Source organism: Apium graveolens, chromosome 3 (assembly GCF_009905375.1).
Source record: "Apium graveolens cultivar Ventura chromosome 3, ASM990537v1, whole genome shotgun sequence".
Taxonomy (NCBI): Eukaryota; Viridiplantae; Streptophyta; class Magnoliopsida; order Apiales; family Apiaceae; genus Apium; species Apium graveolens.
Window position 1 is genome coordinate 5,421,907 of NC_133649.1, and position 57,312 is coordinate 5,479,218.

The 57,312-nt window shown below is 33.9% G+C and overlaps 1 protein-coding gene across 3 annotated transcripts; it reads left to right on the top strand.

The window, feature by feature from the left end:
• Positions 1-11,682: 11,682 nt before the first annotated feature.
• LOC141711507 (glycerophosphodiester phosphodiesterase GDPDL3-like) lies at positions 11,683-14,501 on the top strand. Of its 3 annotated transcripts, none has more exons than XM_074513983.1 (7): positions 11,683-12,181; positions 12,272-12,430; positions 12,521-12,799; positions 12,940-13,073; positions 13,211-13,270; positions 13,448-13,500; positions 14,317-14,501. In XM_074513983.1, exons 2-7 carry the CDS (start codon positions 12,379-12,381, stop codon positions 14,375-14,377), a joined length of 639 nt encoding a protein of 212 aa, XP_074370084.1. In that variant the 5' UTR covers positions 11,683-12,181; positions 12,272-12,378; the 3' UTR covers positions 14,378-14,501. The 3 variants fall into 3 exon arrangements, with proteins under 3 accessions (XP_074370084.1, XP_074370082.1, XP_074370083.1); XM_074513981.1 differs by having other exon boundaries at positions 11,684-12,181; positions 12,506-12,799; XM_074513982.1 differs by having other exon boundaries at positions 11,684-12,181; positions 12,509-12,799.
• Positions 14,502-57,312: the final 42,811 nt, after the last annotated feature.

Genomic DNA, 57,312 nt, shown 5'->3' on the forward strand with positions numbered 1-57,312 from the left:
AAAGTGGTTGGGATATGATTTTTGAATTAATGACAATTTTTTTGAATATGCTATAATTTCATCTATTTAAAGAATCACTTTATCAGTGTCTAAGCATCACTAAAACACTTCATACACTAAAACTCTAATAATTATTTTCACTTAGAAATGTCTAGCTCATCATCATCATCACCATCCTCCCACAATAAAAACAAACCCAAACCCAATCACCCAACACTGCCAGCAGCAAGTGGAGTTATTTACGCTGTAGGTTCTGTCCATTATCCTTTCCAACCCCGATGGCCCTGGGTGGCCATCAAAACGCTCACAAAAATCAACGAAAAGCCATGAAAAAGATGGTAAAGTCTTTAAAAGCCCCACCCTCATTCCTAATATTGAATTCATCTTCAATCCCGGATTCATCTTCGTCCAACATGTCTTCTTCTAATCCCATATACGACCAGAAAAGGATGAGAATAGAGGAAAATGGTAATCCAATGATTTTTGCTCCTCCCTCGTACCCTATGGTTCGTCCATCTGCCCGTGTGTCTCCTCCTCGGACACAAACATTGGCTCTTTTTCCAACATCCCCTATGGCTTATCCTGTTGGAATTAATCTAAACTAAGTTTATATTTATTATGTTTAGTTTATTTAAATAACTAGTTTACTTTGGTTACATGTATGTATTGACCAAGTCTGGTCGTGAGAGTAGTTTTAGGAGCCCGCATTTGAATAAGTTAGTAGTGCAGAGTTTTAGTAGGAGTCAGTTTCTAGTACCTGGTTTGTAGGGAACGTGGTTAACGTTTGAGTCTCGTTTTGTATTATTTAGTAGAGCATTGCAGTCAATAAAAAGTTAGTTCAGTTTCTGCATATCTGTTTCCTCAGGTTTAACGCAATACACACACAGTTATATATATATATATATATATATATATATATATATATCTCAAGTTGCAGGTTGTTCTTCACGTGGTATCAGAGCCAGGCCTCTGGCGGATGACAAAATATATGCCCAGGGGAACAACGATGGAAGCAGGGAATGGGAAAGTAAGAGAGGGTGGAGTTGGTCTGAACTATCCGATGTTGACGCGAGAAAACTACACCGCATGGGCTATTAAGATGAAGGTGTTCATGCAAGCACATGGGGTGTGGAAAGCTATAGAACCCAAAGATCCTAAGGGGAATGTGGACGAGACCGTCGATAAACTCGCTTTAGCAGCAATCTTTCAAGGAATACCTGAGGATTTCCTCTTGTCACTTGCTGAGAAAACCACTGCTAAAGAAGCATGGGAGGCACTTAAAACTATGTGTCTCGGTGCGGAGCGTGTTAAAAGGGCAAAGGTACAAACATTGAAAGCAGATTTCGAGTCCTTGAAGATGAAAAATGGGGAGCTGCTGGACGACTTTTGCTTTAAATTGAATGGGTTAGTTGCAAACATCCGAGCTTTGGGTGAAAGTGTGGAAGAAAGCTACGTTGTGAAAAAATTATTAAGGGCAGTACCAACAAAATTTTTGCAGATAGCTTCCACAATTGAACAGTTTGGTGATCTCGAGAAAATGTCGGTAGAGGAGGCAGTCAGGTCTTTAAAGGCCCATGAAGAACGACTCAAGGGTCAGGAAGAACCTGTCGGTGGACAATTATTACTCACAGAGAATGAGTGGGTTAAGAGAGAAAAACAAGAGAGTGGTCAATTGTTGTTAACCAGAGATGAGTGGCTCAAAAGGTCTAACTCAAAGGGATGTCAAAATGGAGGTGACTATCGTGGAAAGGAAGGTGTTCGTACGGGGCGAGATAGGAGCAAAATTAGATGTTTCAACTGTCTTGCCTATGGTCACTATGCGGCCGAGTGTCGAAAGCCCAAACGAGAGAGGGACCAACATGCGGAGGTCAACATGTTACAGACCACTGATGATGAACCAGCGCTGTTAATGGCAGAATGCGGGCAACAAAAATTGTTTCTGAACGAAAGGAATGTAATCCCAGGTTTGATTGTAGACGGTGAAAATGGCAAAAGAGTGTCAAACATTTGGTACCTGGATAACGGCGCAAGTAATCACATGATCGGGCAAAGATTCAAATTTAGTGAGTTGGATGAGAAAGTGACAGGGAAGGTTCGTTTCGGAGACGGGTCTACGGTTGACATAAAGGGTAAAGGGACAATGGCATTTAAATGCAAGAACGGAGAAGAAAAGATTTTTCGTGAGGTATATTACATCCCGAATCTCCGTAATAATATTATAAGTCTTGGACAACTTGCTGAGGATGGAAATAAAGTAGTGCTTAATGGGGATTGGCTCTGGATATATGATGAACGGGGAAGACTTCTTGTGAGGGTCAAGAGATCAGGAAATAGATTGTATAAAATTGAACTTGAAAATCATGAATCTACTTGTTTGTTAACCAAGGCAGAGGAGACTTCTTGGCTGTGGCACAAGCGTCTGGGGCATGTTAATTTTCATGCTTTGAGCTTCATGTCTAAGAATGAGATGGTGGAGGGTCTACCGATTATAACTGCTCCAAAAGAACATTGTTCGGGTTGTTTGATGGATAAACAGGTCAGGAAACCATTCCCCGCACAGTCACAATACAGAGCAAACAAAATTCTCGAGCTGATCCATGGCGATCTTTGTGGTCCAATGACACCCGAAACACCAAGTGGAAACAGGTACTTTCTTCTCCTCGTTGATGATTATACTAGATATATGTGGGTCTATATGCTCAGGGAAAAGGGTGAAGCTTTTGACGCTTTCAAAAGATTTCGAGCTCTGGTAGAGAATGGGTCAGACAAGATAAAGGCATTGCGCACAGACCGCGGTGGCGAATTTTGTTCTCGGAGTTTCAACTCGTACTGTGAAGAAAACGGTATCCACAGACAATATACTACCCCGTATACGCCTCAACAGAATGGCGTAGTCGAAAGGCGCAACCGTACGGTGGTAGCAATGACACGAAGTTTTCTGAAATCTATGGATTTACCGGCTTTCTTATGGGGAGAGGCAGTCAGGCACTCCGTATACATTCTGAATCGATTATCCACACGAGCACTCTCTACACAGACTCCTCATGAGGTGTTGACAGGTGAGAAGCCAAACTTTGGGCACGTAAAAATCTTTGGGTGTATTGCATATATGAAAGTTCCTTCTATCCTTACAAGAAAGTTGGATGATCGAAGTCGGACTGTAATTAATCTTGGTAGAGAGGCTGGCACAAAAGGATATAGATTATATGATCCTTTGACCAAGCAAATTTTAATAAGCCGAGATGTCGTATTCGATGAGAAGGCGAGATGGTCATGGAACCAGGTAGAAAATTATACAACAGCTTATCATGGGAATTATACTCTATTTGACAAAGCACTTGGCGAGACGGGCGGTACAGAATTCGGTGCAGAGTATAACACTCCAATGCAGTCACGGTACACTGGAGGTGGGAGTATAAATTCAATAGAGGCAACAAGTTCAGATCACAACACTAGTTCTGATCAAAACACTCCGCAGTCTATAACATCCTCGATGGGTAGTGAAAATCAGACTTCAGAAAGCAGCCAACCACGAAAACTACGATTATTGAGTGAACTATACGATGAAACAGAGGAAGTGGAGCTGTCAGATGAATTATTAATGATGGGTGTGGATGAACCTATCAACAACAGCCAAGCAACAAAGAAAATGGAATGGAGAGAAGCAATGGAAAGAGAGATAGAAGCTATTGAAAGAAATCAGACCTGGACCCTCACTAAGCTGCTTGATGGACAAAAGACGATTGACCTAAAATGGATATTCAAGGCTAAGCGAGACACTGGTGGGAAAATAGTGAAGTATAAAGCTCGAGTCGTCGCAAAAGGTTATGTGCAAGAGCGGGGCGTTGACTTTGATGAGATTTTTGCCCTGGTGACACGACTTGAAACGGTCAGGCTCCTTCTCGCACTGGCTGCTAAAAATGGATGGGAAATCCACCATTTAGACGTAAGGTCGGCTTTTTTGAACGGTGAACTAAGTGAAGCAGTGTATGTCTCACAGCCAAAAGGATTTATAAAGAAAGGTCAGGAGCACTTAGTTTATAAATTGAGCAAAGCCTTGTATGGTCTTCGACAGGCCCCAAGGGCTTGGTATTCAAAACTGAATAAGTGCCTTGAAGGGATGGGTCTGACTAGATGCCCTTACAAGCATGCCGTGTATACGAGGCGGGAAGGAAATGAAAGCCTGGTCGTTGCTGTTTAGGTTGATGATCATCTAATAACAGGAACGAGCACAGCAGGCGTAAAGAAATTCAAGCAACAAATGGAGCAACATTTCGAGATGAGTGATCTTGGTTTGTTGTCTTACTATCTGGGAATTCAGGTGACACATGGGGAAGGCTTCGTGGAGTTCAAACAATCTGCATATGCGAATAAGATTCTTGAGAAGGCTGGTATGGCAGGATGTAACCCAACAAAGTATCTGATGGACCCAAAATTGGTGCTTACAAAAGATCCTCATGGAAAGGCTGTTGACTCAACAGAGTATAAGAATTTGGTGGGCGGTCTTCGATACTTAGTTCATACCAGGCCGGATATAGCTTTTCCGGTTGGTATAGTGAGTCGTTATATGGAATGACCCACGGTTCTGCATCTCAACGCTGTTAAACGAGTATTACGTTATATAAAGGGTACAACTAATTATGGCTTGATGTACAGCAAGAACAGCGGCAACAATGAACTCACAGGGAACTCGGACAGTGATTTGGCAAGACACATTGACGACAGAAGAAGCACATGGGGGGTTATTTTCTATCTAAATGAAAGTGTCATTACATGGGTCTCTCAGAAGCAGAAATGCGTGGCTCTATCCTCCTGTGAAGCGGAGTTCATGGCAGCCACGGTGGCTGCCTGTCAGGGTATATGGCTGAAGAACTTGTTGGCAGCAGTTGCAGGTAAAGACCCAGGTCCAGTGCTATTGTATGTCGATAATAAATCAGCTATAAACCTAGCCAAAAATCCAGTGTTTCACGGTCGATCGAAACACATTGACATACGTTATCATTTTATCAAATATTGTGTGGAACGCGGAGACATTAAACTGGAGTATGTGAAAACGCAGGAACAACGAGCTGATACGCTCACTAAAGCATTGCCTATCGTTAAGTTTGAGAAGATGCGGAGTCTCCTGGGTGTCAAAAATTTGTCTGAAATAAACTAGTTTAGATTATGGGGGAGTTTGTTGGAATTAATCTAAACTAAGTTTATATTTATTATGTTTAGTTTATTTAAATAACTAGTTTACTTTGGTTACATGTATGTATTGACCAAGTCTGGTCGTGAGAGTAGTTTTAGGAGCCTGCATTTGAATAAGTTAGTAGTGCAGAGTTTTAGTAGGAGTCAGTTTCTAGTACCTGGTTTGTAGGGAACGTGGTTAATGTTTGAGTCTCGTTTTGTATTATTTAGTAGAGCATTGCAGTCAATAAAAAGTTAGTTCAGTTTCTGCATATCTGTTTTCTCAGGTTTAACGCAATACACATACAGTTATATATATATATATATATATATATATATATATATATATATATATATATATCAAGTTGCAGGTTGTTCTTCATATCCCACAATCTCGGTGTCTCCTCCTCAACCCCCTATTTTGCCTTTTTCCCAGTACCAATTTTTCCCAGTACCAATGGATCCCTCTCGGTCTACCCGTCTCTCCTTCTCACCCACCTATTCTGGCTCTTTTTCCATCAGCCCCATTGACATCTTCTCTTCCACCTCAGTTGGTACCAACTACTCCTCCAGCAGCCCGTATGCCTTCTCTTCCAATGGCTTGTCCCCCCGCTGCTAGACGCCCTATATTATATAACTTTGGTGGGCCACCTGATGCAGCGGGTGTTCTTGCAGATGAAGAAGAAGAGGAGGATCTTGATTTAGATCTTCATCTCTAGATTTAGGATTATTTAGGTAGATAATATTTGAGTTTTTGGTTCATCCACCTACTGTATGCACATTTTTAGAGTCTATAGCAAGATATATTTATTGCTCTTTGCCCTTTCTTAATTGATGTTTGTCTTTATTTTTGGATTTTAATCCATAATTTTCTTCAAAATCTTTATATTTAACTTTTCCATTTATAATAACTTTGCATAATGTTAAAAATAAAAATAAATATAAAAGCTAGCCATATTCATATTCACCCCCAAACACATATATCATTTGTAAGATTTACACAACTTCATTCTTGAATGTAGAAGATACCGTTTTTATTAAAATTTTATAAAAAAATGGTATTGTTTTGTAATATGTATACTTGATTTTACTTACACTTAGAAAATAAAAATAATTGTTAAATAATATCGGTATTTTGTTTTTATCTATAAGAAAATTTTCAAAGATAGATTACGTAAAAAATATGTTAAAATGTGAGTTTTAGAGTTTTCATACCTTTCACATGAAAACTCATGTCCATTGACTCTAATATGTAATATAAAATCAAATAATAAGCATATTCATTTTCACAAATAAGTGAACATTAGATTATCAGCTTATTTTCAAAAGTTAAATACATGAAAATTTTAACCCATATATAACAATTTAATTAATTCAAGTGTAAAATCGAGATTCATTGAAGATGAAGCACATAAACTATTTTTCAAAAATGATTAAATGATGCTAACTATTCTTGGAAATCTATTAAATGATGATTGCTATTTTAGGGCACTTGTAATAGTCTGCTGTCGTTATATCAGTGCACTCGTAAAAAGATTTTGATTTTTTTCAATCTGTTTGCTTCAAATTTAATTGGACCAAATTTAAATTTGAAAAGTCTTAGTGTTGATACCTGTTAATTAAGGGAGTTTTGGTCCTTTGGCCATCATCATTGCTATTGAATAGTAATATAAAATTCTGGAGAAACCATTCATCTAACACCTTGAGCTCTTAGACTAGTTGGCTCCTAACATAATATTAGAGCTTAGGCTAGCGGGAGAAATTTGGTTCGACTCACTTCTACCCCCAACATTCATATATTTTATTACCGACACGGATGACAAATTTATGCCTCAAAGATGGGTGCTTGTGATCCGCTCTTCGACCAAGAAATGGCTTTTGGGTAAGGAAAGGAGTCGATTCGGTTCGACTTTAAGCCACCCTCGATATTCTCATAATTTATCATGACACGAAAGGCAAATTAATTCCCAAAAATATGTGCACATGATCCACTATTCGACCCATAACTCATAAACGAGATGAGAGTGAGTGTTAGAATACTAATAGAAGATCTGAAAAGGTCAATTTTTTAAGACTTTGAGATTTTTGAGTGATTGGTTCCTTAACATTAACCTCCAACTTAGTTTTATTAGTGATGTTATGAACTTTTTATTTTAGTGTGATTATGAAATGCACAACCATTTCTAATGTTGTTTTGATTTAATAGTCTTCTCATCGATCAAATCAAATTAAATAAATAACTCTTCTATATATAAAATTAAATGATTATGACTTAATTAATTAAATTATTTAAAAAAAATATTTTAAATTCTTTACGATTTCGGATTGTGATCGTGGATGATTGTGAACATTGACAAATTATGTAATGGGAAATGGTATTTTCTAATGATATACTGTTCAATAGTATTTTCAAATTATGTAACTGTTTTAGGATACCCCTTTAAAGTGTAGGCAATACTGTAAATATTCAAAAAATATGTGTTAGTAAAACTTTAAAAAGTGTTGGTAGAGCTTATAAAACTGTTAGTAAAGGTATATAATGTGTATAAAAGTATCATCACATATGAATAGTGTAACCAATGAAAAGAGAGTTATTAACAAAAAGCGTGTTGATAACACAAATTTGATGTAACAAAAAACTATAGTCGTGTGATTATTACAATATTATAGATGTTACTATATATAGGAAAGTGTTAGCATAGACCCTCTCTATAGTCACACTTAAGACAATGTAATCTGAAAATCAAAATTTTAGTCATAGACCCCTAACATGACGCCCACATTGGTGATGAACTGATTTTTCAAAAAAGTGTGACCATAGGCATTTTTTTACTTATCACCACATTTTTTGCTGTTAGCAACATTTTTTTTACTAGTACAATAGGCCATATATGGTGTTGTGTTATGACTTAATAAACTAAGTTAGTTAAATGATATAATTTAAATTTGGGCTTTTCTCATAAATACCTAAATTTTATAAACTTTTTTATAAAAATACTATTAGTTTTTAAAATAAATTACAAAAACACTACCTTTCAAAAAATATTTGCAAAAATACGGAGGTTGCATTTGTAACCATATCTGCAACTGCTCGTAACCATGTATGCAACCAAAAATGCAAATTTGAAAAAATTTGTTGAAAATTAAATTTAGTTGCAAAATAAGTTACTCGGATGGTTGCAAATAGCGAAAAATGAATTCCCCTGCGGGGCCAATACTAATATCACAAAAGCAATCATGAAATCAACTAAAAGCAAAGCAAAAATTGTCGTCGCCGGAATCATTAATATTTACTCAACTAGTTTAGTCAGAAAGGGATTGAAACAACAATTTACACTACAAGAAATTTGCAATCACACAACACCTATGAAACAACGGTCGACCAAAAAACCGTTGCCCCAAATTAGGAGACGACGGGGAATTTTTTTTCCGCGAATAACTGTTGTTAGACAACATGTAGAACAGCGGTTATAGCAGTTTTTCGAAAGACTTGTCTCTGTGGCATCCTCTTATCGAGGTAGACAACAGTTCTTAAATTGCACTGTTGTCATAGATCTTTAACATAACAGTCCAAAACCGTTGTTAATAAGCTAACCTATTATAAACTCAGACAATGGTTTTGGACTAATTTGAAAAAACAGTTGTTACAAAATATACATATAAACAACGGTTTACGGAGTCTGTTGTATAAAGGAGTCAACAGAGAAGCATCATACAACGGTTTTACAATTTTGACAGAATAACTGTCGTCTGTTTACAAGAATCATGGCACCACCTGATTGGTGGAAAATATTTCACTTGGATCGCTGAGTTGGCGAAATGAGAGTCGTTGATTGATTTTACTTGGATTGCTTAGTTGGAAGAATGAGAACCGTCGATTGTGAGAATTTATCACACAACGGTATTTTGCAGAAACCGTTGTCTAAAATCTAAAATTCAGATTGATTGATAATTAGCGAAATAATCTTTTCAAATGATTTTTTAGACGATCAAACCTTACGGATGTTAATATATATTGATTTTAGCCATGTAAAAAAATAATAATAAATTTCAAAATTTAACTTGCTTGACTTTATAAGGAAAATGAGGTAAAAGTACAACTTCCTAAAACAAGATTCGTTGCCGATTAACGAAATAAATTTTTCAAATGATTTTTTGGGCGATCCAACCGTACGAGTCTTAACATATATTGATTTTAGCCACGTAAAAAAATAAAATAAAAATAAAATTTATCTTGCTTGAGTTTTTAAGGAAAATGAGGTAAAAGTACAACTCCCTAAAACAAGATTCGTTGCTGATTAACGAAATAATTTTTGAAATAATTTTTTGGACGATCCAACCGTACGGATGTTAAAATATATTAATTTTAGCCATATAAAAAAATTATAAAATTTTTTAAAATTTATCTTGCTTGGCTTTATAAGAAAAATAAGGTAAAAGTACAACTCCGTGAAATAAGATTCATTGCTGATCAAGGACATATTTTTTCAAAATATTTTTTGGACGATCCAACCATACGGATGTTAAAATATATTTATTTTAGCCATGTAAAAAAATAATAAAAAATTTCAAAATTTATCTTCCTTGAGTTTTAAAGGAAAATGAGGTAAAAGTACAACTCCCTAAAACAAGATTCGTTGCCGATTAACGAAATAATTTTTTGAAATGATTTTTTCGACGATCAAACCGTACGGATATTAACATGTATTGATTTTAGCCATGTAAAAAAATAATAAAAAAATTTAAAATTTATCATGTTTATGTTTTTAAGGAAAATGAGGTAAAAGTACTACTCCCTAAAACAAGATTCGATGCCGATTAACGAAATAAATTTTTTGAATGATTTTTTGGACGATCCAACCGTACGGATGTTAAAATATATTAATTTTAGCCATGTAAAAAAATAATAAAAAATTTCAAAATTTATCTTCCTTGAGCTCTAAAGGAAAATGAGGTAAAAGTACAACTCCCTAAAACAAGATTCGTTGCCGATTAACGAAATGATTTTTTGAAATGATTTTTTCGACGATCAAACCGTACGGATGTTAACATATATTGATTTTAGCCATATAAAAAAATAATAAAAAAATTTAAAATTTATCTTGTTTGTGTTTTTAAGGAAAATGAGGTAAGAGTACTACTCCCTAAAATAAGATTCGATGCCGATTAACAAAATAAATTTTTTGAATGATTTTTTGGACGATCCAACCGTACGGATGTTAAAATATATTGATTTTATCCATGTAAAAAAATAATAAAAAATTTCAAAATTTATCTTGCTTGACTTTATAAGAAAAATGAGGTAAAGGTACAACTCCATGAAACAAGATTCAATGCTGATTAACAACATATTTTTTTAAATGATTTTTTGGACGATCCAACCGTACGGATGTTAAAATATATTGATTTTAACCATGTAAAAAAATAATAAAAAATTTTAAAATTAATCTTGTTTGAGTTTTTAAGGAAAATGAGGTAAAAGTACAACTCCCAAAAACAAAATTCGTTGCCGATTAACGAAATAAATTTTTCAAATGATTTTTTCGACGATCCAACTGTACGGATGTTGAGATATATCAATTTTAGTCATAAGAAAAAATTATTAAAAAATTTTAAATCCATCTTGCATGTGAGGATTAGAAAATCCGGTAAAAGTACCCCTCCCGACAAGAAGACTCGTTCCCAATTTACAAGATTAATTTTTAAAATGATTTTTTAGACGATCCAACCGTACGGATGTTAAGATATATCAATTTTATTCATTAGAAAAAATTATTAAAAAATTTGAAATCCATCTTGCATGTCAGGATTAGAAAATTCCGGTAAAAGTACCCCTCCCAACAACGAGACTGGTTCCCGATTTACTAGATTAATTTTTAAAATGATTTTTTTGACGATCCAACCATACGGATGTTAAGATATATCAATTTTATTCATTAAAAAAAATTATTAAAAAATTTGAAATCCATCTTGCACGTCAGGATTATTAATTCATTTTTTCAATGATCCAACCATACAGATACGAAGATATATTGATTTTAATCATACGAAAAAATTATTAAAAAATTCAAAATAATCTTTTATGTGAGGAAATACTGTATTGAGATATATTGATTGTAATCATAAAAAGAATTATTCATAAAATTTTAAATTTATCTTGTATGATTTTTTGTTGAAAATCGAATAGAAGTGCAACTCAAAAAAATAAGACTATTTCTTGATTAATTAATTAATTTCTTAAAAAATGCTTTTAGGGTCATCTTGCAAAATGTTAATATATATATTAATTTTTGTTATGTAGAAAAATAATTTAAAATTTTCAAATTTGTTTCAAATAATTTTGTATAAAAAATTATGTGAAATTATTTAAAATAAAAATTATTCTATTAATATAAAGTAAAATACAAATAAGTATTTAATTATAATATATAAATAAAAAAATATTTTATGATTTTTTTCATTTTCACACAATTTTTGGTTTCCCCCTTTAATTTTGATTTCCCACTTCCTTCTAATTTTCATTTCCCCCTACTTCTCCCCTTCCCCTTTCTTAGATCTGACCCCTCTTCTTCTCCTCTTCTCCTCTTCTTCTCGTGCTTGTCTCTACTCTTCCATCTCCCTTAACCATCTCCCTCACCCAATCTTGTTTCTCTTTAACAAAATTGCATATGAATTGCATATAAGTTGTTTATCATTTGCAAGGTTAGGTTCTATGATTGTTGTGCTTAATTTACTCCATGGGAACAGCTTCTATTCCCAACTTGCAGATTAATAATTGAATTAAAATCAAAGAGAAAGGCATTCGGGGGAATGAATATGAGTAGTTGTTGTTCCACCACTTATCTGACCACCCCCTTCCTCGTTTTGTTACTTCCTCTCTTTCCAACAAAATCACCATCTCAGTAGCTGAAGTTGAAAATGATGATGTTTTTCACGATTTTATGAAGGATAGAGAGAATGAAGATTTTGTTACTAAGATTATCGATAGTCTCTGGCTCAGGGATGTCAAGTATGTTTCGTCCCCCTTTAATTTTTTAATGCCAATATATATGGGATCATGTTTATGTACTAATCAGGTGAATTGGATTTGTGTTTTTAGGGAATTTTGTTTTTGTTTTAGTGAATGTTTAGGGAATCACATTGCAACTCTTATAGCCTCCAGGGTTCTCTTTTACATTGCAACTCCCACTGCTTCTTTGCTTGTACATGCTTATTACTCATGCTGCTAACACTAGCACTGTGTGGAAAACTTTCAGTGGTACTATTTCTACCCTTCTTTTGGTAGTACAAGTTGCCCTGTGCCTGTCAATTTAGATTTATAATTCTTTGACAGGAGATGCCCCTGTAGCCATCGCACGTGGTGGCTTTTCTGGGATATTTCCTGATTCCAGTATGATCGCGTACAAGTGGGCATTGTTGAAAGGTTTGCCCAATATGATTCTGTGGTGTGACGTGCAACTCACAAGCGATGGAGTGGGGATCTGTTTTCGGGAACTTACTCTTGACAGTGATTCTGACATCTCAAATGTTTTCAACAACAGCAAGAAATCATACATTGTGAATGGTGTCAGTACAACAGGATGGTTTTCAGTGGATTTCACCCTGAGTGCTCTCAGCAATATATCATGTAAGTCAATTTTTTAATTAGTCTTGTTGGAGATTTCATAAGACTTAATCATGGGAAAAAAAGAGTTGCCAATAGTCTTTATTAAAATGATGACAATGATTTTTCTGGATGGTAACAATCTTCCTTGTAAACTTGGACAGTAAGCCAGGGAGTTCCCTTTCGGCCACATGAGTTTGATTCCAGCTCTTTTCAAGTAGTTACTGTTGGAGATTTGGCTGGGCAATTGAATTTGGCTGGGCAGTTGAAGCCACCGGGATTATGGTTAAATATTCAGGTAACCACTAAACTCCCCATCATATTTGATATCAGATTATAAGAGAATACTATCAGATTATATGAGAATACTAAGAATATATTTGTTTTAGGGAATCACATTGCAACTCTTATAGCCTCCAGGGTTCTCTTTTACAGGATGATGGTGGGAAAAAGATCGAGCTTAAGCCTGGGTTTTATATGGAGCATGATGAGAATGTTAGTTATTGCTTTGAATACATGCTGCTACTATAAGTTTATCTGGAATTTACTAATTGCCTCAAATAAAAATGAATTACATGTTCCTCATTACATGTTAAAAATAGTTCTAGCTTATTTAAAAAGTTATATACTCCCACTGCTTCCCTGCTCAAACTAATTCTTTATGCTGTACAGGTCGGGGCCGTTGTCGTTGGATTGGATCGTTATTTTAACTATTACAAAGTCCAGTAAGTTTTCCCCCAGTTTACATTTCTAGTAAAAAGTAATTTTTGCATCTTATTTTATGCCTACAGAGTTCCATTGAAGGGAAGTTATGACAGAAAATTATGTTTTTAGCACAAATACTGCATTTGCCTTACCTGGATCATATGACAAGGGTGACGCTCATCTATTAAAATTTAGGTAGTCTTAGGCTCCATTTGTTTTCGGAAAATACTTGTCCGCAAAATGTTTTTTCTGTGTTTGTTTGACTTTCAGAAAGAAAACTTCAATATTTTCCTGTGTTTGTTTGGTCTTTTGGAAATTAAATATTTTTCAAGAGAGCAAAATTCGTTCAAGAAAAGTGATAAATTTGTGGAAAATGACTTCCCCTTTTCATGACGGGAAAACATGTTCCAAAATGAACATTATCTCAACGTTTTTGATAATTTTTTCGGTAACAGCGAAATAACGGAACATTTTTCCCGAGATTTTTCATATTTCTCAGCCTCTCTTTTAGTTGAAAATAATTAATTATACACAAGAACACACAAACTCTTAGGGTTAGCCATATATTAAAAATATCAAAAATTAATATTCTTTTATTAAGTGAATGTTTCTATATTTATTATAAATTTGTATATTAGATACCCTCCTGGCCATGATATTGCTTGTAGTGGTTGATGTTTATTATCTCTGTAATGCTACTGGCTGTATCTACAAATTGGGTGAAGGCATAATATTGTTAATTATAGGTTTTACTCTTTAATTTTATTTTTTTCTGCCTTCTTTTTAACTGTTCTTGATGTTCTATATATTCTTCTCACATTTAATTCTTGATGCAGAAAACCTTCATGTATATATGATACTTGGAACAAGAACTTGGTGGGCAAGAACAAGAACTAAGACTTGGTGTGCTAATTGGAATGATCATTCCCTTGCTTGTTTGGAAAAATAGACTAAATACCTATGCAAACTATTTATTGTGTACATTAATAAGCATGTTTAGAAATAAATTTTTTAAATTATAGTTGTAATTCTTTTAGAGAACCTTTGTATTGTTGATTTAATTTCAATTGTGAAATAACAATTGGATTACCATAATACCATTTTATTTTAAAATTGGTTTATTTTAAATAATGAGATTAATTTTCTAAAGATTTGTGCACATATTTTAAAATAAAAATAAAAAAACTGTTGTTTAAAAAAGTTCCAACAATGGTTAATATAGAATACCAGTTGTGCCTTATTGATTTTAACAAGTATTGAAAAATGCTGAATAGACTACGAAAAATCTATCTTTCAGACAACGGTGCAAAATTGTTGTGTGTTTATAAATTTCTTGTAGTGATAGCTAAAACACAATACCCAAAAAACAAAAAACCGTTGCCTAAAGTATCTCATACATTTGTTTCTTAATAAAAACCATTGTGTAACTAGATGAAATAAATACATAAACTGTTGTAGGAGTCAATTCTCATAACACTATTTTTAACTATTGTGCCGGTAAATTGTTACAACGGCTAAAAAACTGTTGTTTGTAGAATATTATAAAGGGTCATATGCGTTGTGTGAATAAAAAGAGACAGAGGCTTTATATTCAGTTGTGTGATGTATTTGTTACAATGGTGTGTAACCATTGTATGAGTTCCAAACACACCGCCCCCGGATAGACAACGAAAAATTCATCTTTTAGACAACGGTGGAAAATCATTGTCTGATTCAATATTTCTTGTAGTGTTAGATCAGATCCATAGAGTGTTCAAGACTAGTATCAGAGAGAGAATAAAATTGAACAGTAAAAGACAACAACAAATAGTAGTAAGAATTTATTGAAAAATAGTAAAAAGGTGATCGGATCAATTATAGGAACAGAGGCGGTAGATGACCTGCTAGACAGCGATGGATTAATCAAGCTGGTCTTCGTCTGGAAACGGAGCTCCGGCCGACAATATTTTCCAGAGAACTTAAAGCATATTGACATCAAGTACCATTTCATTCGAGAACATGTCATGAATGGTAATGTGGAACTTCATTTTATTCCAAGTGAGAAGAAACTTGCAACATCTTTACCAAGCCACTTGACGAGTCGAACTTAACTAGGTTGGTAAGTGAGTTAGGTATCCTTAATTATTTCTAAATTATTTTGATGTCTAAGCAATTTGAAATGCATCAGGAATCAAATTTAATTTTCTTGTTAAAGATGAAATTTTACCTAAATCAAAATTTACATCTCGACGGATGTTCATAATCCGTCAAAAATGAATATTCCCTTGAATTTTATTATCGGTTGAAAAATCAATTATTGTTCTGGGTACATTTTATCTCGAGGTGGATATTTGTTTAATCTTCATCCGTCGAATTGCTACAATCATAGTCGTTAATTCTATTTATTATCCGTCGAGTTTACTTACCGTCTGTAAGTATATTTTGATGGATAGCCTCTAGAATTTCTTCAGTTTATTTTATTTCAAACCCCTATTTTGGGAAAATTTCATTGGGTACTTTAGGTTACTTTTGAGTTAAATCCCAAAGTGGTCACTCCTGTGGAGGGCATGTATCAAAAAAATGATTCCACCTATAAGGAACTCATTTGTACCATGTTTTGAATTAACATAAATAACAGCTGGAGTCCAACTAAGCATGTCTAATGTACAAAGCAAGCCATATATTCATATATATAAGTATATAACCCAGCAGATAAACAATCCAGCATATATAACCCATTTGAACATCCATCCTACATTCTCGATTAATAGAAAGTGCTACAGTTGCTCTACATGATCTTTAAGGATGGAATATAACCACTTGCTTTCTCAGTCCACCTTGTTGCTATCGGTGTTGAAGTGAGCACCATCCAGCCTTCTGTACGTCATGTACCTCTCACATCCACATCCTTTATGAATATCAACATATGGTTGCTTTGATTTTATGTTATTTGCCCTCGGTGAAGTGTCCATGCATTATGAGTACCATCCTTTGTTAATTATTATTTTGATGCAAACCATTACCATCATTTGTAGAGCTAGTGCCTCCAAAATATAGACCGGTGAAACTCTTCCGGGGAGAACTGCACTACTAAGTTCAAACAAAAAGAAAAAGAAAATTATATACATACATGAACAACCCCCTCATTTCTTTTAATAATACATGTAATTTTTATAAAAAAATTAATGAGTTTTTCTTTGTTATATATTTTTTTTAGTTTTTAAATGTAAACTTTATTTAGTGTTTTAAATAAAAAATTAAAAAAATACAATGTAACTAAAGTAACACAATATAGAAACTGAAAATCAAAGTTTTCATTTTTTAATAATTTATAAATAAAATTTAATATTAATGACACTTTATATAAGTGAAATGACCATTTTTTAAGGAAGGGATATTATTAGTAATTTCATAAATATTAAAAAAAATATAAGCTCGTTGAGATCATGAATTTTATAAATATAGAAATGAGTTACATATGTTATAAATAAAATATGCTTGAAATTAATTTTAATGCTCAGGTTTTTATTTACAACCATGATGCACACCAGTTTAGCTTTGCTTAATAATTCATAGTTGAAGTTCAACAGTAGAGTTGATACAAACATATTTTATATCACTCTACTACTGAAGGTGTATATACCAGGGATCACCCGAACTGAAAGGTCCTACAGCTTCTAAAGTAAACAATCCATCATAAGAACACTGAGAACTCTGTCTTGGCCACCGGGCTTTAAGATGTCATGAAGTTAAGAGCAATGTATGAAATCAATTAAACTATTTCTCACCATATTTTGGAAGTGAGTGATTTTTATCCACATGAACCCTAATTGATATACATGCATTTTACACTTTAAAATATTAAATCTGTGGCAACCCTATCCACCCCATCCAGCCTTGCCAAGTCAACAATGCCACCTCCATTCTTCGGTTAAGTCAACAAGATCATTTAACGGAGTTGTCATTATCTGAAACTAAAGTGGTACAAATGAGTCACCAGTAACTAGAATCATTTTTTTGATACATGCCTTTCAGTGCAATGAGCACCTTCAGATTTAACCCTTTTACTTTTTAATTTTTACTTGTCTATTTTCGAGAAAGTATAAAAGCCCCATTTCATTTTCTATTTTACTTTTATCTTTCTCAAAAAAAAATCTACTAACACTCTTCGTCTCCAGAGCAAAAATCCCATTTTCCACCACTACTTTCAATCACACCAATGGCACCAGTAGTCAAAATCATGTCTCAAATTAGGTTTGTATATTAGAAGAACAACTTTGTAAGATTGGTGACAAGGAGGTTCTGAGGATTATCACAAAATGATGGACTTAATTCGAGGCTGCAAACTGAGTCATGCTATACTTGAATTTCCTTTCATTTATTGTGAAGTTCACTACCCCACAGATTGTATGCCGCAACCCTTCATGGCGGGGTTGCAAGAAAAGTGTAATAGTAGTCTTGTAAACAAATGTCTATCGCAAACACTCCTTTTTGATGTTGGAGTATAGTTATAATGTGTTACCAAAATGACATATATATATATATATAAATTAAAGATGAGTTTTTTAATTTAACTAATTAATAATTATTTACATAGAAATGAGTTAATAATTCAAATATATATAGCTTCTAAAGTTTAACATTAGTGGAGTGATTTATAATATATTGATCAATTGAAAGTTCTATAACTTAACAAGTCATTAGTAGTGAAGTGATTTAAAACATATATTGTTGAATTTATTTAATTTTTTATAATTAGGTGTTAAAAATAATATTTACTAAAAGAAAAAAAAATTTAATAATTTAACGTTGAACATAAAAAGTTCGGCCGGTATTTATTTTGAATAAAACTTGGACCGAGATTTGAACGACACTAGGTCATCTATCTCCTTCTCTGTCTCGCTCCTTCCCTCTCTGTGTCTGTCTCTCAATTCTCTCTCTATTTCTCTCTCGCCCTCTCTCTATATTTTTCATTTCGAGTCAAACCATTCAACCTCGATAAAAAAATGTAGCCATTTATGTTCTTTGGCCACGTTATCATCTATTTCAATCCTCAAATCATCTTTTCTAGTCTCAGATTGAAAGATTTATGAACCTCGGTTCTTTTATCGCTTCTATTCTAAATTAATCGATGATTTTTGGAACGATTGGCATTTGTTTTGTGTTGTATATAATTTTATATATATCATATGTTAAAAGCCCCTTGATTTGAGCTTATTCCTTGAAACCCCAGATCCTAAAGTTCGATTCAAATTAATTTCTTGACTGTTTGTGTATTATAGAGATAATTTCAGTATTTGTGTTTCAATTACTTTCCAAGTAAACACGCATAGATTCACATTGATATTCATGTATGGAATTGACCCCAAATTGCTTGTAGAGAATTTTGTATGATAATTAAGTTGTGAATTGGTTATAATTATGGATTCTCTACACGCAAGTTGGTGGCATTTGTGCTTCTATTGATTCCCTAATCCTATTTAATTATATATGTGCTTCTGTCTTCTTAAGTATAATTTTTGCATTACTCTCTATTTTGTTCACAACATTCCTTGCATTTGTCTATCAAGATACTTTGAACAAGGGCCTCCATAGAATCCAGTGTCGGACTCGTTGTAGGGTCTCATAATCATAATGAGCTCATCGTCAATCATGGTCTCTAATTAGGTTTTTTGGTTATTGGCTTCGAATGAAGCGGATTCTTCAAGATTCGGGTTTTTCGATCGATTAGGGGCTTCGGTTACAGGGTACAATTTGCTATTGTTTTCTTCTTTTTGAATCTTAATGTATCTCTCTCTCGGTGCTCTTTTCCTCTCTCCATCTCTCCATCTTTCTCTCTCTATTTTGAAAGGTATTTAGAACTTATTTGCCCTCCCTCTCTCTCTCTTTCTCTCTCTCTCTCTATTGTTAATATGAAGTTTGTGACTTTTTAATATTAACATCATAAAGTATAGAGGTGGGTGAATTGAACAGAATGGTTGAGAGAAGAATGTGTGAGGAAATGTTTGTATCTGCTCCTTATCATGCAAATCCTAAGTGTTCTTTTCTGATCAAGTTTGTGAATTTTGATATGAACTCCTATGTTAAGTTTCTCAAGTGGATGCCTGATGCATTTCAAATGCCAGAGCTCGAGCTTATTGACCATGCAGAAATTGATTCCTTTGTGTATTTGTGGATTTACTTGGTTGGGTATGTAACTTCGTTATTTTTTGGTTCTTACTTCTTTAGACCTGGATTTTGGAATCCTTTTTTAGGCTATTAATGGTGTGGCCTAAATTATCCAGTAAGCATGTCGAACAAACAGTCTCTCATGCTTCACTTGACAAACATAGTCAATCTCTCGTGCATCATATCCCACACATGAATCCTATTTTAACATAGATAGAACTAACTTCGCTAACATATATATATATATATATGTGTAAAATCTATTACATTGATTATTTTGTGTTAGTAAAATAAAGCCCCTTCAGTATTGCATTTTTTTTTGTCTTAAATTGAATCATGTTATTTGGAGTTTTGACAGTGACATGAAATATCAGTATTCAACAATCAACTGAATTCCAGGATATACATATTGGACAATAATCTGTAATTCCTCTTTTACAAGAAAATAAGTTGTTTTCATATTCATTTACTAATATATACTTCATATTATGCGTTATAGAGTTCAGCAAGTATATTATTTGGTTGGATAGAAGGCATCAACTTGGAGATTGATTTCAATCTCCTTGAAACTGGCTCTCTTGCTCTTTCAATTATTGTCACAGCCTTCACTGTGCAGGTATTCGGCAGGTTAAAAATGTGACATTAACCTATTTGAATGAGAATTGTTAATTTTTAAATCTGATTAACACATTTGGGAAGAGATTGGCCATCCAGCACCGTGCAGTACTTAGTTTATTACAAAAAAGAAAATACATTCTAAAAGAGATTTCTCAGACTCTGCTCTTCAGATTTTATGCCCAAGGAATAATTATTTGTAAAATGTAATGTTTATCACATACTAAATATAATTAATAAATATTCAGAGTCACTGAGACAAAATATATATTACTGGACACATAATGCAGCTCGACTTCAACAAGAGAGTAAGTTTGTCAAAAATATTAGTACTTGCAACAGAACTAATAGACGTGAAGGCGTCCTGTATATTGATGTTTACCTATAGTACAGTCCAAGGAAGACCTACAGGCTGACATACAGTATTGTAAGAACTCATACCACTGATTATGAAGACATTATATACAAAAAGAATATTATGTTGGTTCTTATGTACCAAGATCATCTCCTTTGTGGTTGTTCCGTTGTTTTTGTTGAAATAATTTTAATAGCAAATTTGCACTTTAAATGCAGGCTCAAAATATTTTTCCCTATATTGTTACTGGCAAGGGATATCCTTGTACTAGTCAATGTTACAAATGACACTTTAGAGAAGGCCAAAGGTGTAATGTTCAGCAATATTGATAAAATTTCTATTTCAAACATTCCACTAGAATCAGACATATAAGAACATAGGTTATTTCAAGCATTATATGAACTGTACCATCATTACATGTATGTTATTTGTGAAATGTCTTGATTCATCTACAGTGCTTTCACTACATATTCTTTAACTGCATCTACCATTCTGTGCTTATTAATTAGAAAATTTTATTAAGCTTACAAACTTAGACTTCTCGAGCATTCTAATTGCTGTCAATAAGGTTTCAACTCTTCTTTGTTATGGGTTTTGTTGTGCTGGTGTTATAAAAGAAACTTTTGTAAATACCATCCTTATGTGCTATATTTCCTTCATTTTGTATATGCATTTGGAACTCTACACAATCATTTAGTAAAATGCATACAATCATTTGCAGTACATGTGATCTACTGTAAAATTCTTTTACCAGTACTACAATATAAGAACTTGGATACTTTAATCTTTTAAATAGTAATTTGAATGTTAGCTTAAGAACTTGACAGATTGGAGGATGAGAACCTTATTTATTTAAAACTGATTATAGGTTTTGGATTCATATAGTGATGGCCTATGCCTTTACATTATGGACATGTTATGTGCTAAAAATGGAGTATGAGAAAATTCAGGACATGCAATTGCACTTTCTGGCATCAGAAAAGCGCAGATCAGGTCAATTTATTGTATGATGCACTTCACCGAAATAATTATAGATTGCTATTCCAAGTTTCCTGATATACCTAATCTAGTTCTTTATCAATCTAAAATAATTGTAAAACAGTTGTGATTGTTGTAAATAAGTCTTTTGAGAAAAGTATCAATAAGATTTATACAGTATTCTTTTCTGATCTATCATCAAATCCTAAGTCTCTGGAATCGATCTTTGAGTACAGTCACTTTAGGAATGATACTTAAAACTATATATTTTGAATCAGATCTTTCCTTTATCACTAGTTACTTAGATAAGTGAATCAAATTATATATTGTAATTATATCTCTTAAATTTTTTAGAAGTGTTGGTTAGCTCATAAGTAAGAGTAGAATGTGATTAATTTTAATTGCAGGTATGCGTTAGACGTGAATGTTGAGAGAGAAGAAGATGTTATTATCTACAAGAAAATATTGAATGTGGCACATGACCCTGCTACTAGAATTGATAGTTCAAGATTATTTATTTTTGTAAATTAAGTTTGTATTATATTGTTTGGAATTTATGAGATAAACATGTAATGTGGGATCGTAGTATGGTGATGGTGAAGGTAGTGGTGTTTATTTGTGATAACTGATGTTATGGTTGGTGGATTGGTTGATTGTGTTGGTTTTAAGACTATGGTCTTATTTATGGGCATGCCAATTTACAAACAGTTCCTTGCATTTTTTTTAAAAAGCGTTGCAATAGGTCTTTACAGTGTTGCTAATAATCAGTGTAAAATGTTGTAAAAAACACTAAAAATATTGCAAAAAACATTAAAAAAATGTTACAAAATGGTTGCATCAATACCCCACATGTGGGGCCCACAAATATTGTACTGATAGCCCAATATGGGCCCCACAAATATTGTACTGATAGCCCAAACCATGTTGTAACACTTTTCAAGTCCTATTGCAACCCCATCGGTGTTGCAATAGCATGTTTCTGTAACGGGTAACCAAGGGTTGTAATAGGGTGTCCCCGGGGTTGCAAAAAACTCTGTTGCAACGCCTAAAATTACAACCCCGAAAAAGAGTCGCAATAGCCTTTTTTTGTCCTTTAGCAACGCTTTTTTGGCCATTAGTAACGGTTTTTTGGGGTTGCAGAATCCAATCTATGGTATAGTGGTTGTTGAGGAGATTTGGACCACTTCCGTGTTTAATTCAAAAGATAAGACCATTACCTTCTCTCTCAAAGGTAAGGACCACTGCATTTAGACTAGAAGTATGCTTTAAACTACCTGAAAATGAACCTTTTATTCCACACACAGACACAGAGGTGAGCAACAAGCTTACTTCTATGGGTTATTCTCTCAATCCCACCAAGTTAGGTGAGGTTAGGAGAATGGGCCTTAGGAAAGAGTGGAGCTTTCTCTATGATTCTTTTGTTTAGGCATTTTCTGGAAAAAATAGTAATTTTGATGATGTTAGCTATTCTATTGTTAACATACTTTACATACTTCTGAGTGATAAGTATTTTAATTTCAGTAATTCTATAATGTATGAGCTAGAATACAAACTAGGACACATTAATAAAAGGTCTAAGAACATTTATTATGCTAGATTCTTTATGTTGCTGGCTAATTTTATTTATGAGAATCTTGTCACTGAGAAACCAACCAACAAGCTTGATTGTTGGGTTCAAGAAAAGAGAGTTCTTGCAGATTTGAGCAGAAATAATCTCAATAATAGAGTGCCTCGTAATTATCTTCCAATCTTTGAGGCACAAAAGGTAAATGAGGTAATTTCTTCTGCCCCAATCTCTACCCAACCACAAACTTCTTTGCAACAAACTGTGGCTATGGCATCTGTGATAGTGACCAAACAGATGCCTACCCAAGCCACAAAATTTAAAATCTCTACATCTAAGTCAAAGAAAACCCACTCAAGTTTCTCTCAAAAGAAACTAGTTTTAAATTCTACCAAACACCAAGAGGGGACTGTTCAGGGCGGTGAGCTAGGTGAGGGACAAGGTGAAAATCAAAGAAACCCTCAGGATAAGGAGAGTGAGGTAAGTGAACCCCAAACCAGCCACATTGCAGTCTCCTAACAGACTGTAATTCTTAATAACGATTTAAGCTCATTACTAGTTGTATCCTCCCAAAAGGATGTGACTATTGAAACAGGCTCTCAACCAAGAGCACAGGCCAAAAGGGTTAGGGACACAAACCAATTGGGGATACACATGGTGCACACACAGTGCCAATTGCAGTCAAAGACTTAGTTAATGCACTATCTCAAAGTCAGATTGATGTGACTCTAATAAATGTGGAGACACAACTTAAATCTCTCTTGATCGAAACATCTCAAACATAAATTTCTCCCATAAACTCACTGGATGTGGATATGATAAATACATCGATTCCTGATTCTCCATCTTTAACTCTCATTGAGAAGCCAAAATATCAAGAAAGTGAGCATCATCTATAGATGATTTGTTGGCTCACTTGTCATTTCTTTTATGAAAATACTGAGAAATCTTTGGACAATCTTAAATCAATCACCAAAGATTCTACAGTAATTTCTACTCCAAACTCTATCATTTCTACTCTCTCGACGAATATTATTCATCTATCGACCAGTGATTGTATCTCGATGGATGTGCTTAACAGCAATTATTCGTTTAATTTCTCAACTACTATTTTGATGAATGTTTCTCATCCGTTGAAAGTCTCTGCACCAATTGAAATTTCCACAAATTTTACAAGTGCAGATGACTTAGTGGTTGTTCAATCACTATTAGGATTGAGGGAAGAGAGTGAACAAAGTGAGATGGTGAGTTGCTCTCAGGCAAAAGGATAGGAAATGAGTGAAAAAATGCATAATATTTATTCCAGCATGGTAAAGGTGAGTGAGAGGAGTCCCACCTTAGATGGTGAAGGTGAGGGTATGAGGGTGGAAGCCATGGAGAGCCCTTGATACAACATCAGAGAGAAAATGAGAGAAATACAGGTACAAATGAAGAATGGGAAGTGCCCATTATTAGTGAGTTAAGGGATGTCAATGAGGCTTAGATGAAGCAGCTATTTCAGCAACAATATCAAGCTATTTTAGACTCTGTTTATTATGAAGATGAGGCATTTACTCACCCTGTTCCAGCTTATCAAATTTTGGCTGAACAAGACAATGAGGCTGCTGAGAGGACACTAAACTTGGTGCATACAACAACTTCCATGCTAAGGGCCAAAGATGCAATCAACTCACTTCCTTCCACAAATGGTGAGGATTTTGAGTATAATTCTACAACCTCTGGTGATTCTTTTAGTGTTGATTCTCTTGGAGAGGGTCATAAAAACATAGGCATGAACATAGGGGGAGAAACTAAAACTCCGGATTAGATGTTTACCAAAGAATGCAATCTTCATCATTTCAATTATGTCTTGTTAAAGCTAATTCATAAAACTCAAGCTGCCATTCAGGCCACCAACAACACCAGCACCAAGAAACTTCTTCAAACCCATATGGAGTCTCTAATTGTATAAAATTCAAGCTCTTCAACATCATCAAAGTGTAGATATACTAAAACATGACTTGTCTCAAGTCAAAGAGGATCTCTACAAGAAACTGGATGCTAAACTTCCTGATACTACTATGACCAGTCTCGATCAAAATCTCAGGAAATATAATGACTTAAAGAACAAAGTAGGGTATCCGGGTTCAAGACTGTCTAAAGTTGAAGACTCAGTTGTTCAAATACTTTCCAACCAACAAACTCAAACTCAATTGCTACAGCAATTAGTGGCTGCTCAGACTTCCAATCCTGCCCAACTTGATGATAATAAAAAGGGGAGAAAGGTGCAATTACTCAAGTTAGTGAAGGGGAGAAGGATGTGTAAATTACATTCAGCAAAGTAATTATTCTAACCATTACTTTCTTAAAGCCACCAGTTCTAGATGGTATTGATTTGATCAACATTGCAGCAACTAAGCTCAGGCTGAATGAACAAATGAAGCAAATTGATGAGAATATTGAAAAGGTGTTTGATCCAATTGAACAGAAAGATAAATTTGTGAAATACTTCACACAATTGAGACAAATCCCTATCACTGAAATGAGCTTGAGGAACAATGAGAGAGGTAAAACCTCTTCTAGAAGACAACCAAAGGCCAATGTGATCTTGAAGCCCAAGAAACATTCTTCAAAACATTCTAACAAGAATCCTTTGGACATAGTCTATGCAACTCCTCATCCAGATGATAAGAAACTGCCTGGTCATTCTATTGCTCACAATAAACATCCAAAAGATTCAATTTGAAAGAAGAGGATAGCCAAAGTCTAAAGACATGGTAAAGAAATTTGTGTGAAGGATGGACATCCACAATTTCCAAAAGCCAAAAGACAAGAAAAGCTCAGACTTAAGGATCAGAAAAAGCAGGTTGCCTTAGAAGCCAGGAAAAAGGCTAAAGAGGTTTCTACCAAATCAGAAGATGAGAAGCGTACTACTATCATTGAAATTGAGAAACTGGAGGAACCAAAGCAGAAAATTTGAAAAAGAATGAGAAAGGAAAAGGAAAGGTGTGTAGTATTATAATCATGCAATGTAAAATTCATGTCTACAACGACTGCCGTGTGTCAAGGCATTTGGCTGTATAATGTTTTAAATTAAATATCTAGTGTAAACCTGGTCCAATGGTTCTCACAATAGGCCTGTAACTAATTTATCAGGGAATCCAATTTTCTACATCGAAGTAAACACATAAATGGGTATTATTAATTTATAGGAGAATGTGTGGAGAAATCACTACAAGAAACACTACTAGAAATACTACTAATGACATCACGCAATTAACATTGATTTGAAATGTCACTGATGTTAAAAGTAATTTTAACATTGAACATTTTTAAAATGATATTAAAGATCATCTCAGACATCACTCTCTAAAATAATCGATGTCTATTCTAATTCTTTACATCTTCGTCTTTGCTTTTCAACAAATATATATAGCAGTATTTTGTATAATCATCAATGAATGTAATAAAATACTTGTTTCCTCCTCTTGTTGGAGCAAATTTTAAATCACATATATCGCTAGGTATTAGCTCTAGCGCTTTGGTATTCCATTCCACATGTTTAAATGATGATCTTGTTAATTTTGCCTCAACACAAGTCTCATACTTATGTTTTGAATCAATAGTGAGTTTTGGTATGTATTCTTTTGCACTTAAACATCGTAAAGTATCATAATTTAGATGTCCAAATCTAGCATGCCATAAATTAGAAGAATCAGGCAAGTAAGCAGAAGAATGCTTCATTTCATTATCGTCCTTAACGGACATCATATTGAGCTTAAAAAACCCATCGGTTACATAACCCTTGCCTACAAACATACCACTCTTACACAAAATAACTTTATCTGACTCTATTACAATGCGAAAGCCATTTTTATTCAACAGAGAACCAGACACAAGGTTCTTGTGAATATCAGGCACATAAAGTATATTCTTCAAAGTCAGATTCTTCCCAGAGGTCATCTTCAGGATCACCGTGCCTTCACCCTCAATGGTAGAAGTTGCTGAATTCCCCATGTAGAGCTTCTCACCAGCATTGGAAGCTTTGAGGTTAGAGAAAATCACCTTGTATGAGCAAACATTCCTAGTAGCACCAGTATCAATCCACCATTCACGCGAATTAGAACCGACCAGGTTCACTTCAAAGACCGTAGCACAGAGGTCTATATCACCCATCTCCTTGGAGATATTATCAACCATGTTTGCTTCTTACTTCTTGTTGGGCTTCTTACAGTCAGAAGACCTATGACCGACCTTATCACAATTGTAGCACTTCCCTTGAAATTTTGACTTCAAAATCCCTCCCTTGGATGCCAGTTTTGCACCTTTACCAGAACTAGTCTTCTTAGGCTGGGAGCTTTGAGCATGCTCCACCATGTTTGCCTTCTCAGTGGCAATATTAACTTTCTTCTCGGACCCTCTGTTGTCTTCTTTAATATGAAGTCTAATAATAAGATCCTCCACAGACATCTCTTTTCGCTTGTGCTTAAGATAGTTCTTGAAATCTTTCCATCCAGGTGGAAGCTTTTTAATAACAGCAGCGACTTGGAAAGACTCACTTATGACCATTCCCTCAGCATGAATGTCATGAATGATCAACTTTAGTTCCTGCACCTAACTGACCACAGTCTTAGAGTCTGCCATCTTATAATCAAGAAAACGGCCAACAATCCACTTCTTTGCCCCAGCGTCCTCGATTTTATACTTATGGTCAAGTGACTCCCATAAGGCCTTAGCTGTTGTCTTCATGTTGTACACATTATACAACGAGTCAAGTAAACAATTTAGCACATAGTTCCGACATAAGTAGTCGGAGTGCTTCCAAGCATCAGCAGCATACGCAGTCTACACGTTACTCTCAACAGTGAGCAACGGTGGTTCTTCTTTGAGGAAGCGATCCATATGCAATGTGGTCAGATAAAAGTGCATCTTTTGTTGCCAACGTTTGAATTTCATTTCGTTGAACTTCTCAGGTTTTTCAACATGTGTAGCAGGCACAGTTGGCATAACAGGTGCAGCAGGCACCGCATATGGAACAGATGGTATGTGCGTCTGTACTACAGGTGTATGCATACCAGTAGGCACCGCAGGTATAATCGGAGGAGTGAATCCTACCGATATCTATCCAAGAGGCACACTAAAATTTCCAATGATAGTGTGTCCCACAGGCACATGTCCAACAGGTGTTTGACCCTTTTGTAGTGCAAATTTTGGTACTTACAAGATAGTTATATAAATATTTTAATATTTGATATTTTTAAATTTAACTAATTGACTTCTATTATTTGTAAACATTATTTTCAATTAGTTAGTGTGTATCAAAATGAGTTACTTTTTAAATTGGAAAACTTTTTTTTAATAATAGTTAAGTAGTAGTAAATAACTTTTTTGATTTTAATTTATTTTTAAACTGAAAATCATTGGTTCAACGATTGTATTTGTTAGTGTCTGTCCTAAAGTATATTTATATTCAGTTAATAAACATTTTTAAACTTTAAAAAATTAATGAGTTGTATTTAGATTTTATTAAGTAATATTAAATTAAGTAAAAACATCTCTTTACTATTAATTTGATTTTTTAATTAAAGAAGTAATATTTAAATAAATTATATTGAAAAAGAAAATTATCAAATATTATTAAATTATCTAAAATCAAAATGATGTTTGGTCATAAGATAATTACATATACAATCCGTTTCAAAAAATATGTGGTTAGTAACAAAGCTTAGATTTATATAAGAAGTAAACAACTAGGTGCATAATTAAAATTCTACGGTAAAATTATATAACTATATTTGATTCGATTTCTTTAAACCACATAATACCAATTTATTACTTGATAGTGATATTATAATTTCGATCCGTGTTTCGCCTTGATCATAAGGTTCAAATATTTGTAAATACTAATTTAATATTTTTAATCTTACAGTTAGGTGCTTGTTAAGGTTATTAACTAATATTATTTAAAAAGACAAGGTTGTACAACTGTTATACGATACCTTTTTAATATTATAACTTCTCATTTTCTAGTATGTCTAAAGTACACAATGAAAGAAGAGTTGTGAAATTTTGCCTTATTAATGATACTAGACTCGAGTATGCACACAAAATATTACCAATCTATCTATACTATACTATTATAAGCAGAACACCCTCTATTTGGTAGTTGCTCGGTACAGTTGTTTGAGAGTTGTTCGGTACAGTTGTTTGGTATGACAAATAACTACCGTCAGATCTAAAGTCAGAAAAATGAGAACCATTGGATACAATAATAAAATATTATTATATTAATATTTAAACTGCTCTCATGGATTCAGGGTTCGAACCTCGTCAACAGCTTATTATATTTAAACTTTTATATTCTTTATTGAAATAATATATTATATTATGTTATTTATTTTCAGTCAAGTCTCAAATTATTATAAAACATATATTGTTATAATTTATTATATTCTTCGATTTATTCCCACCTCTAGGATTCCAATAGGTTGCCTCCAGAGCTGCGTTGGAGTAAGCTTTTGACCACTTATGTACATAGTTGATTCATCTAGGACATGATATCCACCTTTACGACACACTTGCAAGGGAATCCTACTTGAAAACTTGAGCTCTTTTCTCCTATCCACTTCGAAGGCACCAAAACCAAATTTATTGAGGTTGAACCAACGAGAGTGTGTTTGTCCTAAAGTATCGTAGAAGGGGGAGGGGGTTGAATACGATACCTACACTCTTTTTCGATTCATTTCAAGTTCTTCGTTCAATATACATAATCAAAATAGATACAAAATATTTCGAGGACTATTTTATTTTATTAATATAAACCTTGAGGTTGCTACACTCTATTCAATCAAATGATTAGCTACAATAAATTCAACAACATAACAATATGTTTACCAGCTAATAAATGGTCTTCAATGGAGCTTCGTAAAATACAGTTGGGATCTGAGAAAGAACTGAATAAATAAATTTATTCTGCTTCAATATGTAGTCTTTCAAATGTTTGAACATGTGTCATATTCTCAGCCATGTAAATAAAAACATTTGTTTTTTTTGTATCAACGAAATTACCAACACTTGACTAGGGATAAGAGGGAATAAATGGTCTTTGTTTTCCTTCTTACTTGCGCATACATGGAAAACAAGAAACCTTGTCTTTTTCCTTTTCTTCTAAGTTACGAGCACAAGAAAATGCCCTCCTTGCTAATCAATTATATGAGTTGCGCATAGAAGGGAGGCTGATTGCCTTGGACATATATTCTTGGTTGTGCATACAAGGGTACACACTTGCTTTAGACAATTTCATCTGTCTTGTGATAACAGGAGATTGCTTTTCCTTAGAGAATTTTCTTAACTTGCGACCTTAAGGAAGAATTAATCCCGTAGAAAAAATTCTCTAGATTGCGACCACAAGGAAAAGTATTTTCCTTGTAACTATTTTTACTTGGACAAATCATTCACTCTCTTGTACTTCCCTTAAATTGTAACACCCTCAAATCTCTAGTATGATCAAATTAATTCCTTTCTAATGTGATGATGCTTGGTACACTGGTTTGGTTCACAAATAACTACTACTAAATTGATTTAATTCAATTTCTTTTATAATTTTTAGCTGATACAACTTTCTTGGTTATTCATTACTTTATTCACTGAACCCTGACCTTTAATACTTCAAATCAATATATTTCACTGACACTGGAAGTCCTTTGATACTTTATTCTTCCGGAGGCCTGGACATGTTAATTAATTACTTTGCATGACCTGGTTACAAATTTGGAGCATTAATTCCATCTTTTGATTCTTTGTATTTATCCAGTCTTCATCTTCAGGGTTCTTGTGCTACACAGTTAATATTATTAATATGTTCCTGTTTCATGTTGAGTTATATTATCTCGATTAAATATTACATTACAATATACTTTATAGAGTGAACTAGGCCCGTGGTCTATCCATTTATCGAACACAATCGGTGGTAAGCTAATCATCCCCAGAATATTATGTTTAGTGGTGAACTCGATCTTCAACTGTAAGAATGAACTGCTCCATGAAAGGTTCATCAAAAAAAAACTAAATCTTGATCTCCTTCAACTTACTCTTATTAGGCCATTGTACATACTTAGTCATCAAAATATTCCTAATCCAAATCTTTTCGAAACAAGACTTGATGGCTCACTGGTAGCTAGTCTCTGTATACAAATTAATCTCCATATACAACAACAACCCTTTGTCGAACCGGAATTGCTAACCATAACATTGTATCTTTCTTTGTCAAAACAGAATCAAACTCTTCATAAGTCATATCAAACGTAGCTTTATTCATTCGAAAAGCTTTCTCAAACTCATCATAAGGAAAATCTTAACTATCACACAAATCCCCACCAAGCTTTCAACCTGTCTTTCACTCACAATCTCCTCTGTTGCTGCCCTTCACCACTATGAAAAACACTTTTACTAACAACTATAACATCTTCTTGTCACAATCGTTTCATTCGTAATTCATCAAATTTACTCTCACCACTATACTAATCAATCAAAAGGGTCATCAAATTTCCAACTTTCTTGAAAATCTGATCATTTCTACATTTTAAAATTTCAATCTTTACAGTCGATCACCACCATAATCAGTTCAAAAATCATATAATACAAACACATAAGAGGTTGAGAGGCTAAACTCATACAATACAAACACGATAAGGGGAATCATCCTTGGAGGGCGCATCCTCTGTAAGAGGAGCATCTACCTCGACAAAGGGAATTATCCTAGGAGGGCGCGTCCGCTATAAGAGGCGAATCTACCCCATCAAGGGAAATCATCCTTGGATGACACATTCACTGTCAGAGACGCATCCAACTCGATAAGGGTATTCATCCTTAGAGGGCGCGTCCTCTGTCAGAGGAGCATCTACCTCCACAAGGGTATTTATCCTAGGAGGGCGCATCCTTTGTAAGAGGCGCATCTACCTCGACAGGGGAAATCATCCTGGGAGGGCGCGTCCACTGTCAAAGACGCATCCACCTCGACAAGGGAAATCATCCATGGAGGGCGCTTCCTCTGTAAGAGGAGCATCTACCTCAATAAGGGAAATTATCCTTAGAGGGCACGTCCTCTGTAAGAAGAGCATATACCTCCACAAGGGTATTTATCCTTGGAGGGCATATCCTCTGTAAGAGGCGCATTTACCTCGACAAGGGAAATCATCCTTGGAGGGCACTTCCTCTGTTAGAGACACATCCACCTCGACAAGGGTATTCATCCTTGGAGGGCGTGTCATCTGTCAGAGGATCATCTCAACCTCGACAAGAGGAATTATCTTTGAAGGGCACGTTCTCTGTAAGAGGAGCATCTACCTCCACAAGGGTATTTATCCTTGAAGGGCGCATTCTCTATAAGAGGCTCATCTACCTCGATAAGGGAAATCATCCTTGGAGGGCGCGTCCTCTGTCAGAGATACATCCACCTCGACAAGGGTATTCATCCTTGGAGGGAGCGTCCTTTGTCAGAGGATCATCTTACTCGATAAGGGGAATTATCCATGGAGGGCGCGTCCTCTGTAAGAGGAGCATCTACCTCCACAAGGGTATTTATACTTGGAGGGCGCGTCCTCTATCAGATATGCATCCACCTTGATAAAGGAAATTATCCTTGGTGGGCGCGTCCTCTATAAGAGGAGCATCTACCTCCACAAGGGTATTTGTCCTTGGAGGCCGCGTCCTCTGTAAGAAGCGCATCTACCTCGACAAAGAAAATCATCTTTGGAGGGCGCGTCCTCTGTCGGAGACACATCCACCTCGATAAGGGAAATCATCCTTGGAGGGCGCTTCCTCTGTCAGAGACGCATCCAAGTCGACAAGGGTATTCATCCTTGGAGGGCGCGTCCTCTATCAAAGGAGCATCTACCTCGACAAGGGGAATCATCCTTGGAGGGCGCGTCCTCTGTAAGAGGAGCATTTACCTCGACAAGGGTCTTCAACAGAATCTTCATGTAACAAAACTAATCTAATGATCAATATTCTTAGAAGGCTTTTATCTTTAACAAAGCTCAATGAATACATAAACTATCTCTTGTTGAAACATCTCTCAGCGAGGCATCTCACAAAGTGGTATCTAATAAACGACATCTCACTTTCAGAGACATTTTCTTGAAGTTGAGCGTTTTCTTAAACATGGATGTTTTTCTGACCTTGAGCATCTCTCTTATTTATAGGGAAAGCCCTGTATATTACTCATGTGGCAATACGTAACACCACCGAACTAATGAAAGGTGACCTACCCCCGAGCGTGCACCCTGTCAAAAGTACTTTGTAGCCTCATCTTTCTCATCTGTTTCTAATGCAACTTCCATATTTCGTTTTTGCTAAGGACAACCAGATGACCTTGGTAATAATATCAAAAGAAGAAGCCTTAACATATGAGCCAGATATGCTAAGGGGACATCCTGAAAACTCACTCAGATTATTGAGGATGTGAGAGCGCATTCACTGAAACTAAACTTTCGACATACTAGGAAGTTCATTGTACTTTATTTGCTTCGTTATAAATCATGTATGTAATGTCGAGGAAGATGACATGGGTATTTCAATGAAGGCGTGCCTTAAGAGAGATAGCCTTGGAGAGTTTACTTATAATTGTTGAGGATATAACATTACATCCTTAGATGAGGAGCTCATTCATATGGAACTTGGAATGTTACCTGGAGGACGCGTCTGAGAGGGACGGACGTGTCCAGTCGGTGAATTCTCCTAGAATTTGCTGGAAGTCGTCTAGGCCCCAAATTTCTTAATCAAGTCGCGTCATAAGAGTTTGTGGGGATTTTCTCCATGCCAAGTCTCTTTCCCAATCCTCTTCCTGCACAAGTCCCGGAAACGAGTAACGAAAAATATAATAAAATAGTTGAGTGTTACCTTGAGGGATCTTCTTAAAGGTGATGACTAGCTCATGATAGTAATGCCTTCTTCTTGGAGTGTTCTCCTCCCGATCGTCCTCAGATTTGCGCCTGATTAAGTCTTCTGATCTGAATAGTGTTCTCAAATCTTCTAAATCAAATAGGATTGTTCAGTAATCTTGTTGGAATAGTATTTTCCAATCTTCTAAATGGAATAGGATTCTCTAATCTTCTAATTAGAACAGGATTCTCCCATCTTCTAGATCGAATAGAATTTTTCAATATTCTAATTAGAATAGGATTCTCCAATATTCTATACCAAATAGGTTTCTCCCAATCTTCTTAATGAAATGGGTTTCTTGCAATCTTCTAAACCAAATAGGATTTTTTGGTAAAAATTCACAGCTGCTGTTTTCCTCTATTTTTGGGCTGTTCAACTTGCATTCTCGTAGACATATCATCTCTGAATTAAAGAGAATTCAATAAGTTTTACGTAGGCCGTAAAATCATCCAAATATGACTTACGGAACTCAAGATAAGGCCCAAATAGTGTAAGTAAATCGCTTAACCCATCAAATCTGAATTTTTCATCCAACTTCGCTCCTTCGTGGCCATGGATAAAAATTTCAACCCCCATGGCTGGAAATCATCATCCATGAATCTCGATCGTAGTCGCAGATACTACATTCAAATCTCCTTCGACCCCCCAGCCAAAAATGGTTATTCAATCTCCTTCGTGGTCGTTGTTTGCAAACCCCTCCGTGGCTTTCCTTCAAATCTTGCGTAAAGAACCTTCATCGTGATAAGACATCTCTTCCTCCTGAGATTATGATCTTGATCAGCACCCCTCCTTCTAGTGCCAATTTGTTGACGGAGGAATTTGGTATCAACAAAATTTGAGTTTCGTTGCCGGAATCAAGATCTATGATGATGGTTCTTCGCCTGAAAGTGAGCGGAGTGTGGTGGTTGTGATAAATTGGGGGCTGAGATTTCTTAGGGTTGGTGGTGGCTCCTTATGGCTCTCGCTTCCGACCCTTTACAATTTGCCTACGTATCCCTATTTATAGGAAATCAAGCCCACGTAGTTCTTGGGAAACAAGAAATCTAATGGGCTTAGACTTCCTATTCCTAGGCCCGGTCCAGAATCCATCTTCCGCTAGCTTAAGGAATGTCCAACTATGAGGCCCAACCGCGAAGGCCCAAGGCTCTTTTGTAATTGCAGAACTTCACGGATAATGCATCTCCCTGTGCAAGAATAACATTCCGCTACAGCTATCTCCCTCGAGTTACGAACGCATGTATAGCCACGGTTCACCCCAAATGCCAGACACGTCCCTGTCCGCCGAATGAGGATAACTCACTAGATAGCAGAACAGGTGATCTCAAGCTCTTGGGTGCAAAGTACAGGATGACTCCAAATTTCTCCAACGAGGACACCCGTTGAATACAAGAATAGAGCTCCCAAAGCACACACCAAAGTTCACCCCGCATCCCCAACAAAGACACCCGTTGAATACAGGAGGAAGCCTTCAATCATCAGGCATACCCCTGGAGACCTTCAAGCTTTTCACGGACCTCCCCTCCTTGATCGACTCAAGGAGGGAATTCTTCAAAAAGTACCTACAACAAATATGTTAGTGAAATTAATCCTACATTACTCCTTCCATGTTTGCCTTGTCTCGAACTTGTCCCTATTTTCTTTGTCCTAGGTGAGAACAAGCTGAACCATCCAAATGAATCTAAATATATGCATCTCCCTAGGCTAGGACGCGTCCTCACCCTGTGTAATGCACACATTCTCCTTTGTAATCCAAACACATAGATAATCCATATCCTGCATTTTATCTAATGAGAGCGCGTCCACCCCCATGGCGCGTCCTTATTCTATGGGGTACACCCATTACATCTTACTTTCAAATGACTCATATTACTCACTTCACCCAATATTGGGCGCGTCCTACCCCTAGGAAGCATCCTCCCCTCGTGCATTGCAGCCTAAAACCTAATTCTTCATCCTTTTGCCCCAATTCAATTCCAATTGACCCGTATTTGATCTGAGATGATCTAGTACCAAATTTTGGCTATAACATGTACTATTACATGTTGGATATAATTGTGTACATAAGATGATCTATATTTTAAATTAGACTTAAAGAATCGTCGAAACTCTTGGGTATAGAACAATTTGGATGCATAGATAAAATTAAGGATCATGTGCATTTTGTGGAGGAAAAAACAATCACCTTTAGAAGTGTTTTTCTAGAAATATATGACTTATAAATTACTTATGACATCAAATGTATTCACATATATATATATATATATATAATTTGAAATATATTAATTATTTATATAGGGCCAATACATATTAACAAAATGTTTGGTTAATGTATTTAGCAATACTATAATTAAACCCATTTTCCGAAGTCGAAACCGAAATAAGTATTTATTTAAGAAGGTTATTTGTTTATCGGATATCCAAATATCAAGTTTTTACGGTATTAGAAATTTTTTTTATTTACAATTATCAACCACCTTTTGATGTTTTTTCTCTTTTTCAGAGATGTTCTCTTGCTAATAATATTAAGTACATATCATAAATCATAAATAAATAATATATGCACATGTAACAAAAGTAACATCTATTGGGATAGACGAACGAGATTTAACTTACAGTATTTACAAGCTTATAATACCTTACACAACATAACAACAGAATAGATCAAAAGCGTTTTGCATATAATTTTATCTTTTTTCATGATAAAAAAATTTGATACTTCAGCCATAACATTGGAGAAAATAATATTTTTATTTCTTATAGATTTTTTTATTGTTATGTTGATCTAATTGCAACATTTGAAACTTGTTTTATATAGGAAATCTAAGTAAGACAAGTTCTTTAGGAAAATAGATTGTTAAAAAGAATAAAAATTGATATGCGAAATGCATCTTTTAGGAGTTTTTCATTTACAATATCAACTACCTTTTAGTATTATTTTCTTTTGTTAGATATGTTCTGTCCGTATTGTAAATCATAAATAAATAATATATGCCCATAAAATAAAAGTAACATCAACTGTGTTTAGACAAAGGAGATTTAAGGTTCAACATTTACAAGTTTAAAGGTTCAACATTTACAAGTTTAAAATACGTTACACAAGGTAACAACAAAAGAATATATCAAAACCTTTTTTTCATAACAATGTTCTCCTTTTTCATGATAAAAAAATTTGATACTTCAGCCATAACGTTGGAGAAAATAATATATTTACTTCTTATAGATTTCTTTATTGTTGTGCTGATCTAATTGCAACATTTGAAACTTGTCTTATATAGGAAATCTCACCTAAGACAAGTTCTTTAAGAAAATAGATTGTTAAAAAGAATAAAAATTGATATCTGGAATGCATCTTTTAATATCCTGTATGTGATTTTCTTCCCAAAACAACCTATTAATATCCTCTATGTAATTTTCTTCGGAAAACAACCTATTTATAAGGCTGCCCCCTATATCACATCTAACTCATCTCAGCCTTTCTCATTTCTGCCTCTGCAAAGAACTCACGCTCTCCCCTATTCTCCTCTCAATCATGTCTACTCCCAACCCTAATGCTAACGATAATGAAAATATCTCTGAAAATCCCATCTCAGAGCGTAGATATCCTTGTCGTCACTGCTCCAAAAGTTTCTCGACTTCAACCGCATTGGGTGGGCACCAAAATGCTCACAGACAAAAGAGGCGTGAAAAACAACCCATCTCCACCGGCCAGGTAGTGTCCATTGGCACCGTGCCATTGGTGGGACCCATAAGGGAATCAACTTCTTCCCAATTCTCCAGGAATACTCGTTACCTCCTGGACTATTTCGCCAGGAGGAGAGAAGAAAATCTGCAGACAGTAAGATCTCCTCTGTCAGCCCCTTTGGCTCCCCATCCTGTACCGCTCCCCTTGGCTCCCTCTTCTCCACCAGCTAAGCCGTTCGCTCCTCCGGAACAACCTAGAAGTACCATACCTTTTGGACCTACAGCTCCTTCTGGTGATGGAGCATCCAGCCCTGGAAGCGCTGCCTCTGAAGAAGACGAGCAGGATGAAGAAGAAGTTGATCTTGATTTAGATCTTAACCTGTAGGAGACCATATATTTTGTACTCAAATTCAGTTATAGTTACCAATTAAGATTATTCTCGTGGACTCTAGCAAGATTCACTGGTTTTTTTATGGGTTTTTCAAAACTAGTCAATCAAACAGTGTTTAATATCTCTTTTTGTCTCATTGATTATAAGTTGGTTAAAAAATATATATGATTGCACCACCAATTTCTAATCAACTTGACAAAGTAAAGATGATATAATCAAGGTTGTTGGAACAAAATATATATCATATTATTGGCTAATTGTTGGTAAATAGATGGTATTATCAGAGTTTTTGTTTGCATCCCATTACTTTAAAAACCCCTTTCAAGTTGCATCTTTTTTGTAATTTTAGGTCAAATATGATGGTTAATGTTAGTCAACACGGTAATTTAGTACTTTCATAACTAAAACATACTTACATTTTTGAGAAAATTGCATTTTACATCCCTTGGTTTGGGTCCAAAATCAATATTATAGACATATTATCAGAAATTACAGTTTGTATCCCTTTTCTTTGAAACTCGGTACAAAAAACACCCGTTTTACCTAATTTCGGAAAAATAGGAATTTCGGCTTGAAAAAATAATTAACAAATATTTATCTGTTCTAAATTTTGTTAAAAATTGAAACATTTTACATATATTTTATATTTTTCAGGTTTTGAGTCATAGTTTCAAATTTAGTTTTTATTACATGTTATTAATTTCAAAAAAATTTAATCCACTAAAATTAATTTAAATTACATGTATATTAAATTTTAATATTAAATCAGTTGCATCAATTTTTTTTAAATAATGGGACGTTATTATTAGTGTAGGGGAAAAATTCATTATTATAAATATTTTTAGTTTTTTTCTATTTATACCTACAATTTTTTTTAAAATTTAATATTAAATTCCTATTTTACCCTCATTATTTTAGTTTTAACTGTCAAAAGGTGTATTTTACATACAAACTTAAAGTTAAGGGCTGCATTCTGCAATTTTCTCTTATGTTTTCTAAGTTTACATAATCTAAAAAGATAAAAAATAATTTCAACCTAGAATTACCATGCCTTTTGGACCTACAGCTCCTTTGGGTGATGGAGCATCCAGCCCTCGAAGCGGCGCCTCTGAAGAAGACGAGCATGAGGAAAGGATAAAAAATTAATTCAATTTGTAATGTAGTATTTGTTTTACATACAAATATATTAAATCATTTGGAAAGAAATTCATGATACATTTATTATCTTATTAAAATTTATATAATTTGAAAAGACAAATTTGTATAGTTAGCAGGATACCTTTTTAATAGAGCGATTTTGTTGCATAAAAATTTACCATTCAATTAAGTAATTGCAGACATGATTACCTCCTATTGTGTTCTTATTGTAATGAAAACGTATAATTCAAATTTTTAATTCTTCTTTCATTCAACTAATTTTTATTTATTTTTGTTCGCTCAAACGTTTAAATGAGTTTGTGATTTAATTTTGTAATAACGCTTTGAATTATATTATTATAATGTTAAATTCAATAAGAAGTATCACTAAATGTTGTATCAGGTTAACATCTTTTAATATTTTTCTCTCAAAACATCCTTTCACCTTTTTTCTAATTTATAACCGGAAAGAACTCACCCTCTCCCGCACTCTCCTCTCAGTCATATCTAATCCTAACCCTAATGCTAATAGAAAAGAAGACATCTCTAAAATCAACGCATCTATATCTTAGAGTATTATGCCTTTGGGAATGCCAGTTTGCACCTATAACTCCTTATATATGGTTTAGATCATAAGCTCTAGGTCCAGAGACTGTATATGTATTATTTAATTCAATTTGCTTCCCATTATTTATGATGATGTTATAGAGTGCTTTAATTTTGATAATTATTAATCTTCTGAACTATAAAAAATTATTATTTTTATGTAGATTTTTCTTATAACCTTAATTTTTACTTTTCCAAAATACTTATTTTGTCCCATTTATATCATGTTTGTTAAATGTTAGTAAAAAAGATATAAGATTGCACACAAATTTTTAATCAACTCTGTTTTACAAATGGCAAAAAATGTTAAGTTGTGGAACAAGATAATATATTGAAAAAATATGTTCTTAGCTAATTATTAATGATTTTAAGTAATTACTCGCTCTAAATCCTAATAAATCTTTGCACCAAATATTTTACTAAGCCAAGTAGCCCACCCAAAAGTTTTTATTTTCCAAATAAACTTACTATGCACAGACTCAAACAGGTCCAACATATAATAATCTATATCAAACAAATATTATTCAACAAACACATCTTATATATGTTGCCACACATTTACAAAGTTAAATAAGTGAGTTTTCTGGCCAAAAGGCCCAATATAAATTATATGCTATAATGAATAATATTTAAAAAATATTTGATTTTTACATTAGATTTGATTATATGAGGTTTTGTTGCATGTCATTTCTTATATTCATTTATCAAATCTAAAATTGGACATATTTTGTTTACCGCACTTTGGATGTTTAAATATTCATATTAATATGAAAAAGTTTAGGGTTAGTAAATATCACAATGAAATTATCTTTTCAAAATTTACAAAAAGATTAAAACTAAATATAATTTATTGTAGTATTTTCTTACTTACAAAAATACTTATTCATTTATATTTACAGAGGGATGTTTTTATTATATTATCAAACTTTATGGATACTCTTTATTACTATTACAAGTGCAAAAGTATCAAAAATCCAAAATATCAAGACTACAAAAAAATTGGCTAAATTCGACCGTATTCGGTCTAATTTACTTTCCCAAATTTAAGTTTTTAACGAGAAGTTTTTCCCATTTTTTGACGAGTACTCAATTCGACCAAATAAATAACCAGTCAAATTAATCCACTAAATTTGACCTATTAAAACCGACCACTCCTTAATTGGACCATAAATGGTAGAATTTACATGTGGCCCCTAATTCGACTGAATATGGTCGATTCTAGCTGTTATCGTCTTGGGTTGGTCGAAAATATCCGCTTTTTTTGTAGTGCAAATTTTGGTACTTACAAGATAGTTATATAAATATTTTAATATTTGATATTTTTAAATTTACCTAATTTACTTCTATTATTTGTAAACAATATTTTCAGTTAGTTAGTGTGTATCAAAATGAGTTCCTTTTCAAATTGGAAAACTTTTTTTTTAATAATAGTTAAGTAGTAGTAAATAACTTTTTTGATTTTACTTTATTTTTAAACTGAAAATCATTGGTTCAACGATTGTATTTGTTAGTGTCCGTCCCAACGTATATTTATATTAAGTTAATAAACATTTTTAAACTTTAAAAAATAAATGAGTTGTATTTAGATTTTATTAAGTAATATTAAATTAAGTAAAAAACATCTCTTTACTATTAATTTGATTTTTTAATTAATTAAGTAATATTTAAATAAATTATAATGAAAAAGAAATTATCAAATATTATTAAATTATCTAAAATCAAAAAGGTGTTTGGTCATAAGATAATTACATATACAATTCGTTTCAAACAATATGTGGTTAATAACAATGCTTAGATTTATATAAGAAGTAAACAAATAGGTGCATAATTAAAATTATACAGTAAAATTATATAACCAATTTATTATTTGATAGTGATATTATAATTTCGATCAGTGTTTCGCCTTGATCATAAGGTTCAAATATTTGTAAATACTAATTTAATATTTTTAATCTCAGAGTTAGTTGCTTGTTAAGGTTACCAACTAATATTATTTTAAAAGACAAGGTTGTACAACTTTTATAGGACACCTTTTTAATATTGTAATTTCTCATTTTCTAGTGTGTCTAACCTACACAATGAAAGAAGAGTTGTGAAATTTTGCCTTATTAATGATACTAGACTCGTGTATGCACAAAAAATATTACCAATCTATCTATACTATACTATTATAAGCAGAACACCCTTTATTTGTTAGTTGGTACAACAAATAACAACGGTCACAAAAATGAGAATAATTTGATACAATAATAAAATATTATTATATTAATATTTAAACTGCTCTCATGGATTCATGGTTCGAATCCGTTAACAACTTATTATTTTTAAACTTTTATATTCTTTATTTAAACAATATATTATATTATATTATTTATTTACAGTCAAGTCTCAAATTATTATAAAACGTATATTGTTATAATTTATTATATTCTTCGATTTATTTTTCAACTATTAAAAATTATAATTTATTATATTCTTCGATTTATTTTTCAACTATTAAAAATTATATTATAAAATATATTATTAAAAACTATTGAATGTTAAAAACAATCAGTGCGCGTTATAGGCTAGTAATAAGTTAAGCCCATGACTAGACAGACCCTTGTAATTTGTTATAGGAAAATTTATCATGTAATTGAATAATGACTTAATGTTTATATAATTACAAGTTTGTAATTTGTTATAGAAAGATTTATCATGTAATTGAATAATTGCTTAATGCTTATATAATTACAAGTTCAATTACATATATGATTACAAATTTAATTGTATATATGATAATAGTTGTGTTTGGTTGTAATGTGAAAGCAATTTAATTTAATTTTTTTTATAATGATTCATATGTTTTATTTATTCATTCAATTCTTTTCATCTACTTTTGTCACTTGACCATTTAAAATAATTTGGAGTTACTAAAAATATTCAAAAAAACAAAAAATAATTTGACTTTATGGTACTGCTTTGAACTATGTTGTTAAAATTTTAAAAGAATAAAAATTATCACTAATTGCACTAAATGTGGTATCTGGTAATCCGTAAAATATCAATATAATGGCTCCCTTCATCACAGCTAAACCATGTCTTCCTTTCTCATTTATACGTGAGAGCAAAGAACTCACCGTATCCCCCACTCTCTTCTAAATCATGTCTTATCCCCACTCTGATGCTAATAACAAAGAAAACATCCCCCAAAACTTTCTCCACTTCAATGGCAATGGGTGGGCACCAGAATGGAAAAACCAAGGAGTGTTGGCCCGTCTTATGTTGGGATTTTAATCTAAATTATATGTTTACTTCATGTTTTAATTATTTAGGCTAATATTTAGTCACCTAGTTAGTCACGTAGTTAGTTATGTATTTTAGACTGCGTCATTTGTTTTAGTTGAGCTATTTTAGGAGAGTCATGGGGTGTGATGGGAGTGTTTGAGTTTTTCCAGGAGAATGTTGCTTATTTGTAGCCATTATCTTTATTAGTCTATATATATGACCAGTAAGTTGGTTTTTGTTTCTCTGAGACTTAATAACAAAATGTCTTCCTAATTCTTCCAAAATATGTGTTTATTGCACATGCTTATAAATATATATACATTAAATGTGTTCTTATATTCTACACTTGGTATCCGCGCTAGGTAGTTTATGCCCAAGTACATGGCAAGAAAAACAAGCATGGACGTGCCAAGGATAAAGGAAGGTGTTGTCGGACTCAGTTATCCTATGTTGGCCAAAAACAATTACATGACATGATAGTTAAAAATGGAGGTATTCATGCGGGCACAAGGCGTCTGGGAAGCTATTGAGATTAGCGACCCAAAGGGCGTAATTGATCCAAGGCAGGATAATGTGGCATTGGCAGCAATTTATCAGGGATTCCAGAAGACATATTGTTGTCCTTGGAAGAGAAAGAGACAGCCAAAGAGGCTTGGGATGCTATCAAAATAATGTGTGTCGGAGCTGATCGTGTTCAGAAAGCAAAAGTGCAGACTTTTAGGTCCGAGTTTGAAGCTCTCAACATGAAAGAGACAAAAAATATCGATGATTTCTCCATGAAATTGAATAATATTGTGAGTAATATTCGAGCTCTGGGAGATAAAGTGGAAGAGTCATGTGTTGTGAAAAAATTACTACGAGCAGTCTCACCAAAATTTCTGCAGATTACTTCAACTGTTGAACAATTTGGTGACTTGGACAACATGTCTGTTGAGGAGTTAATCGGTAGGCTAAGAGCTCATGAAGAGAGGATTCGTGGACATGTTAAAGACAATGGAAATCAGCTGTTGTTAACTCATGAAGAATGGAAGGCAAGATCCTGTGGATGATCATATAATAGAAATGGTGGACGTGACAAGAGCAAAATAAAATGCTATAACTGTAACATCTTTGGCCACTACGCTGCAGAATGTTATAAATAAAGACAAGACAAGGAACGAAAATAAGAAGTGAACCTCAAACATGTGGATGATGATGAACCAGCTTTGTTATAGATAGAAGTAGCATGCCAGACGGGCAAATAAGAAATGCAAGACGGGCAAATAAGAAATGCCAGACGGGCAAAGAAAAGGCCAGATGGGCTATGTTGAAGTGCCAAACGGGCAGAAAAGTTGAAAGCCACATGGGCTAGGTTAAAAGCCATACGGGCTGCTAGTATTTGTTGAGGAAAATTTAGATTAAGGGGGAGATTGTTTGGATGTTAATCTAAATTATATGTTTAATCCATGTTTTAATTATTTAGGCTAATATTTAGTCACCTAGTTAGTCACTTAGTTAGTCATGTAGTTTAGACTTGGTCATTTGTTTTAGTTGAGCTATTTTAGGAGAGTCATGGGGTGATAGGTATGTTTGAGTTTTTCCAGGAGAAGTTTGCTTATTTATAGCCATTATCTTTATTAGTCTATATATTAGACCTGTATGTTGTTTTTTGTTTCTCTGAGATTTAATAACAAAATGTCTTCCTAGTTCTTTCAAAATAAGTGTTTATTGCACGTGCTTATAAATATATATATATTAAATCTGTTCTTATATTTTACATCTTATTTACCGGCATTAAGGATGGAGTCCATTGGCACCCAGCCATTTTTTATAGGATCAGTAAGGGAATCTCCCTCTTCCTCATTCTCCAGGAATCTTCCTCATCTCCTAGACTATTTTGTTGGGATCCGGAGAGAGGCTTCTCTGTCAGCCCCTTTGGCCCCCAATCTAGTACCGGTCCCCATGGCTCCCTCTTCTGCACTAGCACCCTTGGTTCCTCTTGAACAACCTAGAAGAACTATATCATTTGGAGTTCCAGTCTTTTTCCAGCATTTTGCTCCATCTCCTCCACCAGCCCCCTTGGCTCCTCAAGAACAACCTAGAACTACCATTGGAGTGTGAGACTTTTTCCCGCATTCTGCTGCAACCATAGATCCTTCAGGTGATGGAGCATTCAGCGCTGAAGACGCCATAGATGAAGAGGAAGAGGAGGAAGAAGGAGGAGAGATGGATCTTGATTTAGATCTCAAGCTCTAGGTCCAGAGACCATGTATTAATGTTAAGTTTTCAACCAATTAGTTTATATTATGATGATATTTTACATACTTTTGATCCATGTTATGTTTATCCATGGACTGTGTGGTTGATGGATATAAAACTAAAAGTAGATACCGAATTGTATAGATTACTGATATGGAAAATTCTCTAATCTTATTACTTTCTAAAAACTACTACTGCAAAATACATATAAGAGAAAAAACCACATACTCCTACAAAACATGTTCACATCTCCTATTTTATCTCCACTAACTTCCTAAACATAAGCAACTTCCTAGACTAAACCAAACTCTCCAACATTAATAAATAACATTGGTTTATTACCAATCAGATAAATAAAAGACTAAGCATGTTTAGATTAAAACCAGCTCAACATACTCCCCGTTCATCTAATCGATCTTCAAGCTTCATGACACCCAACAAATTCCTGATCTTCTGAAATTTAGTCCCTGCCAACGCCATGATCATTATATCAGCTCGCTGTTCATTTGTGCTAACATACTTGTTGACAATGAGACCCTACTCAACATAATCTCTTATAAAATGGTACAGTAAATCAATATATTTGCGCCTACAATGAAAAGTTGGGTTCTTGGCGAGACCAACAACCGATCTATTGTCGATATATATGGTGACTGGACTCGTTTAAACATCCATGATATAACTAAGAACACGTTGAAGCCATATAGCTTAACATGCCACAACAATAGCAACCATAAACTCGGCCTCACAGGAAGAAAGAGCGACACAATGTTGCTTTTGAGATACCCAGGTAATAATGTTTTCGTCCAAATAAAAAGCCATCCCTCTGGTGCTTTTCCAATCGTCCATACTCCCTGCCATGTCACTATCCAAGAATCCTGACATAATGTAATCACCATGCCCTTATTTATACAACAAACCATAACATAATGTCCACTTCACATATCGACAAATGTGTTTTACGACATTGATGTGCAACTCCGCAGGCCTTTCCATATACCGACATACTATCCCAAAACATAGGCAATGTCAGGCCGTGTATGCACATGATAACGAAGCCCTCCTACAATACTTTTGATATACGTTGGATTCACTGGAGTCCCTTCTCTGTCCATGTGCGTTTGCAACTTATACTCTATGGGATACTTCAAAGAATTGCGCTCTGCCAAACCAGCTCGTTCAACAACTTTTTTCGCATAAGCTGATTGTCGAATTTTAATATAACCACGACCCTGATTCACTTCCAAACCGAGATAATAAGTCAGTTTGCCTAAGTCAAACATGTACAATTCTTTGCTCATCTTCCCCTTGAATTTGACAATGGTTGACAGTTTTGTGCCTGTGATGATCAGATCATCGACATACACACCAACGAGTAAAACTTCAGTACTGGTGCGTTTGGAATAAACTGCGTATTCGAAAGGGTACTTGACAAACCCCAGTTGCAGCAAGTAGTGATTTAAACATGTGTACCAAGCCCGGGGGGCCTGACATAAACCATACAAATATTTGAACAAATGATAGACCATGTGTTTCTGCCCACATACCCTTTTGGCTGTGAGACATAGACCTCCTCTTTCAATGTACCATTTAAAAATGCAAATTTAACGTCAAGATGATGGACCTCCCAGTCATTTTTAGCTGCCAAAAAAAGAATAAGACACACAGTTTCTAACCGGGTGACAGGGGCAAACACCTCCTCATAATCAAGTTCTTGCCTTTGTGAATAACCTTTGGCAACAAGGCGAGCTTTATGCTTTGTAATTTCACCATGCTGAACGATTTTTAGTTTGAAAACCCATTTCAAATTGATAGCTTAATGTCCTTTGGGTAACGTAGTCAGTTTCCATGTTCGATTTTTTTTCAATGGATTTGATTTCCTTGTCCATTACTACCTTCCAAACTTTCTCCTACACTTCTTGTTTGAAGCACAGTAGCTCGTCAACCCCATTAGGAACAGTTCTTCTTCTGCCAGTTTGACCTCTATGGTGTGATCATAAATATCAGTTAAACTCTTGTACTTTTGTGGTGGCTCACTATTGTCGATTGTAGGATCAACAGTAGGTCTGAAGCTAGTGTGCGGAGTTTATAACTCAGGTGTTTCATCGGGAGTGACTGAAGACTCCGTGTCACTGATGTCCAGCGTACAGTGGCCTGGAACAGATGGATCACTGGTGTTTTGAGGAGTCCAAGCCCAAGCTTGATCTTCATTAAACTTCATATCGCGACTGACATGGATATTATTGGTGTTTGGGTCGAATAACCTGTACGCCTTATTCCCTGGTTCCCTGCTAAAAAGCACTACCAACTTGCTTCGATCATCGAGTGTAGTTGTGTATACGGATGGGACCTTCAAATAGGCTGTGCATCCAAAATTCTTCAAATGTTCCACACTAGGCTTTCTGTTATACCATGCCTCATACAGTGTGATGGAAGACAATAAACACATTGGTAATTTATTCAGTACATAAACAGCGTGCCTCACTGCCTCGCCCCAATACTTCGTAGGTACCTGTCTCTCCTTTACTAAGCTTCGAACCATGGCCATAACTGTGCGATTATGACGCTCTACCACAAAATTTTGTTTGGTTGTGTAGGGTGCTGTATAGTGTCTCAATATTCCATATTCATTACAGAAAGATTTAAAATATTTGGAGCAAAATTCCCCTCCATTATCTGATCTCAACTCCTGTATACTCGGTTCGGCTCCTTTGTCAACCATCAATTTAAAGTTTTTAAAATAGTGAAGAACATCAGATTTATTTTTAACATATATACCCACATCATGCATGTATAATCATCTACCAAGAGCATAAAATACCTATTACCCGCAGGTGTTGATGGAGTTATTGGTCCACAAAGATCAACATGTATCAAGTCCAAGGCATATTTTGTAGAAAAATTAGTTTGAGAGGGAAAAGACTTACGAGTTTGTTTGGACATGATGCATCCACTGTAATCTTCATTTAACTGGGCAAGTGCAAGTAGGCCATGTGCCATATTGTGCTTGGACATCAAATACATCGCTTTAAAATTTATATGCCCGAGTTTGTGGTTCCATAACCACGTTTCTTCCTCACGATGCGTTAGTAAACATTGTTGTTTTGCTTCAGTTATGTGAATTTTCTAAAGCCAGATCCCAGATCTTTTGACTTGCATGAGTAGTTGCCCACACCTATCAAACACCCACAGGTTTTCACCATTCAGAAAGACTCGATTCCCTTCCTCAGATAGCTGTCCTAAGCTGATAATGTTGCTCCTTAACGTGGGGATGTAGTAAACTCCATGTAACTCCCTGACTTCTCCATTTTTGCACATAATTTTGATAGATACTTTTCCCTCGATTTTGACTATAGACCCATCTCCGAATTTCACTTCTCCTTTCACTGTTCTGTCCAAAATATCAAACTTGTCTCGATATCCTCTCATGTGGTTACTCGCTCCATTATCGAGGTACCATGTGTTCGCCTCTACTTCTTGCTTGGTTTTTCAATTCTCATTCTCTGTCAGGAAAATAATTTCATCTGCATTTATTTCACACATAACCATAAGTAACACAGGCTCATCATCATTTAACTAGGTCAGGTTCACCTCTCCCTTTGGTGGTCTGAATTTCTTTGGTTTTCGACATTCGAACACAAAATGACTATATCCCTCACAATTGAAACACTTGACTTGGCTCCTATCTCTAACAATTCGATTATCTTTCAAACGATAGTCCCTACCACCAGGAGACACATTCTTCCCACTCCGTTTTAAACATTCCTCTCGTGTTAGGAGAAGTTTTCCGTCTTTGTTCTCCCTACTTTTCCATTCCTCCTCTGTCATCAAAAGTTGTTATCCTTAACTTATTTCTGACCCTCCCTGCACACGCTCTTCGTGAGCTTTCAGTGAGCCCATAACCACTTCTACGGACATATTGTCGAGGTTCCCAAACTGCTCAATTGCCGAAGCAATTTGATGAAACATCGTTGGCACGACCCTCAACAACTTCTTAACAACATATATTTCACCAACTACCTCTCTCAACGATCTGATATTTGTGACCAAACCATTGAGTCTCATACAGAAATCATCAATGTGTTCCTTGGATGATTTTTTTTCCAGTCAGCGCTAACAAGGTGTCATCACGGATTCCTTGATAAATAATTGCCAATGCTCGCTTGTCCATCTTCTCTTCAATAGCAGCCTTAGGATCTTTAGGTTTGATAGCCTCCCAAACTCCATTGACCTGTATTATCGCCTTTATTTTAACTGCCCAGGCCGTGTAGTTCGCCTTTGTAAGCATTGGATAGCTTAAACCAGAACTTCCCTCCTTGCTTCTGTTCGACTCCATTAAAAAGTTTACCCAGGATGCGTAAAAGCTCTTATACCAGATGATGGATATAAAACTGAAAGTAAATACGGAATTATATAGATTATTGTTATGAAAAATTCACTAATCTTATTACTTTTAAAAACTACTACTGCAAAATACATATAAGAGAAAAAACCACATACTCCTACAAAACATGTTCACATCTCCTGTTTTATCTCCACTGACTTCCTAAACATAAGCAACTTCCTAGACTAAATCAAACTCTCCAACGTTAACGAATAACATTGGTTTATTACTAATCAAACAAATAAAAGACTAAGCATGTTTATATTAAAACCAGCCCAACAGTGGCAATATTTTAAAGTTTTTTTCCATTCTAATGATATGATCTTTACTTTTCAATACATGTCAATTAAACATAATGTAAGATTTCATTTGTTTCATTTATCCATCATTAGTTGGTTCAATGTATATTGTTTTAAGTCTATAAGCCCCAAAAAAGTCTATATCCTTACCGATGTTATGTGGACAGAGGCATTAACTCAGTGAACAAAAATAAGGAAGGTCATGAGATCAAAATTATATATAATTATAAATAATATACTGGTGGTTGATTGATAAATGGTTGAGAGACGTTTTACCAAAGATTACACCTCATCATTAGATTGGATGTTTTGTTAGATTTTTTTAATATATATATATATATATATATATATATATATATTAGTTAGAAATTTATTGTGTATTTGTGGAATTGATTTATGAGTCCTCTCTAATGCTTAAATCATTTTTTTACATTTATATTATAAAAATATTTTTTCTTAATAACAAAGATTAATATAATTATTAATTTATCGATTAATCAATTAGTATCTTTCTAATATTATTTTTAAATTAATAAAATTATTAGGTCTGAGCTTACGATTGGATAAGTGTGGTTAAGAAGTTATCCTCTATTGTCCCATGTTCATAAATTCTAGGTCCTAAGTTAGACTTTTACTAAAGAATTTATTAGAACATAAACTCACAATTATAAGGTCTATAAGCTTTATTAGTAAAAAAGTAGAAAATAAACTATTACTCACTCCGATAATTTTTTGAAATATATATACTCATAATTATAAGTTTATAAGTGTTTTTAGTAAAGAAATAAAAATCAAATTACCCGGTCTAATTTATTGGAACAAATACTCACAATTATAAGTCTATGAATTTTATTAGTAAAAAAAAATAAAAAAGGAACTATTATTCTTTCCGAGAATTTATTAGAACATATACTCAATGTATAAATCTAGATACACCTTTATCATCTTTATCATCTTTTTGAGCCTTAATCTCTTCACCACCAGACATTTTATCCTTTTCGTGATCCATTATCTTCTCCTGGCAACGTCGAATCTTTTCCAGAATCTTTTCTAGAATCTCAGGCTGAAACGTCTTTGTATTGATCACTTCCTTTTGCTAACTCTAACTCAGGGACTCGTATTTCTGTTTTCAATTTCTCAAATTCTTTTACCAGTTTCGTTGATGAATTCAATTTCTCAAATTCTTTTACCAGTTCCATTGATGAAGTTATCATATTCAATCTTTCCTTGCGACTTAACGCATCTGCCACAATATTCGCCTTCCCCGGATGATACTTTATGGTACAATCGTAATCTTTGATTAGTTTCAACCATCGCCTTTGTCTCATATTCAACCCTTTCGAAGTAAAGATGTACTTTAAACTCTTATGATCCGTATAAATATCACACTTCTCTTGATACAGATAGTGTCTCCAAATCTTAAGGGCAAACATAATTGCTTCCAATTCCCAATCAGGCATAGGATATTTCTGTTCATGATGCTTTAATTGACGAGAAGCATAAGGTATTACTTTTCCATGTTGCATCAAAGCGCAACCCAATCCTTTATGAGATGCATCACTATATATTACAAACTTATCTTTTTTATCGTGTAGAACCAATACTGGTGCAGAAACTAAATGTTTCCTTAAATCCTGAAAACTTTCTTCACACTTATCCGTCCAAATATACTTCTCATTTTTCCTTTTCAACTTAGTCAATGAAGCAACTATTTTAGGGAAATCTTGCACAAATCATCGATAATTACCAGCCAATCCTAGAAAACTTTTTACTTCCATTGGAGTCTTAGGTCTTTTCCAGTTCATCACAACCTAAATCTCGACGGGATCCACTGTAATGCTTTCACTACTAACTATATGCCTAATACACTGAACTTCCTTTAACTAAAATTCACATTTGGAAATTTCGCGTATAACTTTTTTTTCCACAAGGTTTCGAAAGCAATCATCAAATGTTTCACATGTTCCTCTTCTTACTTGGAGTATATCAAGATATCGTCGATAAACCTAAGGGGTATATCAAGAGGTCTACGTATCTCAACCTTATGGGTAAACTCTTAAAGGCGCTATATAATTTATATCAAGCCCCTCGAGCATGGTACTCTCAGTTAAACAAGTGTTTGCTTCATTTAGGATTCTCAACTGTCCTTATGAACATGTAGTTTTTATATGTAAGGATGGGAATGATTCTTTAATCGTAGGAGTCTATGTTCTTAGCTAATTAATAATGATTTTAATTAATTACTCGCTTTAAATCCTAATAAATCTTTGCACCAAATATTTTACTAAGCCAAGTAGCAAACCCAAAAATTTTTATTTTCCAAATAAACTTACTATGCACACACTCAAACATGCCCAAAATATAATAATCTATGTCAAACAAATATTATTCAACAAACACATCTTATATATGTTGCCACACATTTACAAGGTTAAATAAGTGAGTTTTCTGGCCAAAAGGACCAATATAAATTATATGCTATAATGAATAATATTTAAGAAACGTTTGATTTTTAAATTAGATTTGATTATATGAGGTTTTGTTGCAAGTCATTTCTTATATTCATTTATCAATTCTAAAATTGGACATATTTTGTTTACTGCACTTTGGATGTTTAAATATTCATATTAATATGAAAAGGTTTAGGGTTAATAAATATCACAATGAAATTATGCTTTCAAAATTTACAAAAAGATTAAAACTGAATTTAATTTATTATAGTATTTTCTTACTTAAAAAAATATTTATTCATTTATATTTATAGAGGAATGTTTTTATTATAGTATCAAACTTTATCGATACTCTTTATTACTATTACAAGTACAAAAGTATCAAAAATACAAAATATCAAGACTACAAACAATTTGGCTAAATTCGACCGTATTTGGTCTAATTTATTTTCCCAAATTTATGTTTTTAACGAGAAGTTTTTCCCATTTTTTGACGATTACTCAATTCGACCAAATAAAAAGCCAGTCAAATTTATCCACTAAATTTGACCTAGTAAAACCGACCACTCCTTAATTCGACAATAAATGATAGAATTTACATGTGACCCCTAATTCGACTGAGTATGGTCGATTTTAGCTGTTATCGTCTTCGGTTGATCGAAAATGCCCGCTTTTTTTGTAGTGCAAATTTTGGTACTTACAAGATAGTTATATAAATATTTTAATATTTGATATTTTTAAATTTAACTAATTGACTTCTATTATTTGTAAACATTATTTTCAATTAGTTAGTGTGTATCAAAATGAGTTACTTTTTAAATTGGAAAAGTTTTTTTTAATAATTGTTAAGTAGTAGTAAATAACTTTTTTGATTTTAATTTATTTTTAAACTGAAAATCATTGGTTCAACGATTGTATTTGTTAGTGTCCGTCCTAACGTATATTTATATTCAGTTAATAAATATTTTTAAACTTTAAAAAATTAATGAGTTGTATTTAGATTTTATTAAGTAATATTAAATTAAGTAAAAACATCTCTTTACTATTAATTTGATTTTTTAATTAAAGAAGTAATATTTAAATATATTATATTGAAAAAGAAAATTATCAAATATTATTAAATTATCTAAAATCAAAAAGATGTTTGGTCATAAGATAATTACATATACAATCCGTTTCAAAAAATATGTGGTTAGTAACAAAGCTTAGATTTATATAAGAAGTGAACAACTAGGTGCAAAATTAAAAATTCTACCGTAAAATTATATAACTATATTTGATTCGATTTCTTTAAACTACATAATACCAATTTATTATTTGATAGTGATATTATAATATCGATTTGTGTTTCGCCTTGATCATAAGGTTCAAATATTTGTAAATACTAATTTAATATTTTTAATCTTACAATTAGGTGCTTGTTAAGGTTATTAACTAATATTATTTAAAAAGACAAGGTTGTACAACTGTTATACGATACCTTTTTAATATTATAACTTCTCATTTTCTAGTGTGTCTAAAGTACACAATGAAAGAAGAGTTGTAAAAAGACAAGGTTGCCTTATTAATGATACTAGACTCGAGTATGCACACAAAATATTACCAATCTATCTATACTATACTATTATAAGCAGAAGTTGCTCGGTACAGTTGTTTGAGAGTTGCTCGGTACAGTTGTTTGGTATGACAAATAACAACCGTTAGATTTAAAGTCAGAAAAATGAGAACCATTGGATACAACAATAAAATATTATTATATTAATATTTAAACTGCTCTCATGGATTCAGGGTTCGAACCTCGTCAACAGCTTATTATATTTAAATTTTTATATTCTTTATTGAAATAATATATTATATTATGTTATTTATTTTCAGTCAAGTGTCAAATTGTTATAAAATATATATTGTTATAATTTATTATATTCTTCGATTTATTTTTCAACTATTGAAAATTATATTATAAAATATATTATTAAAAACTATGGAATGTTAAAAATAATCCGTGCATCGTACCGGTTATAGGCGAGTAATAAGTTAAGCCCATGACTACAGAGACCGTTGTAATTTGTTATAGGAAGATTTATCATGCAATTGAATAATTGCTTAATGTTTATATAATTACAAGTTTGTAATTTGTTATTGAGAGATTTATCATGTAATTGAATAATTGCTTAATGTTTATTTAATTACAAGTTTGTAATTTGTTATAGGAAGATTTATCATGTAATTGAATAATTGCTTAATGCTTATATAATTACAAGTTCAATTGCATATATGATTACAAATTTAATTGTATATATGATAATAGTTGTGTTTGGTTGTAATATGAAAGCAATTTAATTTAATTTTTTTTATAATGATTCATATGTTTTATTTATTAATTCAATTCTTTTCATCTACTTTTGTCACTTGACCATTTAAAATAATTTGGAGTTACTAAAAATATTCAAAAAAACAAGAAATAATTTGACTTTATCGTACTGCTTTGAACTATGTTGTTAAAATTTTAAATGAATAAAAATTATCACTAAATGCACTAAATGTGGTATCTTTTCATCACAGCTAAACCATGTCTTCCTTTCTCATTTATACTTGAGAGCAAAGAACTCACCCTATCCCCCACTCTCTTCTAAATCATGTATTATCCCCACTCTGTTGCTAATAACAAAAAAAACATCCCCAAAACTTTCTCCACTTCAATGGCAATGGGTGGGCACCAGAATGCTCACAGAAAAAGAAGTGAAAAACCAAGGAGTGTTGGCTCGTATTATGTTGGGATTTTAATCTAAATTATATGTTTACTCCATGTTTTAATTATTTAGGCTAATATTTAGTCACCTAGTTAGTCACGTAGTTAGTCATGTAGTTTAGACTCGGTCATTTGTTTTAGTTGAGCTATTTTAGGAGAGTCATGGGGTGATGGGAGTGTTTGAGTTTTTCCAGGAGACGGTTGCTTATTTGTAGCCATTATCTTTATTAGTCTATATATTAGACATGTAAGATGTTTTTTGTTTCTCTGAGACTTAATAACAAAATGTCTTCCTAGTTCATCCAAAATAAGTGTTTATTGGACATGCTTATATATATATACATTAAATATGTTTTATACTCTACACTTGGTATCCGAGCAAGGTTGTTTATGCCCAAGTACATGGCGAGAAAAATAAGCATGGACGTGCCAAATATGAAGGAAGGTGTTGTCGGACTTAGTTATCCTATGTTGGCCAAAAACAATTACACGGCATGGTCGTTAAAAATGAAGGTATTAATGCGGGCACGAGGCATCTGGGAAACTATTGAGAATAGCGACCCAAAGGGTGTAATTTATCCAAGGCAGGATAATGTGGCATTGACAGCCATTTATCAGGGAATTCCAGAAGATATATTGTTGTCCGTGGCGGAGAAAGAGACAGCCAAAGAGGCTTGGGATGCTATCAAAATAATGTGTATCGGAGCTGATCGTATTCAGAAAGCAAAAGTGCAGACTCTTAGGTCCGAGTTTGAAGCTCTCAACATGAAAGAGACGGAAAATATCGATGATTTCTCCAGGAAATTGAGTAATATTGTGAGTAATATTCGAGCTCTGGGAGATAAAGTGGAAGAGTCCTGTGTTGTGAAAAAATTACTACGAGCAGTCTAACCAAAATTTCTGCAGATTGCTTCAACTGTTGAACAATTTGGTGACTTGGACAACATGTCTATTGAGGAGTTAATCGGGAGGCTAAGAGCTCATGATGAGAGGATTTGTGGACATGTTAAAGACAATAGAAATTAGCTGTTGTTAACTCATGAAGAATGGAAGGCAAGATCCTGTGGATGATCATATAATAGAAATGGTGGACGTGACAAGAGCAAAATAAAATGCTATAACTATAACATCTTTGGCCACTACGTTGCAGAATGTTATAAACAAAGACAAGACAAGGAATGGAAATAAGAAGTGAACCTCAAACATATGGATGATGATGAACCAGCTTTGTTATAGACAGAAGTAGCATGCCAGACGGGCAAATAAGAAATGCAAGACGGGTAAATAAGAAATGCCAGACGGGCAAAAAAAAGGCCAGACGGGCTATGTTGAAGTGCCAAACGTGCAAAAAAGTTGAAAGCCACACGGGCTAGGTTAAAAGCCATACGGGCTGTTAGTATTTGTTGAGGAAAATTAGATTAAGGAGGAGATTGTTGGAATGTTAATCTAAATTATATGTTTAATCCATGTTTTAATTATTTAGGCTAATATTTAGTCACCTAGTTAGTCATATAGTTTAGACTTGGTCATTTGTTTTAGTTGAGCTATTTTAGGAGAGTCATGGGGTGATGGGTATGTTTGAGTTTTTCTAGGAGGAGTTTGCTTATTTATAGCCATTATCTTTATTAGTATATATATTAGACCTGTATGTTGTTTTTTGTTTCTCTGAGACTTAATAACAAAATGTCTTCCTAGTTCTTTCAAAATAAGTGTTTATTGCACGTGCTTATAAATATATATACATTAAATATGTCATTATATTCTACATCTTATTTACCGGCATTGAGGATGGAATCCATTGGCACCGAGCCATCTTTTGTGGGACCAGTAAGGGAATCTCCTTCTTCCTCATTCTCCAGGAATCTTCCTCATCTCCTACACTATTTTGCTGGGACCCGGAGAGAGGCTTCTCTGTCAGCCCCTTTGGCCCCCAATCTAGTACCGGTCCTCATGGCTCCCTCTCCTGCACCAGCTCCCTTGGTTCCTCCTGAACAACCTAGAAGAACTATGTTGTTCGGAGTTCCAGTCTTTTTGCATCATTTTGCTCAATC

Excerpts from the sequence above, each read along its gene's own strand:
- LOC141711507 (XM_074513981.1), top strand. The coding sequence starts at position 12,379 with ATGCTTATTACTCATGCTGCTAACACTAGCACTGTGTGGAAAACTTTC. Across the intron at positions 12,800-12,939 it reads TGCTCTCAGCAATATATCAT|TAAGCCAGGGAGTTCCCTTT; the intron begins GTAAGTCAATTT and ends AAACTTGGACAG. Across the intron at positions 13,074-13,210 it reads GATTATGGTTAAATATTCAG|GATGATGGTGGGAAAAAGAT; the intron begins GTAACCACTAAA and ends TCTCTTTTACAG.